The sequence below is a fragment of the Gorilla gorilla genome, chromosome 5 (assembly GCF_029281585.2).
Source record: "Gorilla gorilla gorilla isolate KB3781 chromosome 5, NHGRI_mGorGor1-v2.1_pri, whole genome shotgun sequence".
Taxonomy (NCBI): Eukaryota; Metazoa; Chordata; class Mammalia; order Primates; family Hominidae; genus Gorilla; species Gorilla gorilla.
Window position 1 is genome coordinate 17617439 of NC_073229.2, and position 71659 is coordinate 17689097.

Below are 71659 nucleotides of genomic sequence, written 5' to 3' on the forward strand. Positions count from 1 at the left end.
GATGGAGTCTCACTTTGTCGCCAGGCTGAAGTGCAGTGGCACGATCTCGGCTCACCGCAACCTCCAACTCCCTGGTTCAAGCTATTCTCCTGCCTCAGCCTCCCAAGTAGCTGGGATTACAGGCACGCACCACCACACCCAGCTAATTTGTGTATTTTTCGTAGAGACAGGATTTCACCATGTTGGCCAGGCTGGTCTTGATCTCGACTGTGTGATCCACCCGCCTTGGCCTGTCAAAGTGATGAGATTACAGGCGTGAGCCACTGCGCCCAGCCAGGGAAAATAAGTTTTCAATAGAGAATTTTCTATTAAGGAAGAGAGTGTTCTTTCAGCAAAGACAGGCTTTAGCCACACCTGTTTTTATAAGGATTTGAGGGGAGGGAAATATGCCAAGAGACAACTTCAGAAGTTTATAAAGACAAGAGCGACCTCTCCAAAACAGCTAGGAGAGTGGGTCTTTAGTGGTGAGGTCTTCATCTCTGTCTGATCTCTCTAGGCTGAAGGACAGATGTGAATTTGCTGTGAAGGGATATTCTTCTCAAGGACACTTACCGTCTGTTTCCTGGGGATAGGAAGGTAAGCCATCAGTGTCAAGAACCTTACTGGTAAAACAATGTATTCATTCGGATTTGTGCTCTTTAAGTGAGAGGGGTTCTAGAACAGCCTTTCTGTCTGGACCCCTCGATGGTAAACCATCCCGTGTGAGGTCTGCTCTTTACTGTGTGGACGAGGCCAGGGCTGTCATTTGACATCCGTGGCCACAGCCCGGAGTCGGCCAGCTCCGGTGCGATTGTACTTAGTACATCAGTAGTCACGAGAAAACTGGCTAAGAAAACACAGAGCTTCAACTGTAACAAAATGTTATACGTGCAACACCCATGACCGTGTGGCTATTTTATCCCCATTGCTCCTTTCTTTTCTGCAGAAGGTTCTTTTTAAATTTTAACGTATATTTGTCCAATTGTTTGGTAATGCATTTCCATGTTTTCAGAAATAGTGAATCAAATCTGGACTGGAACAACACTCCCTCACTTACCTCCTGCACCCGACGCCTGCCTCGCTGTGGGAATGCCCCATCCTTGGTGTCTTAAAATTTGCAGAGCGTCTTTACTTGTACATGAGACATGTGCATACACAAAGCAAAAATTCTACATGACCTCACTTACGTGTGGACTCTAAAAATGTCACACTCACAGAAGTGGAGAGTAGAATGATGGTTACCAGAGGCTGGAGGGAGGGGCGGGCAGGGAAAGGGGAGAGGTTGGTCAATGGGTACAAAGTTATCATCAGTTAGAAGGATTAAGTTCTGGTGCTCTATTGCACCGCGTGATGACTATAGTTAATACTAATGTATTGTGTATTTGAAAAGACCTGAAGGAGAGGATTTTCAATGTTCTCACCACAAAGAAAAGGTAACTATCGGAGGTGATGGATATGCTAATTAGCCTGGTTGTATCATTCCCCAGTGTATATGTGTATCAAAGCATCACACTGTATCCCATAAATACATGCAATTATTTTTTAATTAAATTTTTTTTAAAACTTAGGCCAGGCTTGGTGGCTCATGCCTGTAATCCCAGCACTTTGGGAGGCTGAGAAGGGGGGATCATTTGAGGTCAGGAGTTTGAAACCAGCCTGACCAACACAGGGAAACCCCCTCTGTACTAAAAATACAAAAATCAGCCAGGTGTGGTGGCATGTGCCTGTAATCCTAGCTACTCAGGAGGCTGAGGCAGGAGAATCACTTGAACCCAGGAGGCAGAGGTTTCAGTGAGCCGAGATCACACCACTGTACTCCAGCTTGAGTGACAGAGCGCAGGCTCTGTCTCAAAAAAAAAAAAAAACCCAAAAACTTCAAAAATAAATGTGTATCTTATTGTCCCAAATGTTTCACACACCAAAAAACCATTCTGTTCTAAACCTTGTTTTTCTTTTCATTGAACAATAATTTTTGGAGAGCTTTCCAAAGCAGCACATACAGAAATTCATTTTTTGTAGCCCTATAGTATTTTATCTTTGCACAATTTATTTCAAAGCCTCTATTGAGAGACACGTGGACTGTTTACAATGCTTTACTATTATTAAAAAAAAAAAGAATGCTGCAGTGAATTACCTTACACATATATCTTTTGCGTTGTATCTATGGAATAAATTCCTAGAAATAGAATTGGGAGAGATATACATTTGCAATAAATATCACCAGACTGTCCTTTGTAGGCTTTGGCTTATCACTTTATAACATAAAAATTTTTATAAGATATATCCTTACCTCATACAGTATAAAAATTAACTCAAAATGAAACAAAAGCCTACATGTAAGAGAATACACAGGGATAAATCCTGATGATCTCAGATTTGGCAATGGGTTCTTTGTTCTGAGAATCCTGACTCCCTCACAGTGTGTGTCAGAAGCTCAAGCAACAAGAGAAAAACATAGATGAAATGAATTTCAACAAAATTTTAAACTTTTGTGCATTGAAGAACTCTATCAAAAAAGTGAAATGACAACCCACAGAATGAGAGAATATGTTTGCCAACTGTATATATCTGTTCAGGGTCTGTCTAATATTGTCCTTTGATTTCCCAGATTTTTTTTTTTTGAGATGGAGTCTCGCTCTGTTGCCCAGGTGGGAGTGCAGTGGCACGATCTCAGCTCACTGAAACCTCCGCCTCCCATGTTCAAGCCATTCTCCCACCTCAGCCCCCCAATTAGCTGGGATTACAGGCACACGCCACCACACCTGGCTAATTTCTGTATGTTTAGTAGAGATGGGGTTTCACCATTTTGACCAGGCTGCTCTCAAACTCCTGACCTCAAGTGATTCGATCTCAAGTGATCTGCCCGCCTTGGCCTCCCAAAGTGCTGGGATTACAGGCGTGAGCCACTGCGCCTGGCCTTAAATTCTTTATGTCTATTTGGCATCTAGTAACTGCAAGGCCAGCAGACAAGTGTTTACCTCTCTCCTTCAAGAAGGGGCATTCCCCTCCAAGGATGGGGCATTCCCACACTGAGGCAAGGCTGGGTGCAGGAGGCAAGTGAGGGAGACTTGTTCCCGTCCACGTTTGATTCACTGTTTCCAAAAACATGGAAATGCATTATCAAACAATTGTACAAATATACGTCAAGTTGCCTGGAATTCTCCTTTCGTGTGCAGACAGGCTGATCCAAGTCTGTGCCTCCACCTACCTTCTATATAACTCTCACACACCAAACCAATACTTCCCTTATCCTAAATCATCCCAAGGCCAGGTTCCAGGCAACTAGAGACCACCCCCTATAGCCCATGTTATTCAAAGTAGCCAGGCCTAAACTGATGGCCCGGCCCTGCCTTGCCTTTCCTGCAGAAACTCCAGTAAGGGCTATGGCCCATGCCTTCTCACTCATCTTTTGCCTCTTGACCATCCTAACGCTTTCGCTGTGGCCCTGCGTGTTGTGGCATGTCCCCTCCTCTCAGGAACTGTAAGAAAACTCTTCTTTCAGTAACATTGGCCTCTCCACATCATCATTCAGTCACCTCCATAAACTAAAATCCTGCCGTTACAATTGAGACAAGTATCCATAATATATAAAGAATAGTCACAACTCAACAATAAAAACACAACCCAAATCAAACATGAGCAAAGATCTTGAACAGACGGTTCTCCAAGGAGGATATACAAATGGCCAGCAAGCCCAGGAAAAAGATGCCCAACACCATTAATCATCAGGGAAATGCAAACCAAAACCACCATGATGCGAACAATATGAATGTCATGAAGGCCGCTGAGCTGTACAATTAAAAATGCCTCAAATAGGCCAGGTGCAGTGGTTCACACCTGTAATCCCCGCTCTTTTGGAGGCCAAAGTGAAAGGATTCCTTGAGCCCAGGAGTTCAAGACCAGCCTGGGCAACATGGGGAGAACCTAGCTCTACAAAAAATAAAAAATTAGCTGGGTGTAGTGGTACATGCCAGTAGTCCCAGCTATTCGGAAGGCTGAGGTGGGAGGATCACTTGAGCCTGGGAGGTTGAGGCTGCAGTGAGCTGTGACTGCACCACTGCACTCCAGCCTGGGCAAGAGTGAGACTTTGTCTCACAACAACAACAACAGGCTAAAATTATAACTTTTATGTGCTGCATATTTTACCACAGTAAGAAAAAAATAATTAAAGCATTGTGTTAGTCAGGGTTCTCCAGAGAAATAGAACCAGTAGAATTTGTTTGCTTGTTTATAAGCTATTGATTGGCTCATCTAGAACCAGAAATACCATTTGACCCAGCAATCCCATTACTGGGTATATTATAAATCATTTTACTATAAAGACACATGCACATGTGTGTTTACTGCAGCCCTATTTACCATAGTAAAGACTCGGAACCAACCCAAATGCCCATCAATGACAGACTGGATAAAGAAAATGTGAGACATATATATCATGGAATACTATGCAGCCATGAAAAAGAATGAGTTCATGTCTTTGGAGGGTCATGGATAAAGCTGGAAACCATCATTCTCAGCAAACTAACATAGGAACAAAAAACTAACCACCACATGTCTCACTCATGAGTGGGAGTTGAACAATAAGAACACATGGACACAGGGAGGGGAACATCACACACCAGGGCCTATTGGGGGTGGGGGGAAAGGGGAGGGAGAGCATTAGGAGAAAAACCTAATGCATGTGGGGCTTAAAACCTAGATGACAGGTTGATAGGTGCAGCAAACCACCGTGGCACAAGTATACCTACGTAGCAAACCTGCATGTTCTATGCATATATCCCAGAATTTAAGTAAAATTAAATTAAATTAAATTAAAGAGATATTGATTGGATCACATCATTCTGGAGGCTAAGTCCCGCTGCGAACCACCTGTGAACTGGACCCCCAGGAAAGCCTGTGGTGTCCCAAAGTCCAAGAGGTGGAGAATCAATAGTGTAGATTCTAGTCCAGGTCTTAAGGCCTGAGAACCAGGAGTGGTGAGGGCTGGAGAAGATTGATGTCCCACCTCAGTAGTCAAGCAGAGTTAATTCAACCTTCCTCTGCCTTCTTGTTTTATTCAGGCCCTCGGTAGATTGATAATGCCCACCCATGTTGACCATCTTCTTTACTCAGTCCAACCATTCAAATGCTAATCTTTTCTGGGAACACCCTCACAAACACACCAGAAATAAGGTTTAACCAACCAGCTGGGTATCCCATCACCCAGTCAAGTTGACACATAAGAGTAACTATATCAAGCATAGACCATAAAAACGAAACCAAAACATCACAGTGATACACCACTTCGACTTACGAGTAAGGCTGTATGAAAACAAGAAAGCCCCTAAAAAACAGAGCATAACAAATGTTGTTGAGGATGTGGAGAAACTGAGACACTCATACATTGCTGGTGGAAAGGAAAAATGGTGCAGCCACTGTAGAACAGCTGGGCAGTTCCTCAAAACATTAAATACTGAGTTACCATTCGATCCAGCAATTCTACTCCCAGGTATATATCCAGGAGAAATAAAAACGTGTCCACACAAAAACTTGAACGCGAACATTCGCAGCAGCACTATTCATAATAGCCAAAAGGTGGAAACAACCCGCACACCCAACAACTAATGAATAGATCAACAAAATGTATTTTGTCCACACAATGGAGTATTATTTGGTCATAAAAATAGGCCAGGCGCGGTGGCTCATGCCTGTAATCCCAGCTCTTTGGGAGGCTGAGGCGGGTGGATCACTTGAGGTCAGCAGTTCAAGACCAGCCTGGCCAAATGGGGAAACCCCGTCTCTACTAAAAATACAAAAATTAGCTGGGCGTGGTGGCGCATGCCTGTAATCTCAGCTACTCAGGAGGCTGAGACAGAAGAATCGCTTGAACCTGGGAGGTGGAGGTTGCAGTGAGCCGAGATCAAGCCACTGCACTCCAGCCTGGGTGACAGAGCGAGACTCTATCTCAAAAACAAACAAACAAACAAAACCCGTAAGATTCCAACCTTTCGGGCTCAGCAATTACACTCCCAGAAGTCATGCCTCAAATGCACTTTTCTGTCTTCTAGGTCTTTTCTCCTCTCTGTCCTAATCTCCTCTCCATGCCTCAAGTGATGCCAATAAATGGGTAATAATTCCCTTAAACTCCGTGGAATTAATTTCTTTTTGACTACAGGAATTCACAGTTCAAAACAAAATAACCCCAGATTCCTTAATAAATAGAAACCTTAAAGTTCCTTCTAAAAAGATTCACAGCTATAAAAGTAATAAATGAATCGCCCAAAATACTGCACTGTGGGTCGGGTTAATAATCCTACTGGACAGGAGCTGGCATGACTCAGTTTGGGCGGCCGAGCCCAGACATCAGCATATGTGCTACTGTAGTGCCCTCTTCTGGCCGAATACAAAATCAAATTTATGTGGCCGCTTTTAGTCAAGTTTTCCATAGCTGCTTACAGGCACTGAGTTTCCTGCGACTTCCTGTTTATTGCCTCTGCTCTCCTCAAGTTCTCAGCTTTTTCTTGCATCAGCTAGGCTTGCCTCCTCCTCCTCAGGGAAGATCAAGATCCCCTGATATTCCTAATCTCAGCTCCCAAGATTTGCCCCTTCCACTACCCTGTTTCCTGGCTGTTTGCACCATAGCCTCCCACCTTGAGTAAGTCTAGTTCCATCTGTTCTCTCTTATCTATCTGCCTCCGTACTGGCCATTTACCATGTGCCAACATTGCATCTGGGCCTCTGCACTCATGACCTACCTGCCGTTCCCTCACTCACTGCCCCATCTCACCTACACTTGCCTGAGCACTCTCCGTTGATTCCTTGATCCGGGTTTTATAAAATGAGGTCTGTGGACAATCTACATTCTCTCCACCTGGCTGCTTGCTACCGGGCAGATTCCTGAGCTCCCTGAATCAGACCTTCTAGAATCCTGGAACCCGCATTTATAATAAATACCCTAAATTTTTATGTACATGCACATACATACACACAAAAACACACACAACATAAAAACCACCCTGGGCTGGGCACAGTGGCTCACGCCTGTAATCCCAGCACTTTGGGAGGCCGAGGCGGGTGGATCATGAGGTCAGGGGATCGAGAACATCCTGGCTAACACGGTGAAACCCCGTCTCTACTAAAATACAAAAAATTAGCCGGGCGTAGTGGCGGACACCTGTGGTCCCAGCTACTCGGGAGGCTGAGACAGGAGAATGGCGTGAACCCGGGAGGTGGAGCTTGAAGTGAGCCGAGATCGCGCCACTGCATTCCAGCCTGGGTGACAGAGCGAGACTCTGTGTCAAACAACAACAACAACAACAACAACAACAACAACAACAACAACAACAAACACCCTGATGTTTTTGTTTGTTTGTTTTACTAAGCCATATTATCTTGTCCAGAAACTTGCCATGGCTCCAAGCCATCTAAAGATTTAAATGCAAAAGACTCAGATTGGCTTTCAAGGCTTTTGGTAAATTGTTTTATATATTTTTTGTCCTTTCCTGTAAGAGGATTATATTTCCCCTTTCCCAGGGATGGCAGGCATGGCCAAGTGACTTGCTTGGCCAATGAAACGTGAACAGCTGTAACATATGCCACAGTCAAGCGGACACTACGAAAACCATTGAACAGTTCTCCCATATTTTCTTTCCCTTGGACAGAATTGATGATAACCCAGATCGAAGCTGCTTCTGCAGCCTGACCCCAGAACAAAGGAGCCATGGAGCAGAGCTACAGATACCCACAAGGGAAATGTAATGTAAGAGAGAAATAACCTTGTAGTATTGCTGTGATTTGGAGAGTCCTTTGTTACTGCAGTTTAACTGCCTAAGCCGACTGATACACAGTATTTCACAATTTGCTTTTCTAACTCTATTTCCCATTATTCCCTAACACTTATTCCAACTCCTGCCAGACTGAACTACTTGCTTTTCCCCAAAGACCAACAAATTTCTCCAACTCGATGCAGTTATTTGCTTCCTATCTCCTGCCTGCCAACAATACCTCTCAAAGTTTAATTTCAACCTTCAAGTTCATCTCAAGCGCTCCTTTCTCTGTGCAGGGGTGTCTGATCTTTTGGCTTTCTGGGCCACACATAAGATACACTAACACTAATGATGACTGGTGAGCTAAAAAAAAAAAAAAAAAAAAAAAAAAAAAAAAAAATCTCATAATGTCTAAAGAGAGTTTATGAATTTGTGTTGGCCCACATGCAGCCTGCGGTACACAAGCTAGACAAGCTTGGTAAAAAGCCCTTCCCCATTCCTTTGATGCCAACTACTGTAAACTATGTTTATTGTTTTTACATATTTTCTTATCACCTCCGCCAAGAAAAAAATCATAAACTCCTTGACATTAAAGACTATCTTATTGGCCAAGTGCAGTCTCTCACACCTGTAATCCCAGCACTTTGGGAGGCCGAGACAGGCGGGATCACTTGAACTCAGGAGTTCGAGACCAGCCTGGCCAACATGATGAAACTATGTCTACTAAAAATACAAAAATTAGCCAAGAATGGTAATGTGATTCTGTAATCTAAGCTACTTGGGAGGCTGAAGCAGGAGAATCACTTGAAACCCAGGAAGCGGAGGTTGCAGTGAGCCGAGATCACACCACTGCACTTCAGCCTGGGAGACAGAGCAAAAAAAAAAGACTATCTTACTCACCACTGTATTCCTTGAAGCTTTGCAAATAGTAGGTATCCACTCAAATATTTATCAAATTAGCACATTCAGTTAGAGAACTGCTGTTTAATATGTTTATGATTTTTTTACAGGAAGATTTTAAAGAACATTTAACATACTCATTGGGGAAGCAAAATTAACATGCAAGAAGAATTAAAAATCATAGCAAATAGCAAAGATTCCTACTGAGTAAAATATGGGCCAGGCACGGTGGCTCACATCTGTAATCCTAGCACTTTGGGAAGCCAAGGCAGGCAGATTGCTTGAGGCCAGGAGTTCGAGACCAGCCTAGGCAAAATAGCAAGACCTCATCGCTACTAAAAATCAAAAAACTTAGCCAGGCTTGTTGGTGTGCACCTGTAGTCCCAGCAACTTGATAGGCTGAGGTGGGAGAATCACTTGAGCCCTGGTAGTGGAGATTGCAATGAGCCAAGATCATGCCACTGTACTCCAGCCTGGGTGACAGAGCAAGACCCCATCTCAAAAAAATAAATAAATAAAAATAAAGTATAACTCAAAGTTTAATGAATCTCTTTCTCTCTCTCTCTGTAAAAATAAGCATGTCTTGACCTTCATCTCTCTCCCTGGATATACTCAACAGATCTTAAAGTAAAACTTCACCAAAGGAAAACAATGTGTCACACGACTCATGAGTTACGACCCCTATTGTTACAGTCCATATGCTAAAAGCAAGGATTTTTCTAATTATGGAACAAATTAGCTTACGTAAATTCTTAGGCATAGGAAAAATGTATTTCCCTGCTTTTGATTAAAAGCCAACAAAATATAATTCCAATTTTAAAACAAATCCCCTTACCAAACCCCAACAGCAAAGTGCTGCCCCTACAAACCTCACAGCAAATAGTCCTTATTCTCAGTGACTAGCAGCTGCCTCTTTTCTCACTCCTCTCCAGCTTCAATTAACTTAATGCCCTCTGAGACATTTTGGCAGTAATTGCAAAGCTTCTTCCGGTTTGGGAATCTAATTTAATTAGATTGGCAAGATTTGATTTTAGATGTTTCTCCTCAATACCAATTCAAAACTTAATACTTACTTTGCTTTTGTTTCCTGGTAATAACTGGTTTACGGCCCTGAGAAGAAAAATTGGGGCCAATAAAACAAGCTGGATTAGCCTGGTTCTTCACTGACTCCACAATCGGCCTACCATTTGTGCAAAGTCCACTCCAGGAGAAAAATCCTTTGAAGGTAGGACTCTAACATCCTAATGTGTCCGGAATCAGTGGGTTCTTGGTCTCACTGACTTCCAGAATGAAGCCGTGTCCCCTCGCGGTGAGTGTTACAGTTCTTAAAGGCGGCATGTCCGGAGTTTCTTCCTTCTGGTGGGGTTCGTGGTCTCGCCGGCTCAGGAGTGAAGCTGCGGACCTTCGCGGTGAGTGTTGCAGCTCTTAAGGCGGCGCGTCTGGAGTTGTTCATTCCTCCTGGTGGGTTCGTGCTCCCGCTGGCTTTAGGAGTGAAGCTACCGACCTTCACCGTGAGTGTTACAGCTCATATAGGCAGTGTGGACCCAAAGAGTGAGCAGCAGCAAGACTTATTGCAAAAAGCGAAAGAACAAAGCTTCCACAGCTTGGTAAGGGAACCCCGGCGGGTTGCCTCTGCTGGCTCCGGCAGCCTGCTTTTATTCTCTTATCTGGCCCCACCCACATCCTGCTGATTGGTCCATTTTACAGAAAGCCAGTGGTCTGTTTTGACAGGGCACTGATTGGTGCGTTTACAATCCCTGAGCTAGACACAAAGGTTCTCCATGTCCCCACTAGATTGGCCAGATACAGAGTGTGGATTGGTGCATTCACAAACCCTGAGCTAGACACAGGGTGCTGATTGGTGTGTTTACGAACCTTGAGCTAGATACAGAGTGCCGATTGCTGTATTTACAATCCTTTAGCTAGACATAAAAGCTCTCCAAGTCCCCACCAGAGTCAGGAGCCCAGCTGGCTTCACCCAGCGGATCCCGCACAGGGGCCACAGGTGGAGCTGCCCGCCAGTCCCGCGCCCTGCGCCCGCACTCCTCAGTCCTTGGGTAGTTGATGGGACTGGGCACCGTGGAGCAGGGGGCGCTCTGGCCACACAGGAGCCCACGGAGCTGGGAAGGCTCAGGCATGGCGGGCTGCAGGTTCCAAGCCCTGCCCCGCGGGGAGGCAGCTAAGGCCCGGCGAGAAATCTAGCACAGCGCCGGTGGGCCGGCACTGCTGGGGGACCCAGCACACCCTCCGCAGCCGCTGGCCCGGGTGCTAAGCCCCTCATTGCCCGGGGCTGGCAGGGCCCGCCGAGCCCACACCCACCCAGAACTCGCGCTGGCCCGCAAGCACCGTGCGCAGCGCCTGTTCCCACCCTCGCCTCTCCCTCCACACCTCCCCGCAAGCTGGGGGAGCCACCTCCGGCCTCGGCCAGCCCAGGAAGGGGCTCCCACAGTGCAGTGGCAGGCTGAAGGGCTCCTCAAGTGCAGTCAAACTGGGAACCCAGGCAGAGGAGGCGGGGAGAGTGAGCGAGGGCTGTGACGGCTGCCAGCACGTTGTCACCTCTCACTAATCCAAAGACTGAAGATTAATTGTTGGCCAATATTGCTTCCTTTGTGGATCCATATCAGTCTAGTATAGAGAACACTAGACTGACAGTCAGAAAATGTGAATTTTGTCAGCAGCCTAGATGTTAAGAAACGTGGGGCATATAAGGGTGGTCAGGTAATTTAATGTCTAAACTATGACACTTTTGAAACTGTAAGGGGCACTATTCATGATTGTCCTAGGACAGCAGGTAGAAACTAGGACTGTCCTTGGCAAACCCGCACACCTCGTCACCCTAGAGACCCTTGAAAAATGATGCTGTGGGCCGGGCGTGGTGGCTCACGCCTATAATCCCAGCACTTTGGGAAGCCAAGGAGGGCGGATCACGAGTTCAAGAGATCGAGACCATCCTGACCAACATGGTGAAACCCCGTCTCTACTAAAAATACAAAATTTAGCTGGGTGTGGTGGCGTGAGCCTGTAGTCCCAGCTACTCGGGAGGCTGAGGCAGGAGAATCGCTTGAGCCCAGGAGGTAGAGGTTGCAGTGAGCCGAGATCTCGCCACTGCACTCCAGCTTGGGCGACAGAGCAAGACTCCATCTAAAAAAAAAAATGCTGTGATTAGTGAACTGATTTTAAATGTTTATCTCTAAAGGTTAGGATTGACAAATGACTAAGTGACTTTTCAAAATAATTAGTAGATGAAGAAAGAAGTTATAAGTAGTCAAGTAGTCAGATCAAGGCTTTAAGAACACTATCTCCTTAAGATTGTATTTTCAGTCTTTCAAGAAAAAAATTTAAGAAATTATTTTTACTCTTTCCCAAAGCTTCTATGAATACACTATCCTGAATGCTTTCATTCTTATCTTTTGTCACTGAAAAATATTTTTCATATTTTATATATGTTTGGTTTTAAAGAGGCAATAATGTTCTTCACATTTCCCTTTAGCTCAGCTTGGGAGAAGAAAAAGGGAAAGGGGAGTAAGTAGAGGAGGGAAGGGATTCGAAATACTAGTCCAGGGCAGGTACTTTCCCCTAATTCCACTTTCTGGAGTGGACTTGACATGGATAAAGGTGATCTTGGTTCCAGAATATTTCTTGTACTGTGACATCTTCGCAGGCTGTGATTCTACTGTTGAAAGTAAGTGTTGTCCATACAATATGGTCCCCAGTGCAAATGTGCCAATTCTGAGCCTGCTTGACCTGAGGTCTGTGGCTGTGCTCTAAGTCAGGGGAGTCGACACCAGAGGGATACCACCAAGCTCCAAGCTCCTGTGCCAGCTGGCTTCCAGTCAGCTCCTGCCACTGGGAGTCAATGGCAAAAAGCAAAGCAAAGCGAGAGCATTTCTTTCCCTCCTTCTTTGCCTCCAGCTGCAGCACACTGAAGGCCCCTGTGCTCTGCTGCGGGGGTTGTGCTTCCTCTGGGTGACCCTGGCCTTGAGCTTTATGATGGCTTCCTCCCTCCACCCCACCATCCTAGGGATAGCATTGGCTTTCTGCTGTTGCTAATTTCTATTCAAATTTTGGAGGAAAAGTTCAATGGAAGGGACTTATCATGAGATGGAATGTAGATCTCTTATTCAGGGCCCTCCCAAGGGCAATTTGATTATTCAAAAATTTCACCTTTTGGCTTTAGACCTTAACATGCATAAGATGCAACTCAGTGTGTTTAATGTTTGGTCTCCAAAGCTGAGTGATGTGCTCCACAAGAAGACCTACTTTATCAAATACCCGAGACACATCTTAGAGACTAAGGTGTGAAAGAATGAATGAGTGAAAATGTTTTAATAAAAGGAAACTAGAAATCAAATATTTGTGTAAGGACAGATTTGAGGTTTTTCTGTACTTTTAATGAGCTAGAAAATGCATACTATAAATAGAATATACTAATGATTTTACACAAATGAAGCATTAAAAATCACAAATCTTATATTTGGTTATCCACAGTCTATAAAATAATGTTCCCAAATTATATACTTTAAAATACACAATGTTTCAAGTTGCAGACAAAACCAGGGTAGTTTTGGCCCTAAATCATAGCTAACATAAGTAGGAATTATAATTAATTTTATAATTGTGTTTAAATTGTAAATACTCTAGAATCTGAAAATATTAAATATTAAATAGATGGAGGGATCAAATTATCAAGTTTTTTAACAAAATTGAGGTAAAAATCTGCATTAAATTACACCAAGAAAAACATTTCTAAAACATTGTTTCCATAACTCATTATAAATATTTCATCTTCCGAAAGTACTCTTTGATTACCTCTGGACTTCTGGGTCTGGTAATTAAGATGACTTAATATTTGCACATAGCTACTGATTACTCAATACAGGCCTATCAGATAAAACTAAAATGCTGCAACTTAATCAGAATGATGCAATCTTGTCTTATATAAATATACAAATCACAGTATGCTGACACTAGATAACTTCAGCTTTATTTGCCAAAGGGGATTTAGAATATACTACAAAATTGTATATAAAATAACCCTTTATAAGGATTTACTAGGATGACTGCAAAGAAAGGCAAATTAAATATACCTGGTCCCATACAAGAATTGTTGCCTAACCTCATATACTAATTTGAATATGAAGACTCACTTTTTATTTCTTATTTTTTTGAAACAGGGTCTCGCTCTGTCACCCAGGCTGGAGTGCAGTGGTGTGATCTCAGCTCACTGCAACCTCTGCCTCTTGGGTTCAAGCGATTCTCCTACCTCAGCCTCACAAGTAGCTGGGACTACAGGCGTGCACCACCATGCCTGGCTAATTTTTTGTATTTTTAGTAGAGAAGGGGTTTCTCCATGTTGGTCACACTGGTTTTGAACTCCTAATCTCAGGTGATCCACACGCCTCGGACTCCCAAAGTGCTGGGATTACAGGTGTCAGCCACCGCACCTGGCCTGAATATAAAGACTCATTTTAAATTATACTAGTTGAACCTTTATACTACAATGTATCCTGACACTTATTTTTTTTAAACCATTATCAGATATTTCATGTTCTACTAGTAAAGGGAATTCGCATTTTCAATGTCCTGTCTGCATTCCTCCTAGCCTCTCTCTGCTCGGGTTTTGGAAAATAGATCTTTCAAATGCAATTGCAGTATCCAAGGAAATTCCTCCCACCCATGCCACCAGTGCTCATCCTGTGGGCACCCCACAGTCAGCAGTTTAAGACCATTCTGGATGAATGCAAATGCTTGATTCAATTTTTCCAAATCCCAATCAACTAGCTACAGTTTTTATTGTATGCAATCTTCCCAACATTGCAGTAAAGCAGTCTAGATGGCTGGGGAAAGGTAAAAGAACGCTGGTTGTGATTATTTTTTTCTAACAAAATGGAATTAAAAGATGAGAAAACCTCGTAGTATTTTAGTCTGGTACTTTTAGCATCCCCAACTTTTAAGATTATAAATTCACAATAGTGAACACCCTAGTGACAACTTTTAAATAAAATACTGGATAGCTGGGCGCAGTGGCTCACACCCGTAATCCCAGCACTTTGGGAGGCCGAGGCGTGTAGATCACTTGAGGTCAAGAGTTCAAGACCAACCTGGCCAACACGGTAAAACCTCATCTCTACTATAAATACAAAAAATTAGCTGGGAGTGGTGGTGCATGTCTGTAATCCCAGCTATTCGGGAGGCTGAGGCAGAAGAATCACTTGAACACAGGAGGCAGAGGTTAGAGTGAGCCGAGATCATGCCACTGCACTTCAGCCTGGGCAATGGAGCGAGACTCTGTCTCAAAAAAAATAAAAAATAAAAAATAAAATACTGCATAATTACATGCTATAGTAAATTAATCATACGCTCACAATTTTAGCTTGGATTTGTTTTGCAACTGATTTGATGCTGTCTGAAAATCAAGATCAAGCAAGTGATGAAAACTATACCTTTTGAACATGCATTAGGTAACCAGGGGGCAACATAGTAGGGACTAATAAGGCCAGCAACTCAGGAAAATTAGCCTATTCATCTGACATATTCGGCCTCCATAAAACTGCCATGGATTCCAACTGTACTCAAACATAATACAACTTCTTCAATGCTGCTTTATAAATCTGACTGAAAACTTTTAAGGAGTCAAGATGCTGAACACCCTAACAAAAGCAAAAACAAAATTACGGCCTATGTGGCGTCACTGTTATTACCACTCTTTACAAAGCACTAAGTACACACAGGTGTTTGGCATTGTCTCTGGAACTACAAAACTACGGCCTATGTGGCGTCGCTGTTATCACCACTCTTTACAAAGCACTAAGTACACACAGGTGTTTGGCATTGTCTCTGGAACTACAAAATTAAACTTTTAGAATCACAGCATTTTACACCTGAGAGGAATCTTAAAAGATACTGAATTTCGCTCCTCACTTTATAGCTGAGAAGAGTGAGGGAAGGACTGACCATGGGAGTCAGCATTTTTCAAGCATCCAGGCACGCTGGGCCTGGTATTTCAATTAGAGTTTCTCATTCTCACAGTCTCAGGCAGGTTGCATTAACCTCCACTTCACAGCTAAGTAAATGCGGATCTACCAGATTGAATAATCTCCCCCAAATAAACTCACTAATGAGGAACAGAAGGAATCCAACGTCAGAGTTAGTGCTCTTCTCAGAGTAATAATCTGCAAAGTGTGGTCCTGGGACCAGCAGCTGGGGCATTACCTGGACGCTTGTTAGAAAGGCAAATTACCAGGCCCACCATCCCCACCGCCAGACCTACTGAATCAGAAACTCTAGGGTGGCACCCAGCAATCAAGTTTTTGGTTTTTTTTTTTAATAGACAGGGTCTCACTTTGCTGCCCAGGCTGGACTGCAGTGGCCCAATAATAACTCACTGCAGCCTCGAACTCCTGGGTTCAAGTGATCCTCCTGCCTCAGACTCCCAAGCAGCTCAGACTACAGGTATGCACTACCATGCCTGTTTGTTTTTTGTTTTTGTTTTTGTAGAGACAGGGGTCTTGCTGTATTGCCCAGCCTGATCTTGAACTCCTGGGCTCACGTGATCCTCCTGCCTCAGCCTCCCAAAGCACTGGAATTACAGGCATGAGCCTGTGTTCTCCCCTCTCTTCCAATAATGTGTATTCAACAAGGCCTTCAGGTGATGCTGATGCTGTCTGAAAGCCACTGCTCTCCAGCATGTGGTCTCTGAAACTTTACTTAGGAGTATGCATATTAAAATATATATATAACTTAACACTATGCTACTACAAAGGGCAAAATAATTCACTTTATTGTACTTTATTTTAGAATAATTAAGACAAGGATAGGTTTCAATGAAATTTTGCTTTGATGTTACATGGTCTGACTGACACTGGATTTCTTCATAAGAAAAATAAATGTGAAAGCTATTCCAAGTAAGAAAATGGTGGCAAAAACAATCTAAAGAATTGGTTTTAGCCAGGCATGGTGGCTCATGCCTGTAATCCCAGCACTTTGGGAGGCCGGGGCAGGCAGATTACTTGAGCTCAGGAGTTCAAGAGCAGCCTGGCCAACATGGTGAAACCCCATCTCTACTAAAAACACAAAAATTAGGCAATATAGCAAGACCCCATCTCTACCAAAAATACAAAAAAACTAATCAGGAATGGGGGCACATGCCAGTAGTCCCAGCTACTCAGGAGACTGAGGTGGGAGGATGGCTTGAGCTTGGGAGGTTGCAGTGAGCCAAGATCCTGCCACTGCACTCCAGCCTGGGTGACACAGTGAGACCCCATCTCAAAAAAAAAAAGAATTTCATCTCATGTCAAAAATAAGACTCTTGGACAGAAATCTTCTGCCTGCCTTCCAAGGACCCACTGAAATTAATGGATACTCTCACATGACTGACTTTATTATTAAATGCTTGCTGTAATCACAACTAGGCATAGGAAAATCAAGTAGAGAAATACTGAATGCCTAGCATACAACGATCTAAGTGAAAGTTAATAAAAGTAGCTCTTCAGAAAGACATCTCATGTAAAATTAAATTTAAAACTAAAAATTTCATGAAGTGACCTGTTAAGAGTTTCAATTTAGAAGCTTTACTTTTCTAATTTTAAAATATCATGAATGAAATGGTGTCTTCATCTAGGTGCTTCTCCATCAAAATCCCTAGCTCAAAAATAAAAATCACGTTTGTGTCACCCCAGATTCAAAATGCGGTTATTGGAAATGTTACCATTTCACATGAACATTCCAGCAAATATGCATATAGAGGGTACTCATTACTTTTGGTTGGTAATTTTTCCTTAAATATATTTCAATGATTTTATTGTTTGACATTTTCATAGTTAACGTATACTGAATACAGAAAATTTTGTAGGAAAACACTATTTTTTAAATGTAGTAACACTAAAATATTAAAATATCTCGTTTATTAAAGGCTCTTAAGATTTAAAGAAAAATTTCCTGTGCACATACAATGTAGCTATGAAATACTGTATTATTAGTTATTCTACAGGCAAATGAGGCTGTTACTATAAAAAAAAATGTGGTGTCTAAAAATTGCAAGTCTATGTGAAAAATGAACCTCAATTTATCTAAATGGGATTTGGGGGACACGGCAGACTACTAAATTAGAACTCAAACTTCAAATTCTGTAAACCGAACATCTCATTAATGCCACTTCACCATTTAAAAAAGTCAGCACACAATGTTAGCTATGTAAGTTTATCTGCAGATGTTACAGGTAATTATTTCTGTTAACTCCTCCTAAAATATTACTTAGTAATAAAGAATATTTCAAAAGGAGAGTAGGTAGAAATGAAGCAAGATCATAACTATAATTACTTAATATGAAAGTGACATTTCATTTATTTGCTAATATGTGGAAAAAAACATTTTCTAATTAATTCCTCCTTTATCCTTCTTTAAAAACATTTTATTTCTTCAACCAGCACACTGAGGATTAGTGCTATGGGTATTACCACAGTGCCCTATGAAAAAACTTGGCTTCCAGAGGAGTCATACCTTGCATACCTTGGAGTCATACCCCAAATTGGCTCTGCATGATTGATTTTACAGTGGGCACTAAAATTCTTCTGAAACAAGGCTGTGTACCTTTGAGAACATTCACATTTAACCTTGTGAGCTCACTTCTACAAGAACAATGAACTTATTTGTCAGCTGCCGGGGGAAAATCAGCTTAATGTAAAGAATTAATTAAATCAGGTTGACAGAAGCCAATATCTCAATGTTTTTAAATTAAAATTTATTTAAAGGAATAAGTATGGGTGCATTACATAAACCTAATGGTTCTTCTAAGCTTCAAAAAGCACTCATTTCAAAAGTATTCACTTTTTTTTTTCTTGAGACGGAGTCTCGCTGTCGCCCAGGCTGGAGTGCGGTGGCCTGATCTCGGCTCACTGCCAGCTCCATCTCCTGGGTTCACGCCATTCTCTCGCCTCAGCCTCCCGAGCAGCTGGGACTACAGGCGCCCGCCACATCGCCCAGCTAATTCTTTGTATTTTTAGTAGAGACAGGGTTTCACTGTGTTAACCAGGATGGTCTCGATCTCCTGACCTCGTGATCCGCCCGCCTCGGCCTCCCAAAGTGCTGGGACTACAGGCGTGAGCCACCGCGCCCGGCCCAAAAGCATTTACTGTTAAGGCTGCCTCATTTTTCAGCTTTGTTGTAGTTGAGATTCTGATGTTCACCTAACAAAGTCCCTGACAAAACAGACTTCCTTCAATCCAGGTCATAATTTGAAACGTTATACAATAATGAGTTTTAAGTGATGAATGGAAAGAAAAGTAGGAGACTGAAAAGATATCAGAAATTTCTATTTGTTTTTAGATTCAGAAAAATATAATTACAGGCCAACATGGGTCTGACAGAGAGGAAGGACGTCAGCAGTTACTTGAATGTAACCCCTTCTCAGCATTTCCAAAGACCTGCAATGTGCTCATTGTGATCCAAGGGCCTTGTTACCCAGTTTCTAGGTGATCTACAGAATTGAAACAACCCAGCACAACTTTATTTCTTGAGAAGATGAACCCTTAACTATGAAGGTGCAGAAAGGAAGTCTTCAACTGCTCACTCACCATGGCTACAGTATTCAAATGCAACAATCATTCAGATAAATAAAACCTGTGAGAAAAAGCCAACAGGTGGGCAAGCAAAGCGGCAGTGATTCATACTTTCAGTTAACCAATTGAACAGTGGTGCTTCCTTCTAAAGAAGTTGTTCATTGATTTTTGTTTTTTAAGAAACAGAAAAGCAGCAGTATAATGAAAGAAGATTGGCTGAAGGTCTATGCAGCCTGTTAACTACGGCTTAGTACTTCCAGAATCCTGAGGAACAACACATGACCTGTGTGATGATAAGAGCACAGAACACATGAACAACCAAAAGATTCTAAGCTCAGCCTCTTTCCCTATAGTATTTACAGAATAATTTTAAATTTCAGTTTCACCTCCACTACTTCAACGATTTTACCCTGTAAATTGCTGAAGGTCTTTGTGAACTGTCGAACAGCAAAAACAAAAAGTAGAGGTATCTAGATTATAAACTTCAACCAAAAGTAGTCCTTGAGTAATTAAAATGTTACTTCATTATGTTCTTTTTAAAAGAAAATTCCTCAGAAGTCCACATTCTTTACATGCCTTCACCCTGTTGAGCTAAACAGGTCAAAAGTATAATAAACTCAACATTATTTTTAACTTGCATTATTGGTGGTGCCAAATGAGAAAAGAGCTGTTTTTGCCACTTTGGGCTGGATGATTAAAAAAAAAAAAAGAGCTGTTTGTATTTTAAATTTAATATCATAAACAATTTTTAAAGGTAATATAATATAGAAGTTCTCAGAATGAAACAAAAGGAAGGCTAAACTTCATTTGAGACTCATGGTAACACCAAAGCAATTTTAAGAATGTGAATAGGAAGCTAAACACTGCAAAGAGAATTCTTAAAAATCAGATTAGTTAAGAAATTTTGAAGAGAACTAAACTCTTCACACAGAAAACTTGAAAAGAATATTGATTAATCAAAAGCCTGTGAATCCTGGGACATATGTTTACTGATATCTATGGTTAATAGAGTCCAGGAGCAGTTGCATAATAAGTACATGTAAGGCCTAAGTTTAAGAATTGCAATTAGGAGTATTTTACATTTAATTTATAATCTTAGTAGAGGAAAAGTTCTGATGTGATTTTAAAAACAGAATCCCTTCTCGCCTTACTTACTTGGTACTTTAACCATTACAAATTTATTCAGGAAAACTAAAATTATTTAAAGAAGAGACATCTAGTTCTAGAGTAATCTGGCACATTCATATGTGAAAAAAATTAGAAATCACTTGATACATCTACAATACACAAATACACGTATAAACATTGTATTTTAATAATACTCTTTGTCACTTCAATTTAAATCATTCCATTATGAAAATTTCTTAATTGAAGGGAGACTATTTCTTCAAAACTCTAAATTAAACAGAGCTTTATCAATTAAGTTTACAGCAATATAGCCTTTAGAAATACATATTTCTTCATTTTATAATAATACTTCCCCTTTAAAAATTTGCCACGGTTTGTCACAGATTTAAAATACAAGGCACCTAATGCTATAAAAGAATAATACAGTAAATGTAGTGTAAGTGAACCAGATATTTTCTCAAATACTTATTCTTTTTAAAGTCCCATGAAATTTGCACAAACATGCTTGTTGCATAAATTAAACATTTTTTGTGTAGTTAATTTGCAATATTCTACAAAACCCAAAAATATAATCCACACTTATTACAGGTAGCTTATTTTAGCATTTTACCTGTCAGAAATACTGGTCTATGAACACTTAAGTGATGTCTTGAAAACATTTTCATAATATATTCCAGCATTTAACATGTGAAAATAAAGTCCCAGAACATTAGGATTTATTCCTTGATTAGTTCAAATGATTTCAACAGCTGAATTCCTTGAGATGTGTAAGGCAGGTTGGTCCTTTGGATGGACTGTAGACTTAAACTTCCTATAACTGTAGTGATATGTACACAGCTACATAGCAAAGTGCTTCATTATGAAAATGAAGAAAACAGGTATGAGAAAAATATATTTTAGAGTTTCAAAGAACTGAAACTGTTATTTTTCAGACTAGGCACTGAAACATTTTTTCTACAAAAACTTGCCAGAGATTGTCTCTTCGCTGTATAGTTCCATTATCAAGCTAAAAACAGAAACCACAGAAATGTGATTAGATTATAATTTCACAGTTTTAGTTTTCTATAGTTTACATTTTAAAAAGCAAATTATCTTAAAATTGAAATACCTATTTTCACTGTATACATACTTAATAACTGGATACTCAAATTTGGAGTACTAAGAACTTATGAATGTGACTTCTATAGCAATGTCAAAAGCTGACATCAACACTAAAGACTGTGTATTAGCAGTTAGTTGTACTCCTGGTATATTCCACCATTACTCCTGCAAAGACAAAGACACCTGCCCAGTCTATTCTACTCTATTGCAATACATCCTCTCTAGTCTTCACTCTCTTCTTTACACAGCTCTCACTTCTAAAAATACTGAAACCTTGCTGGATATGGGTAGGTTTAAGTGTGAGTATGAGAACAATGCACAGCATACCCAAGAAAAATAATGCATAAATTACAGCATTAAAAAGCTTTCAAGAATACAAAGTCCTCACTTAATGTCATAGGTTCTAGGAAACTGACTTTAGGTCCCCGAATAACATTTTTTCGTTCAGTGTTGTTATGTTATAATGTTGATGCAAAAAAAAAAGTTTTGCTGTAATTTTGCATAAAGTCACAGTTTATAAGAACCTACTGATGATGTTAAGTGAGGACTTACTGTAATTGTGTTTACGTTTTTTTAAATTTAAAGATGGCACATAAACATATATTTAGTTCCACTTGTTCTCCAAAACCTCACTAAAAAGGAAACAAAGGGTTAAAAATATATATTTTTTAACAGAAATAAGGTCTCACTATGTTGCCCAGGGTAGTCTCAAACTCCTGAGCTCAAGTGATCCTCCCTCCTTGGCCTCCCAAAATGCTAGGATTACAGGCATGAGTTACTATGCCCAGCCTGGAATTTTTTTCTTAAAAGGAATAAACCACATGGACAAAAAGAAAAGTAGAGAGATGAGAAAATAACAGCCAACTCTTGGTTAGCAATGGAAAAACAGGACCAGATATCTCTGTAAGGAGGGGTGAAGAAACAACTAAAAACAAGAAGACTGGTATAATGTCTACAGAAAAAGCAGACAGACACTCAGATGCCCTCTCTTACTTTTCACAGTTGGCCAAGTGCCTTTTCTCTATCCCAGGAGAAGACTTTAAGGTTTACTCTCCAAAAAGGGTAGTAACAGAGAATCTCTGGATAAGGGAAATACCAGGACGAATCCTACATAGCTCAGTTATAAGTAACAATTTTTTAGTGACAACAATATAAACACTGACTACAGATCTATCCAAAATTATGCAATAACTATACAGGGATGATGAGGAGGCCAAACTGATATGGAGACAGGAGGCATATGAGGTGGGAGCAGAGGAGGAGTAAACTTGAAAATAATCTGTCCTCATTGATCTTAGTGGGAAAGTCAGCTGAAGATGCCTAAAACCGAGAACTCATGAAACACAAGTCATAAGCGTGATACTTAGGGAGACAAGAAGGAAAATACCAAAACAATCAGCTAAGAGTTTAATTTCCTCAGAGTGGGAAGAAAATGAAAGCAGGATGAGCAGGGCAGGGAAGGGCAGGGGTAACTGCCTTGTACAAAAAGTCTTGGAGAACTAGAGCTCAAACCATGTGCAGGTATAAACTAGATTTAAAAACAGCACACTAAAGAAAAACAGAAAACCAGGACCATTAGCTATAGGTTAGAAGCAAGTTTACCATGAGGATAACGAAACTTAATCTTCAAGCCTAATATGTGTTAACAACTGACAGGAGTTGTACAATGTTCTAGATAGGGAGGGAAAACTCAGTAGCAATCAAGAAACATTTCAATATAAATTGCCTAAAGATGTCTTAGAAAAACTAGAAAAATTCTAGTAGTTTATTGTGATCTTTCATTCTAAATAATCACTTTTGTACCTGCAAAATCTGTATGTTACATTTAATTCAAGCTTTCATTCAGCAAAATATTAAATGTCATGTACTCTATCATCGAAGACATATAAAAGACACTATTTCTTAAAATGTAAAAAATGGAAAAATATTCCAGAAGCATTGTTAAATGACAAAGCAATGTCAGAGAATGAGGATAAACACTGTGCCAGTTATGTAAAACACACACATAAAGACTAGTATTTTCCAACCAGTATATTGTACCCCAGGATATTACATTTTTCTTTTATCATCAGAGAAAAAATATTTTTCTAAAGCATATTATTAAATAAAATGACCCTTAGCATGAATAAAAATGAGTTAAAACTTTCTGATCATTTGAGTCAGGCACTATTATACATACTTTATATTTACCAAGTATTTACTATTTTAACACCCTCATAAGGGAGGTTCTACTATAATCCCATTTCACAAATAAGAAAGCCGGGGCATCAAGAGATTAAGAACCTTGCATAGGGCCACACAGCTAGTATGTGGAGAAGACGGAACTGGAGTCCAGGCTTTAGCCCCTTTAGCCTCTAAGGCTGTATTGCCTCTCAAACAACTAATTATAGAAAATCAACCCTTTGAATATGACACAGATAAGAACCTTATTCAATACTAAACCCAGCTCACATACAAACCTGGGCTACAGACAACAAACAGCTAACAAGCTCCATCCTCCTGAGAAACACTGTGCATAGAGATGAGACTCTCACACTGTTCGCTGTCTTCTGGAACTCTTAAGAAAAAAAAAAAGCAATAATTAAGGAAAGCTTTAGAGCTGAAAAGGAACCTCAAACCTTATTTATTCCATTGGCTGAAGCTATGTGGACAGGATGCAAGTCAGTGGCAGAACCAACACTAGGATAAAATTTCCCAAGAACTTGTCCCAAGTTAGCGTTTTTTGTTTTTGTTTTTTAAATAAGAGATAGGGTCTCACTTTTTGTTTTTTAAATAAGAGACAGGGTATCACTTTGTCACCCAGGCTAAAGTGTAGTGGTGCTATTATAGTTCACTGCAGCTTTGAATTCCTGGGCTCAAGTGATCCTCCTACCTCAGCCTCCCAAGTAGCTTGGGACTACAGGTATATGCCATCGTGTCTGGGTATTTTTTTTTTTAATTTTCTTAGAGACAGGGTCTTGATATGTTGCCCAGGCTGGTCTTGAGCTCCAGAGTCACTGGAACCAAGTTCTTTTTATAGCAAAATGTAAAAAGCTTTCATTCTTAAAAAGAAAGAAATTGGAAAGAAAAACTGAGGCAATACTATTCTATCATGAATTATGTTCAAACCAATAAAAGTTTTCTATATTTAAGTTTGTTACAGCAAAACAGTAAACCTTTTGGTATTACCTGTGAATCATATTTTTTTTAAAAAAATGTAGTTACTAGGCAGGCAAATCACTTGTGGTCGGGAATTCAAGGCCAGCCTGGCCAACACGGTGAAACCTGCCTCTATTAAAAATACAAAAATTAGCTGTGCATGGTGGTGCACGCCTGTAATCCCAGCTACTCAGGAGGCTGAGGCAGGAGAATCACTTGAACCCAGGAGGCAGAGGTTGCAGTGAGCTGAGATCGTGCCATTGCACTCCAGGCTGGGCTACAGAGCAAGACTCTGTCAAGAAAGAGAAAAGAAGAAGAAAGAGAAGAAAGAGAAGAAAGAAAGAGGGAAAGAAAAGGAAAGAAAAAGAGAGAGAAAGAAAAAGAAAGAAAGAAAGAAAGAAAGAAAGAAGAAAGAAAAAGAATCTTATTACCCAAAAGATCTAAACAAATTATTTTCATCTGCTGTAACATATAAGTTGTCATCTTTCAATAATTCCTCACAAAATCTCTAAAAGCTAGGCCAGCATGATGCAATTCTCAGTTATCTAGCAAACACTATTTTTAAAAATGTGTATTGGGACTAAACGTACCTCTGAATTCGATGTTTTCTGCATATAAAAGCAAATATTCTTCTGATTCCCACCATCACAGGATCCCAACTATTATAATGGCATAGGAGAGTTACAATAAAAAATGAAAAAAATACAGGGATAGCTCCTGCAAAAAATAACCAAGAAAACTGCACCTAAAAATAAAAGATAGAGGAAAAAACACACCCACAATTATCATTAAGGCAATTTTCCCCTTCAGTGTAAGTTTTCTATTTGTGAAAACTAGCAGGAATAAGAACAATGGGAAGACAAAATTAAACACTGACAATGTATTAAGTGTATTATTATTAAATAAGAATTCAAGACTTCAACTAACTATTCCATGTACCTAAATTACCAACAACAATAGTTCTTGCTTGGAAAATAGGCTAAAGGAAAGCCAAGAAAGCATACTTTCCATTTATAGGCATTGTACACTTAGAGTAGAGATATACAGTATGAAACTTTGCTCCTGCACACCATGTCGCTCATTTCTTCTTCACTGTTTGCTGCCTAGTCTCAAGTGGGTCTCTCTCCCTCAGTTTCTGAAGTCATCTTCAAAAAATGTATATTTTCGTAAAAAGTTACAGTTGTAGTATGCTGTGTATGCTACAGTCCTTATGACAGTACCAAAAACAAATTAAGTGTAAATTTGACACTCAAAACTCGCTTATCTAGTAATAAATGAAAAAAGCTCAAAATGAAATAATGACCAAATAAAATAAAGAAAAAAAATAGAAATATTTTTACTAAGGAATGTTAGCCAGAGAAGACAAGCAACAAGACAAGCCTCATCAGTGATGTCAACAAGTCTGATCCTCCAATCCATCATTTATCAGGGTTGTCAAGAAAATAAAAAATATCTGTAAGTAGGGTGGAGGTATTAAAATCAAAAAGAAAAAAAATAAGAAAAACAAATATATAAATAAAAAGAAAATAAAAAATAATGAGATGCCATCCAAAACAAAACTCATTCTTCCCTTTCACTAGTTCACTTTTACCATCTAGACTCAGCTAAAGATCAGAAACGATTGTCAAAGAAGCCTACACTGATCAACCACTGAGACTTAAGTGTAACACACAGGAGGTTTGCTTTAAAAATAATGATGAAAATAGTAACTTCTATCTATAAAATAGGGAAGGAAAACTGTGTTTGCCCTCTTTGAGAATTAAAAAAAAAAAAAAAAAGGGCATGGAATCATAGGTAAGACTCCCTCTGGTGGAAAACATATACTATTCCATTTCATAGCACCATTAGTCAGAGTAAACGAGTTTTGTGAGCATAATGTCTTTTATGAGGGAACTCACAATGCATAACACAAGAATAATAACTGACAATTTTTAACATGCATGCCCTATTTCTATGGCATTCATATACAATGACTGAGTCAGCCTAAGAACACCCCGGAAAGAATAGTCATTAAACTGAAAAGCCTTCATTTAGTTATGAAATTACCAATATATTTTAACATATTCCTGGAATATTTGCCAGAATGACTAATAATCAGGAAAAACCATGCTGCATTTAAATTATCCAAGATCAGAAAAGGTATTAAGAAGTTATAAATAATGCGATTAAAAATGTAGATATAGTTGATAGAATTATTTCATGAATATTCAACTAAAAACCTTATTTCATAACTGAATCAAAGCAAACTTAATAAAGATAGATAAAGCCCTAGAAGACTTTAGAAGGCAAGTTCACTTTCCACAATGTAGCTGTTTATATGTTGTCTCATAATAAAAAACTTCTAATTTGATTTCCAACAAGCTAAGACAAAAGAAATGAAGCCATTTATTACAACAAAGAAAATTACCTATGTAAACAAAAATTTTTTTTCTAATTCCTAAATATATCTGAATATCAAATAGAATATGATCAAGGTTGCTTTCTATTATATAAGATGATTATAAATAGATTTAAATAACCAATTTGTTTCAAGCACAATGTTAATAAATGCTAACATTTCAGAAGCTATATATAAATACAGTTAGCTAATTAAACCTAAAAACCCTAGAAAAGTAGATTTCTCTTATCATGTTTGTGTTACAGTTCTGGACACACACTGCTGCTTTTTCCAGATGGAATCTCCCTAACCTCAATCCTGACACCAACACACAGCCTGCTCCTTTAACTGACTGCCCAGTTCTAGATATGAAGACAATCAAGAACACCAAATCTTTTCTTGATTGTCTTCATATCCAGAACTGGTCAATCAGTTAAAGTTTGGTTATGTTTTTATAATTAATTGCATGTGCATACATTTCCCCGTTTTGTCTTTACCCTAAAATACTTTATTAAACAAATTATAACCATTATTGTTTGTAATGATAATTATGAAATGACTAATCATTTAATACAATTAGGTCCCCTGTGACTATTTTCTTAAAAATTCCTGAACATTAAGCTGCAATTTTTTTCAATCTACGAAAGCTTTTGTTTTTAAAATATCAGTACAATAAAGATGATTTACACAGTAGTCTACCAAAATCCTCTAACAAGTAGCACCTTCCCAGTTTCACAACCAGTTTGGTTCATATTCAGGATTATGACCTGAAGATGAAGAAGGGCCTAGATATTACTTAAATCTATAAAAGAATGATGTGTAATAATGTGCAATGTTAGTGTTATATAGAATATCCACATTCTTTGAAAATGCAAGTTATGTAAGATAATTAATTCTCAATTAAGGAAAGAATCTCAGTTCTTTAACCATGACAAATAAGAATTTACTGACCATAAAACAAAGTTAAATATCAGTAAAGAACTATTTTATAAATAAAGAGGATATACAGCACTAAGCATATTTTGCTTTTATCTTTTTTTTTTTTTTTTTTTTTTTGAGATGGAGTCTTGTTCTGTTGCCCAGGCTGGAGCGCAGTGGCATGATCTTGGCTCACTGCAACCTCCGCCTCCTGGGTTCAAGTGATTCTCCTGCCTCAGCCTCCCAAGTAGCTGGGATTACAGGTGCCTGCCATCACACCCAGCTAATTTTTGTATTGTTAGTAGAGACGGGGTTTCACCATGCTGGCCAGGCTGGTCTCGAACTCCTAACCTCAAGTGATCTGCCTGCCTCGGCCTCCCAAGTGCTGGGATTACAGGCGTGAGCCACTGTGCCTGGCTTAAGACCTAGAGAAAAATAGGTTTAAAATTTTGATTATTGCTTGTACACATTATAAGCCTTTGGGCCTTGAAGTATTTCCCTCTTCAAATTATATTAGACTAAAACACACATACACACACACACACACACATACACTTCTGTGACTTAGTAGTTGCAGTTAAAAGTTAAATGCCTACATATACTGAACTGTGTGATAAATGGCTATGCTCCATCTTTCAGTGCTGGGCAACAGCATACCTCTGTTCTTCCTGCTACACTCAGGAGCACTGAATAAACTCTTCCCTTCTAGGCTGCTGGCAGTAACATCCCAGATTCTCTTTTCTGTGGTGTTAGCATTGCCAATATTTATCACGAGAATCCCCACATCCATACTAGGCCTTCAGAGAAAAGGGATGGGATACCCACTCTGCTGAGTCCAGAGAGAGATGGCTAACTTTTACTGCAAACAGCATGATTCCTGTGCTGCTCATTCAGCACAGTGTGAAGGAGCCTGTGACAGGGTTTATCGCAGAAACTAAAATGCTTGTATGATAAAATATGACTTACCAAAGAACATCTGGAACAGAATCAGCTCAAAAACTGGAGAACTACATATGAAGATGATGCCCTTAACTTAGAAATTTAGGGAAAAAATGGAAAAGCTAAAAATGGAAATTATCTATTTCTTTGGTACTTTCTATATTTCTATGTAGTAAAGCACCTTGGGAGAGAAAGCATCAAGTATTATTTATGTTTGTATCCTTATAATTTAATCACATCTCAACTTTCATTAGGTTTAATAACACACCTAAAATATCTATGAATAATAAATAGTTTCCTTACCTTTTGCATACACATGTCAGCTATTATGGACAGAGGTATTGTAAGGCTTAGTGCAAGTGTGCCTATCAATGATGAGGTAAGAAAGCGCCCCTAAAAAAAAGAAAATATACATTTCTATATTTAAAAAATTAAACAACCAAAGAAAAACACTGAACAAAGACTTTCTATCCTATAATATAGGCCTGTGAGATCAGGAGCAAAGATAAGAGGCTAGGATGGATTGAAACATAAAATATAATAAAGTTATTAAGATGATTCTCAAAGTTTTTCTTCAAATATTAAAAATACAAATATATAAGTATAAAAAGCTCAAAATATTTTATGCTATTTTCAAGATCTGTGTGCAGATATTATTCAACTTTGGGTGTATAGCTTATATTTCATTAATTTTTTTAAAAAACTGTTGAACAGTTATTACAGTTTTGTGATGATTTGTAGATAACAAAGAAAACAGCATTGTTAACATTGCAGGACAATACTTCACACATAGACTTTAAGGAAGTGATAAGCCAACATGTGATTCTGTCACCAAGCAAAAATATCTCACCTTCATGAACACTAAAATCATGTGTTACTCTTTTGATTTGGCTTGGCATAAAAAAAGAAAGACTTGAATATTCTTAAAAAATATTTTCTTGTTGTTTTCCATTTTTCTAACAATTGTCCTAACCAAAAGCTAAGTAAGCTCTTTATTTTCACCTTGAATTATCAATGTGGGTATGAAATTTTGAAATATCTATCTGCATACAATTTTGTTGAATTGAAAGAAAATATTACACCCAATGGAGACAGATGAGCCATTTATAAAGACTGATAATTTGGGCATATAAGGAGAAAATGAATTATAAGCCAAGATAAAACCATAATGTATATCGTTAGGACTACAGATCCATGGAAGTTATAGGCAAGTAAAATCTAGCTCAGTATATGTCAGAATTAATAATGCTGTCCTGCAATAAAAGGGGCTATCTCTCAATAAAGTGTCACTAGAAGTAATGAACAGAGGCTGAACAATGAGTCCTTATTGATGAGGTAAAGGAAACAAGTACTTGTGGTTCCCACTACTTAGCTGCTCTGTGAAAAGAGCATTCGGGGTCAAATACAGCATATGTTCTTGGATGTTTATCATGCAGAGTACTATAATTAAAAACCTGGGAAGTAGAATTATAAAGCCTGTTTGACTTAATCCAGCTGTTAAGGTGGATCCAATTTAGCTAAAGGCTAAAGCCTTTTGTCATCTGTTAATAGTTAAGGTTAAAAAAATCGAGTATCTAAAATGTACATAACTAAAGATGAAAAAATTAATGAGCAAATGGATTATGATTTTAAAGAATTTTAGATCAGCAAAGGAGTTTAGATAAGAACATAAATTACTACAATACAAAGTAAATCTTTAAGTATTACACAAAAGAGAGTGATATGGGGGATATCAAGAAAATAGGTATTTCTTAACTGGGCAGGGAGACACAGCACTATAGGCAGAGCATTAAGGAAGACTCCACAAAAAAGTCTATTTCTGTTGCAGTCTTTTGCAAGGGAAAACTAGTTAACAGTTTCAATGGGTATGTAATAAAATTCATTTTATTCACTTATGTTTTATTCATTCTATTCATTTCAAATTTCTATTAAATAAAAATAGGACTAAGTATAAAGCTCTGTTATTTGAAAGGTCTCTCAAACTCCATACATGATACTGTCTTCAAACTATTTTAAGTTTATTATCGCATATCAGTATATTGGATATACAGCATATCAAAGTATGTTAACATCTCAAATCAATCACAGTTTAAGGTTTACATATCTGGCTCACCCATATGAAAGGTCCTGAAAATAAATAAAACAAAAACACCTATGAACAAGCAAACAGATATTCCAAAGCCTCTTAAATAAGCACCATCTCCTGGATTCTCAACTAGAACTCATGCACTCATACTTGGCATACATACCTCATATGTTTGGATATCCATTAGATAATGACTACTTTCATTTGCATAATACTCCACTTTCTAAAACATTTTTACAGTTTTACACCATTCATATTCATTCTTTCATTCAACAAGTATTTATTGAGCTCCTTCTGTGGACAAGGTACTACTCCAGAATGGGCACACAGAAGTTAAAAAACAAAGTCCCTGCTCTAGTGGAGTTAAAGTATTCAGTTGTATGTGTGTTGCAGAATGGGGTGCACAGGAAGGGCCACCAGCAAACAGACAAATATAAACGCTTAAAATATCCAAAAATTAATCAACTGATAATAATTGGAGAATAAACAGTACATACCACAACCACAGGAACTCTGAGAGTACTGTTCCAATAAGGCCATTAATGATAATGCACATTAATACTACTTTATTGGGAAACTCGAAGTCCTCAAATCCAGTATAATGAAGTAAAAAGAAACCTGGCCATAAGAGCAGCAGATTAAACAAACCTACAAAACCTGAACATGTATAAAAGAGACAAGAGTTAAAATTGATTTATTTCTATTTTCCAAGCTTATTAACTCTAAAATCAAAATTAGATTTTGCGCAAAAGCACTCTGGGAGGTTTCCTTAGCTAAAACTTCTGTTGGTTTGTTTTTAAGTCAGTCCTGTGAATAGCTCAACACCATTAAAAAAAAAACTGTCTGAAGCAACTGGTGATCACTCAGTTCAACTATCCACATTGTATGGGAGCAACTACTATGGAATAAACCACTTTGGACAACTCAACAAGAAGGGTTGTTAACCTTAGCTACTGATAATATAGTGCCCTAGAACTTAAAAGAAATAACTGGTATGTATGTGTTTGTGTACTCAGCCTAAATTAATTTTGAGGAATTAGATGGTTTGATCTCTGATTCAATTATTTATGTCCAAAACACTTGTGCTTTGCGAGCAATAATGGAAGAAGGTTCCAAAGGAGATAAAACTCTTGGTTCCTGCATTCCCAGACCTCTAACTAGTTAGTGAGAAAGTATGTACACACAAAGAGATATTCAACGTATGAGCGAAGTACCACTGACTAGTTATTAAGGAAAGCCATCCCACATAGTGGTTAAGTGTGTGCTCGGCAGTCTGACTGCCTGGGTCCAATCCCAGCTCTATATATCACTCAATAGTAGTGCAAGCCTTATACCTCTTTAAGCCTCAGTTTTCCAATCTATAAGCATAAAATAACATTTAATAATATTTAATTAGGCTTCTGGGAAGATTAGACAAAACACATAAAATATAGCATAATATCTGGCACATGGTAAGCACTTAATAAAAGTTAGCTAATATTATTATAGAAATTAAGTTTATATATGACTATATACATGTAAAAGTAAAGAATATAAAGAAAAAGATTACAATTCTATAATAAATTTTGTTGTACTTCCTATACAGTTTATGTCACAAATTTGCTATATGATTTATGTAACTATACAGCTTTCTTAAAAGAAAATTAAATTACAGTAGATATATAATTGATACTTACTATGTCACCTAAATAATAAACCAGTCATTAGGATGCCTAGTTAAATCTTAACAGGGCAGGAGCACCCACTCTCTGTCTGATGCTAAAGACTCACAGCCACCCCACTTCTGTGAAGGGGGGCAAATAAGTCTGCCTTTCCCAGCAAGTTCCCACCCTCCACTCCACCCCATCTTCTGCAGCTCATGACTAACTGATGGAGGCTTTACGAGGCCAGCCATCACGACTCAAGGCCCAGACATATTAGCTGCTCTCCCTCTGCTCCCCGCCTCAGTACCTGCAATGAATTGGGCCAAACCTCAGTTATACTTGTGCGCCACACGGTTCTTTCCCCTTCTCTATCTTGCTTCCTTCGCTGCAAGTTTTTCCTTCAGTGAACTCCCCACAAAAAATCACCCACACAAATTCCCCATCTCATATCCTGTTTTAGGGAGCCCAACTATTATGGTTTGGCTCTGTGTCCCCACCCAAATCTCATCTTGACTTGTAATCCCCACGTGTCAGGGAGGGACCTGGTGGGAAGTGACTGGATCATGGGGGTGGTTTCCCCCATGCTGTTCCCATCATAGTGAGTTCTTACAAGATTTGATGGTTTTAAAGTGTTTGGCAGTTCCCCCTTCTCAAGTTCTCTCTCTCTTGCCAGTGTGTAAAACATGCCTTGCTTCCCCTTCACCTTACGTCATGATTGTAAGTTTCCTGAGGCCTCCCCAGCCATGCAGAACTGTGAGTCAATTAAACCTCTTTTGTTTATAAATTACCCAGTCTCAGGTAGTTCTTTATAGCAGTGTGAAAACAGACTAATACACCAACTTACATCTATTGATTAAAAAAACAACAACAAAAGAACACATATACAGCAAGGACACATGACCTAAAATGCTTAAATAACATTACAAAGTTGTTTTAATGAAACACCAAAATGTGGCATTACCAAGATCTAAATCTATTTTCTAGTCCCTGAAGTGCTGAGTCTATGAAATCCCACATAAATTAACATCCTTTGACCTAGAGACAAAAGTCCCAATGACCCCACCTATTCCCTCGACTGCCCAGAATCTGGCACCACATGCCTTTCTGTTCTTCTTCCACAAAGCGAAGTTCCAGCACAATCATTCAGATCTACTCACTGCTCCCTGTTAAGCCTCTGCTCACACTCCCTTGCCTGAAGAGCCCCCAACATCCCAATCCTAACTTCTCCAAATCCTGTCTATTCTAAAGCCCAGGGCAGATCAATATTGCTTTACATATCACATCACATATGAACAGGACCAACACAAGCCACATGTCTATATGCACTCTCCCTAATATGAGTAAATTAAGCAATTTTTCTTGCAAGTTGTCAATGTATAAATTTTTAAAAAGTACCACTGACCCAACCACCTACCTATAACACTAAAAAAAACTAGCATTTTATTGCATTCCAAATAAAATTTTCTATGACTCTCAAATAAAATATCATTAAAATTATCTTTTCTTTTTTAAGAGACAGCATCTTACTCTGTTACCCAGGCTAGAGTGCAGAGACACAATCATAGCTCACTGCAGACTTGACCTCCTGGACTCAAGTGATTCTCCTGCCTCAGCCTCTCATGCAGCTGGGATTACAAACACATGTAACCAAACCTGGCTATTATGCTATATTTCTTGAATTCTATATTTAAAAAGAATTTAAGAAATCATTCAGCCTCATGGCTTTTCAAACATTTTATTTTTGTTAGTCTTTAGGTACAAGTATTTAATCTATTTTTAGTTTTAAAATAGTTTTAAAATAGTCTTTTTTAAAAAAAATTAAATAGAAATGCAGTCTCCCTATGTTGCCCAGGCTGATCTTGAATCCCTGGCTTCAAGCAGTCCTCCTGCCTCAGCCTCTCAAAGTGCTGGGATCACAGGCGTGAGCCACAATGCCCAGCCATAAGAAAAATCTTTACTATAAATTAAATTCTAAAGCAAAATGCTCAACAAAGTAGAGCTGTTCCACAGGTGAAGCAGCAAAGGAGTCCAAGAACTAGACCCCTGCATGCAACTGTATTTCCTTCCAACCATCCCAGAAGCCTACCTATTCCCTAAATCACAGTTTAGAGGCCATTCATCTAGTCCAATTTCCTCATATTTCAGATGCCTATGAGATAAATAAAGTTACAACAGCTGGATTCCAGGTCTCCTGACTCCTTGTAAGCTGCACTTTGAACTCTTATCACGGAGCTTCTTTATCTATTTATATTCAGATATCTTTTGAAAGATTATCTTGTCAATGTGTTCTTCATCTGCAGTCCTACAGATATCGCAAGTTCTTTCCTGAACTGATGTCAGGCAAAGGAAAATTTATAAACCATATCCAGAAACTATAATTGGGTAATTTGAGAATGAATCTATGTTATAAAAGTGTCTGTGTCTTAAAGATAAAATGCAAATGAAAAGCATTTAAATGGCCCACAATTTTTAATGTACATAAGTACATAGACTGCGACAGCATTAAACATATAATTCGGGTGCAGTCTCCCCAGTCCTTTGCTAACTATTCAAAAATGGCAAAATGTAAAATACAGCAGGCAAACTCTCACATGCTTATAAGAGCATAAATCTGTCCTATCAGTGAGATAAATATCTGACTTGCAGTCTGAAGACATCAATTTGAAAAAAGTGTTAGGAGTTTCTTTCTGTCTCACACTGAGGAGATGGGCACTCCCTCATAGGTGCATAACTATGCAGGATAAAGTAAGGAAAACATTGGGACTGGCCTTCATAATCTTTAAATGGTTTTAAAGAATCATACGGAAGAAAAAAAAAGGCTTCCCTATTCCCTCCAAAAAACAAAAGCAAAACCGTGTGTTAATCATTTAGAGTAAATAGCCTCCCAAGTTACATATATTCTTACCAAAGAACATTGGAATATCCAACTTGTCTTCTCTATCTACTTTTCTCTTAATCATAACAATATAGACAGCATAGAGCATGGCTCCAGCAAGAGACCAAATGGAACCTGTAAAAATGGACGTGATTTAAAGCAATCACTCATTAGCTCATTCAATATACGCTTAAAATCCAATAATGTGTCAGATAATATTGCAAGAATATACAAAAGTGAAAAGATATATAATGATATAAATCACCTTTATATTGATATAAAGATATATAATGAAAAGGTATAGCCTACCCCATCCAAGTCTTCTAGGAGTACAGGGAGGAGTTTAATGTGTTAACAAATAAATGCAAAAGCATTCACCTCAATGATCCGACCAAAACCTATACATATTATAATAATACAACTCCAAAGTAACACTTTGTTTTTAATTTAGAAATGCATGTTTCTTATTTTACCCTACATAAACAATCTTGACACCTGGCATTTTCCAACTTAACAAATGTTTTTTTCCATCACTAAGCTGTTGCTTGTATTGTCTTCCTTACCCCCATATACCATTCTTAATATGTATTGCACTACCACTCCCATCTTAAAGGCTCTGTTAAAGTTCCATTTCTTCCACAAAGCATCCTCTTTCTAATCGGCTGTATTTCTGTCCTGTCTTCTGTTTTAGACAATACTTACTATTGTCAAGTATGGTATTAGTTTAATCCCTAGTAGCTTCATTTTATAAATCTCATATTGTTCCAAATCAAGAACTCCTTGAAAACTGCAAACACATAATTTATACTTTTTAGTGTTCCGAAATAGCTAACATAATACAGATCTCACAGTACATAAATAATAAATACTGATTCTCTTTATTAACTCTCAAAAACATTTAAACTTTTCCAAGCAGCTAAATAATGTTCTGCCAAGTGGTCATATTCAATACTTTAATCAATTATTCAAAAGATGAATGTTTTATTACATTTTTTTATTATTTTCAAACTTCTTTTAAAGCTAAGGAAAAGCCTGTCAACAAAATCTTGCATACACATGCACATACCAAATACATACATTGTTTTATATACACAAAGCTGCTCTGGGTGAGAAAGAGGTGAGGAGGTTCAAAGCACAGCTCACTGGGTAGTAGCTAGGAATAATTCAGAAAGCATTGTTCTATTCAATAAACCTCAAATATCTAAAGAAGTATTCAAAGAGAAATAATTAATCTAGGTTTATTTTTTATTATGAGGTCTCACTATGCTGCCCAGGCTGATATTGAACTCCTGGCCTCAAGCAATCCTCCCACCTTGGCCTCCCAAAGCACTGGGATAACAGGCATGAGTCACCATGCTCAGCCCAGCTAGGTTCTGATTACTTTTGTTTTTGTTAAGTCTAAGCAATGGATCAAAATCTAAGTGTTCACCATAGCAGTAACTATGAATCAAGAATCAAGAGTAAATGACAATATTCGTGGGTGAAGATATGACAGCAACAGGAAATTTGTATAGCCTCAAAGTATCCCCCACAAGATGCTTATTACTTACAGTGGGAAATATTAGTAACTTTACACTGGAGTAGGGTGGTTAATTTTAACCACCTTAAAATTAACATTACCAGCAACAGGACAAATCAATATCATGTGCCTTTTGGTAGAATGCACTGATCAGGAAACAATATCACTTCCATTATATTCTTACCAAAAATGCACAACCTCAATTTAACCAAAGAAAATGTCAGACAAATGCAAATTGAGGAACATTCTACAAACCAACTAGGTGGTACCCTACAAAAGTGTCAAGGTCATAAAAGACAAGAAGACTGAGGAACACTTCTGCATTTAAAGGAAACTAAGGAAACACGACAATTAAATGCAATAAATGATCCTGGATCAGAAAAAGAACATTAGTGGAAAAAATGGCAAAATTTGAAAAGGCTTTATAGATAACAGTATCATAATCAACGTTAATTTCTGATTTTTATAACTGTATAATATTTATGTAAGTTGTTAACATTTGAAAAAGCTGGGTGAAGGCTATGAGAATTCACTAAACTATTTATGCATTTTTTTATGTTATTTCCAAAGGAAAAGTTCAAAAAAAAAACACCCTGCTAGTGCCTACCCTTCGTACGTTCATCTGTGCACATGAGCACGCACATGTAACTTTCTTGTTTACTCTAACAGAGAGAATCCAGAGTCAAGTACTTACCTATTGTATATCTTCCAGCAGATTTTTCAGACCCTGACAGGTTTACCAGTACAACACCTCCAATGCTATGAGAATAACAGTCATTAATGATGAGCTAAAGAATTCTGAAAAGGCTAATCATAAAGATAAAAATTATTTATAAGTGATCAAGACTAATCTCAACTTTGGGTAAAACTATCAAATAATTTAGCAATTTCAATAATAATATCTAACAATATCAATATAATATAGTGTTATATTTGTATTAACTCATTTAATCCTCACAAAATGTACAATATTATACCTTATAAGGAAGTCTTATTACTGCCATTCCCATTTTACATGTGAAAGCTAATACCCAAAGAGGTAAGGTAACTTGACCAAGATCACATAGCCGAGACTGAAATACAGGCAGTTTTACTCCAGAATCCAGTGCTTTTATGTGCTATGCTATCCACTGTCTTTCAGTTAAGAATGAATTAACCAACTTGTCATCCCTTTCCAATCTTTCTTTTGGATTATACAAATATATCAAACCCATATAAATCCACCAATGGTACTACTCTTGCTTATTGGTAAAATCTAAATTAACAGTAAAACTATCCTTACGTGCTTAAACAATTTCACTAATCTCATGATTTTAGTGGATAAAAATAAGACTGAATTAAGGATGTAGAGATATCAGAGGTCATTCATAAACTCAATTGTTATTTTCTGGGCATCTAATATGGGCAAAGCACTGGGTTACAGAAGTGAACAATACAGATGTGGTTCCTGTCCTCAGGGAACTCTTTACATTGTCTATTTCTATGAATCTTATAAATTGTAACACGTTTTCAAGTAGATGAGATATTGCTAATTAAAAAAAAAATTAGCCTAATTCTCTCACCTTGATGAGAAAGACCAGTGTGGCAGTGGGAGAGGAAGATGAAAGAAAATATGTATTCCCTTACGGAAAGATGTCATCAGAACTCAAGTGTAGTCCTTACACTAAATATGCAAACCCTTCAATTAAATCATCACAATTTTCTGTAATAATCACTGTTCATATTCAGATTCAGCTATTATTTATTGAGTATCCACAATATATTAGAAACCAGGGATTTTGTTTCCATTTAAATGATGATGATTATGATAATGGCTAAATATAGCGAGCACCTCCTGTTGTGTATCAGACATTGTTCCAAGCACTTCAGAACTTCTACTCATTTAATCCTCATAATAATCCTATGAGAGAAATCCTATTATTATCCCCATTATACAGATGAGAAAATTGGCACAGAAATGTAAGGAACTTGTTCAAGATCTCAAAACTAGTAATGATGGAGATGGGATTGGGTTCCAAGTTGTTTGGCTTGAGGCCACATTCTTGTCTCTCAATTGATGAAATGAGATTTCTTTGCTTAGATTCCCTTCAAGATTGTTGCTATGTAAAATTCTTTTTATAGCCTCAGAAATTGAATCTCTTAGTAAAATGCCAATTCAAAACAAAATATTAAACAATGTTTAATACATAATTCTTAAGAACATATACTTACTCAAAAAATTTCTAAGTAACACTTTTTTTTAAAGGTACAGATAGTAAATATTTTAGGCTTCTGGGCCACATGGTATTGCAATTCAGCTCTGCCTCTGTAGTGCTAAAATGGCCATAGACAATTTGCAAATAGATGAGAGTGGCTGTGTTCTAATACAATCTGATTTACAAAACCAGCAGCTGACCCAACATAGTTTGCCAACCTCTGTTCGTCTACCTACTTTAATGAGAAGAAGTAATGTACTCTGTCAAAATACTTACAAGTTCAATATTTTATATCCATTTCCTTCTTTATCAAGTCTTTATTAAGATACCACAAAGAAGTTATAAATTAGCACATATTTTAAATAAAGTTAAATAAAACCTCATTTACTTCTCCAATACAAACATATTTCCCTAATGCAAAAATTTGCTCGGCTTAAAACATTAGTAAACCATGTAAAAGAATAAATCCCTAGTGGCCATAAAGTCTAAATGATAAATTAGTTGGATCAACCAGCTGCCCATTGGAGCAACCATGGTTAATTTACCCTTATAACTAAAAAAGAAAAACATTTAATATTAAGAGCTACCAGTCTTCTATGATTGCCCAATACCAGACACTTCATAGCTATTACCACTAAACTTTAAAACAAGGCTGCAAGGTAAAATAGATAATATCATTTTCTCAACTAGGAAACCCTTTCAGAGTTTAAGGAAACTGCCCCAGGGCAAACAGCAGAGCTCTTATTCAATCTCAGCTTTGATAACCAAGAAACACTACTCTCCATCAAATCATCCTGCTACCTTCTCTGATTTTGTTTCATAAAATAAGTTTTATTAAACCAACACATCTTTTTTCAATACTGTCTATGGGCAAAGCCCTATGCTAGGTCTTTGATGACACAAATATAAAACAAGGCTATGGCCTTCAAGGGTTTACAAACCAGTAGGGAAGACAAGACAAACATACACAAAGTTAAATTAAAATATTTAAGTATAGTTATCAGCAACACTCATATTATGCAGTAGTGCAAAACTGCCAAATGAATTATACAGAAAATAACTGAAACATCACCTGAGGCTTAGACAATTAGAGAAAACTGAATGTTAGCTTTCTAAGAGAAGTAGAAAAAGGAGAAATAAAAATCAAAACAAAGAGGGGAAATTGCCTTAAGAAAAAGAAATAGAAACTTGGGAGATTATGAGGATTAAGCTGCCACATTAAGTGTGAACGTCAGTCCAATACTTGATGAGTCTGCAGACACATGAATGGGAACCAAAGCAGCCTTGGGGTTTTCCCTCTGGTTACCCTACCCAGGAAGGTTTAGAAACCTAGTGCAGGATGTGACAGGGCTAAGTAGCATCATGTCCACTTAAAGCCTTCTTTTATCCACATCTTTCTTTGCTCTTACAATACAAACTACCCTGGTGCCACTATCAGAAATTGTAATATTGTATTTTTAAGCAGAGTAAACTAGCTATCACACTATATGCTTACCTTAAAATTACAGCTAATAGTTTAGAAAGGGTAACTCTATCTCCACTGTTACTTGGAAATACTGCAGCAAGGATTAAGGTAAAAAGTCCTATGAGGAGAAAAGAATTTAAAAATGGTACATGAGTTTAAATACTGTCAACATTTTTACTACCAACTTCATTGTTTAAATAAGCAAATTATATACCTACCTTTCAAATTATTTTTGTCACTCTTAACTAAGAAAATGACTGCAGTTAAGTAATGACTAGACTGAAATGTTTAAAGTTCATGCATAAAATAGCCTCCAAACTAAACCATGTTTATTTCAACAGTACAGATCAAGTACAGTCCTATTTATTTTAAACTAATAGGAAACTTAAATCTTATTCAGAGTAACATGCTGACTTCATCATAATCAAGCCTGTGTCCCTAAAGTTATTTTTATAGCTTTAAAAATACTTTTGTCTTCCAGATTTGAAAGGTGATTCAATCTTAAAACACCTATCATAGGGCAAGTTATAGTTCTGAAATAAGCAATTACATTTTAGCCAAAGGGTCTAGAAAAAGATCTCTGGAAAGGATGTGTGAAGGGAAAGGCAACTACAATACAAAAGGCCAGCCTATAAAACTGTAATATGTTGTTATATAAAAAAGATTGTAAAGTATTTGAAGGAACATAAATAGCACAGGCTAAGGCATGAAACTACAGTCATGCTTAACAACAGGGATAAATACAGAGAAAATGTGTGTCGTTAGGCAATGTCATCCTTGTGCCACCATCATAGAGCATACTCACACAAACCTAAATGGTATAGCCTACTACACAGCTAGGCTATATGCTATAAGCCTATTGCTTGTAGGCTACCAACTTGTATGGCATGCTACTGTATTGAATACTGTAGGCAACTGTAACACAATGGTAAATATTTGTGTATCCAAACATATTTAAACATAGAAAAGGTACAGTAAAAATACAGTATTATAATCTTATGGGACCACCATCGTATATGCAGTCTGTTGTAGACTGAAACATCATATGCAACACCTGACTGTATACAGATTAAAAGGCAGTTATAATAGACTAATGTATATTAGAACTAATGTAAGAAGCTATAACAAGATTAAAATGTTGCACATGTACACATATATATACCAGAAATACATACACTGATTTATAATGCAGATTTTTAAAGACAAATTTCTTACCAGAAGTTGAAGATAAAATATTAACTATAGCAACTTGTGTGTCTGAAAGTGCTTCTTGATATGACAAATTTGCCAAAAACCACTAAAGAAAAAGAAAACCAAAGTGAACCCTAATGAAAGACATGTTTACATCTGTCATTACAATTCAGAATTCCCTTTTTTGTTCTCCTCCTAAATACCTTTCTCACAAGATGTTTTAAAAGCTGCTTTGTATTGAAAAAATCACAGGCTCCCAAAAAAGACAAACATTTATAATCAGACCTAAGACCACGCTACCCAATTGCCCTTAAAATTTAACAATAGTTGGTTAACAATTAGCATTCAGGTTTTTTTTTTATGAGTAAAATCAAGTATCAAATCAATTTAAAAATTTGCTTTATCTAGGCTGCGTGTAGTGGCTCATGCCTGTAATCCCAGTACTTTGGGAGGCTGAGGTGGGTGGATTGCTTGAGCCCAGAAAGACCAGCCTGGGCAACACAGTGAAACCCCATTTCTACAAAAAAAAATACAAAAATTAGCCAGGCATGGTAGTGCACACCTGTAATCCCAGCTACTCAGGAGGCTGAGGTGGGAGGATTACTTGAGCCTGGGAGGTTGAGGCTGCAGTGAGGCATAACTGCCTCACTGCACTTCAGCCTAGGTGACAGAGAGACCATTTCTCAAAAAAAAAAAAATCGCTTTATCTAAGTACTGCTGACACTCTGTTAAGTTTATCTAAATCATATTTAAATTTGAGAAAATTCTCCAACATTAGAATATATACAGATGAATACAGCATAATGAGAAATCTATTAAACCAGATGATGTGCATGGACATGGATGGACCTAGCTAGCTAGCTGGATTGAAAAATAAAAGGCTATATTCACTTTGGAAATTTAGAAATGTCCTATGAAAATGATAATTTATTGATTAATTGTGATTGCTTTTCTGAATCTCAGTTTGGAGACACAACCCAAAGAGTTCTCATAACTTTGGATACAGTGAAGGAAGTTTTCCAGCTATCAGGACTTTTTTTAAAAAATTCTTTCTTCTCTTCCACTTATCTAGGTTAGGATGGAGAATAAGAAATAATACTTTTTTTGATGAAGGTTGGCAGGATGTGTGTGTGTCCAAAGTTCAGTAATTTTCACTGATAATTCATCCTTTTTTTGTGGATAACACTTTTTTACTATCTGAAACAATGCTACTATGAATATCTTAATTCTAGTACACACCTGCCACCTGGTGCATAAGTACATGAGTGTCACCAAAGCATATACTAAGAGGTAGATTGCTGGGTCAAGCAAACTAAACTAATGGCTGGTTTTTGGTGTCTCTCTTACACTGGTTGACTCGAAGAGTTATTCCACCAAATGACTTATCTCTATTAAGAGAAGGACATCTCTCGATCTCTCTCAGAGCTTGTGGCTGAGTAGTTTTACACTAGTATTTACATTGCAAAGAAGTAGTAGAGATACATGATTGTAGAGCACTACCAGAACGCAGCAGATGGCTGAGAGCCTAGTAGTCTCCATTCAGTCCATACTGTACTCAAGGCTGAAGCCAGAATGAAACTGTGGCAACGTGGTTCTGATTCCATCTGCAATCCTTTGATTTCCTAGATAATTTCACATGCCTATCTAGATAGGTCTCGAACTCCTGACCTCAGGTAGTCGACCCACCTCAGCCTCCCACAGTGCTGAGATTACAGGCATGAGCCACCACGACCTGCTAGGAGTTCACGCTTTAGTTGGGGAAAATATACAATAAGCAAGCCAATTTTTAAAAAGAGAACTGCCATTAGATTAAATGCTACAAAGACAATCTCACAGGAAGATGGGATGTAGAATGATAAGGCTCTCAGAATAGTAAGAGAAACTATTGCTTCTTACGATGTTTGTCTTTCTTTGTATCAGTGCTCAGCTGAGTCTGCAGTGCTTCAGAGGCAGCTTTCATTTTATAAAAATCTATGATTTCTCCTTCCAGTTGTTTTTCTCTTCCTCGAGCTTCCTTATCTCCTCCTGTTGAATCATTTTAAGATGCTCGAATTTGTCCTGCAGCTGTGAAACCAATGTGCAGTTGTGACACCAAAGCAGTGTGGCTGAACACCCAAAAGAATATGCTTTTTTCTGATTATCAAACAAACCCAAATCATCACAGTAGAGCACGATCTTAATAACAATCTCAAAAACTCAGGAGTAAACACTCAGATATGGAATTTTTCTTTTCTTCTTTTTTCCTTTTATAAGATGGAGTCTCACTCTGTTGCCCAGGCTGGAGTGCACTGGTGCGATCTCAGCTCACTGCAACCTCCATCTCCCAGTTCAAGTGATTCTCCTGCCTCAGCCTCTTCAATAGCTGGGACTACAGGCATGCACCACCACTACAGGCGTGTGCCACCACACCTGGCTAATTTTTGTATTTTTAGTAGAGATGGGGTTTTGCCATGTTGGCCAGGCTGGTCTCGAACTCCTGACCTCAGGTGATCCTCCCGCTTTGGCCTCCCAAAGACTTTTTTTTTTTTTAATATAGAGACAAGTTCTCAGTACGTTGCCCAGGCTGGTCTCAAACTCCTAAGCTCAAGTGATCCTCCCACCTCAGCTTTCCAAAGTGCTGGGACTGACTGGATGCAGTGGCTCATGCTTGTAAACTCAGCATTTTGGGAGGCCAAGGTGGGAGGATCTCTTGAGCCCAGGAGTTCAAGACCAGACTGGGTGATATAACACAATAGTAAACTTCAACAGGAGAGAGAATCTGTAAACTTGAATATAGATCTTCTGAAATTATCCAGTCAGAGGACAAAGAAAAAAAGAATAAAAAAGAGAAAAGAAGGCTGGGTGTGGTGGCTCAAGCCTGTAATCCCAACACTTTGGGAGGCCGAGGCAGGCAGATTAAGAGGTCAGGAGTTCAAGACCAGCCTGTCCAACATGACAAAGCCCCATCTCTACTAAAAATACAAAAATTAGCCGGGTGTGGTGGCACACACCTGTAGTCCCAGCTACTTGGGAGGCTGAGGCAGGAGAATCGCTTGAACCCAGGAGGCGGAGGTTGGAGTGCAATGTGAGCCGAGACCACACATTACACTCCAGCCTGGGTGACAGAGCATGACTCTGTCTCAAAAAAAAAAAAAGAAAGAAAAAAAAGAGACAGAGAAAAGAAAGCCAACAAGACACCATTAGGCAAACCATTGTCAGGTTATAGGAGTTTGAGAAGGAAAGTAGAGAAAGGAGAAGAAAGCTTATTTAAAGAATGGCTGAAAACTGCCTAAATCATGGGAAAGATTTACACATCTAAATCCATGAAGCTTAAAGATTCCTAAAGAGGTTCAAACCAAATAGATACTCACCAAGTCACAATATAATCAAATAGTCAAAAGTTAAAGAAACTTTGCAGGTCAGGACAGAATCGAATAATACATTCAAAGTGCTGAAAGAAAAAAACTGCCAGCAACTAATACTATGTCTGACAAAGCTGTCCTTCAGAAAGAAAAAAGAAATAATGTGTTTCCTCGACAAACAAAGCTGAGGGCATTCAGGACCACTAGGTCTACCTTAAAAAAATGCTTAATGGAGTTTTTCAAGTAAAAATGAATGAAGTTGGGAGCGGTGGCTCATGCCTGTAATCCCATTTTGGGAGGCTGAGGTGGGTGGATCACCTGAGGTCGGGAGGTCAAGACCAGCCTGGCCAACATGGCAAAACCCCACCTCCAGTAAAAATACAAAAAATTAGCCAGGTATGAAGGCCACTGAGATCGTGCCACTGCACTCCAGCCTGGGTGACAAGAGTCAAACTACATTTCAAAAACAAAAAACAAAACAAACAAAAAAAACAAAACTTGAGGCCTGGCCTTCTGCTCCTCTCCAACCTCCCCTTCTCTGGGCCCAAGCCACCTTGGCTGAGGAGGGGGCGAGGAGGTGTGAGCCCCTGCCAGGAACCCCCTGCCCGGACCAAGTACTCGGCCCCCAGGCCTGCGTTCAGTGAGGCCTCCCGTGGCGTCAGCATGTTCGTCTGGAGGAATGTGGAAGGTCACTCTGCGGCCGTGTTCCTCTGGTACTCCATCCCCTTCCTCACCCCTCCCTGCAGCCACACGAGGCCCAGCAACCTGCCAGTCACTCAGTGGCCTCCAACCAGAGAAAACAACCTGCCAAGTTGGCAGCTGTTGCTCATGAGCGTCCACCAGGTGGGACAGGGAGTGTTGACCCTGGGCGGCCCCCTGGAGCCACCTGCCCTGAAAGCCCAGGGCCTGCAACCCCACACACTTTGGGGGTGGTGGAACCTGCTAAAAGCTCACCTCCCACCATGGAGGAGGAGCCCTGGGCCCCTCAGGGGAGTCCCTGCTGAACAGTGAGACAGAGAATGATCATGATGATGCTTTCCTGTCCATCATGTCTCCTGACACCCAGTTGCCTCTACCACTCAGATGATGTCAGGCCCAGTCCCTCAGTGCCCTGCGCAAGGAACAGGACTCATCTTCTGAGAAGGATGGACGCAGCCCCAACAAATGGGACAAGGACCACATCGGTGGCCCATGAGTGGCGGTCATGATCTTCAGCAAGCGGCACCAGGCCCTGGCAGGGAGCACCAGGGTCACTCCAACCAGGATATCCGGACCATCAGCCAGATGCTGAGTCTGGCCCAAAGACTTCTACTCAGTATGGAGCTCCAGGCCACATTGCAGCCCCTGGTGAGGGAGGTGTACATACCATGAATTGTGGGACCTTCAGAGATTTTCACTTTTCGGAAAATAGCTCCTGTTGGGGCTACAAGATGGAGTGTGAAGAGGGCCTTGGGCCACAGGGAGGTGCCTGTGGACTAGGGGGAGTTCATGCACCCCTTCTTTCCCCAGAGGGGCTGGACTCAGGTGAGTATGGGGGTGGGGGCTCCTGCACTTCGACACAGGCAGCGGGAGGGTTTTCTCCCCATTCCCTCTGCACTCCCAACTTGAGCTATACTTTTTAAGAAAGTGATTCACCCTGCCTTTGCCCCCTTCCCCAGAACAGAACACGTTGATCATGGGCGATATTTTTCATTGTGCCAAAAAGTTGCCATGACCGTCATTAAACCTGTTTAACACCAAATAATAAGGAAAATAAAATAAAAAATTCGGGCTTGGTGCAGAAACTCACCCCAAATAAATCACCTACCAAAATATTTACATAATGGTGGAAATATTCTAAAATTCAATATTTTGGGATTTATACACAAAAGATAAACAAATTAGAGGCCAAGAGGCTGCCAGAAGGGAAAAACGGGGCCTGGGAAGGCCGTTGTGAGGAATGAGCTGGGCCTAAAGAGGCCACTGGCAGGCAGGAGCTGGGCCTGCCAAAGCAGCCGAGAGGCAGGAGCTTTGGACTCGGGAGGCCGCTATGAGGCGAGAGCTAGCTGGGCATGGAGAGTCCGCTGTGAGTCCGCTGTGAGTCCGGGCCCGTGCAGGCCTTCGAGAGGCAGGAGGCCGGGCCTGCAAAGGCCCACTGGAGGTCAAGTTCTGGGCCTGAAGAGGCCACCAAAAGTCAAAAGCGGGGCCTGGGAAGGCCGCCAAGAGCGATGAGCTGGTCTGGGCTGAAAGAGGCCACTGGGAGGCAGGAGGAGCTGGGCCTGGAGAGGCTGACTCGAGGAAGTTTTGCACCTGGAGAGGCCGTCGAGAGGACGGAGCTGGGCCCAGGGAGGCCGACTTGCTGCTCTTCCAGGCCCAATTCCAGGCTGACTTGACGAGACTTGGGCCTGCTGGGAGCTGGGCAGGAGCTGAGTCCAAAGACGTTGTTGGGAGGCCAGAGTCAGGCCTGGAGACGCAGCCGGGAGGAAGAGCTGGGCCCGGAGAGGATGCCGGGAGGCTGCAAGTGGGTCTGGAGAGGCCGATTTGAGGAGGCCCGGCCTCCACCTCCCGCATGGCGGCCTCTGCAGGCACAGCTGTTTCTCCTGGCTGCATCTCCCGCCTCCCAGCAAACAAGCTTTTTTGGCTCAGCTCCCGCCTGCGTTTGTAGACCCCGAAGTTTCTGCAACCAAGCTCTTCAGACCCACATCCCACCTCCCAGTACCTGAACAGTCCCAGCTCCGGCTGGAGAACAGTCTGTAGGCCCCGCTGTTGCCTCCCAGGGGTGTCTCCAGGCCCAGCTCTCGCCCCACCACGACCTCCCAGGCCCAAGTCGCTGCCTGCCTCCCAGCAGCCCGCGTGCGACCCTGCTCCTCCCTCACGGTGGCCTGTTGAGGCAGGGGCTCACGCTGACCTCTCTCAGCTTGGGAGGGGCCGGTGTGGGGCAAGGGGCTCACGCTGACCTCTGTCAGCGTGGGAGGGGCCGGTGTGAGGCAAGGGGCTCAGGCTGACCTCTGTCAGCCTGGGAGGGGCCAGTGTGAGGCTAGGGGCTCCCGCGGACCTCTGTCAGCGTGAGAGGGGCCGGTGTGAGGCTAGGGGCTCCCGCGGACCTCTGTCAGCCTGGGAGGGGCCGGTGTGAGGCTAGGGGCTCCCGCGGACCTCTGTCAGCGAGTGAGGGGCCGGTGTGAGGCAAGGGGCTCAGGCTGACCTCTGTCAGCGTGGGAGGGGCCGGTGTGAGGCAAGGGCTCACGCCGACCTCTCTCAGCGTGGGAGGGGCCGGTGTGTGGCAGGGGCTCATGCCTCTGGGCAGGGTACCAGAGGCATGGGCATCAACAGGCCACCGTGAGGGAGGAGCTGGGCCGCACGCGGGCTGCTGGGAGGCAGGCAGGGACTTGGCCCCGGGAGGCCGCCGTGGGGGCAAGAGCTGGGCCTGGAGAGGCTCCTGGGAGGCAAGAGCGGGACCTGCAGAGGCCGTTCTCCAACCATTGCTGGGCCCGTACAGGCCACCGGGCGGCAGGAATTGGGCCCGAAGTACTTGGCTGGAGAAAGTTCGGGACCTACAAAGGCGGTTGGGAGCTGGGCAGGAGTTGAGCCAAAAGAGCTTGCTTACTTGCTGGGAGGCACGGCCGGGAGATGCCGACTTCAGGACAACTTGGGCCTGCAGAGGTCGCCGGGAGGCCCAAGCTTGGCGTGAAGAAGCCCACCGACCTGAGACCATTTGGGGCCTGCAGATGCCATCGGAGTGCAGGAGCTCATCCTGGAGAGGCCACCGTGAGGCCTGACCTGGGCCTGGGGAGCTTCGCTTGAGGAAGCTGTGGGCCGACCAAGGACGCCAGGAGATGGGTAGGCACTGAGTCCAAAGAGGTTGTTGAGAGGCAGGAGTCGGGCTTGGAGACACAGCCAGGAAGAGGAGCTTGGCCCGGAGAGGACGCCCGGAGGGTGCAAGTGGTCTGGAGAGGCCGACTTGAGGAGGTTCTCAGCCCAGAGAGGCTGCCAGAAGGGAAAAACTGGGCCTGGAAAGGCTGTTGTGAGGAATGAGCCCCATGGGCCTGAAGAGGCCACTGGCAGGCGGGAGCTGGGTGTGTAGAAGCTGCTGAAAGGTTGGGAGCTTGGCTTGGGGGGTCCACAGTGAGGCAGATGCTGGGCCTGAAGAATCTACTGTGAGGTAGATGTTGGGACTGTAGAGGCCGACGGGAGGCAGAGGCTGGGCCTGGAGGGGCCAAGATGCAGGAGCTGGGCCTGGAGAGGCTGCAAAGAAGCATGAGCTGGGCCTGGTGAGGTCGACTTGAGAAAGCTCAGGGCCTGGAGAGAAGGCTGGGAGGCAGGAGCTGGGTCTAAAGAGGCCATTGTAACGATGGAGCTGTGCCTGTGGAGGCTGTTGTGAGGCAGTAGGCTCATCTGCGGAGACTGCCGTGAGGTAGGGTATGGGCCTAAATAGGCCATTGTGAGTCATGAGCTTGGTCTGTAGAGGCTGACTGGAGAGAGTTCTGGGCCTGGCGAGGTTGCCGGGAGGTAGGAGCTGGGCCAAAAGATTTAAGCACATTTACATTTATTAGGCACTTCATTTCCATTATTACACTGTAATATATAATAAAATAATTATAGAACTCACCATAATGTAGAATCAGTGGGCGTGTTAAGCTCGTTTTCCTGAAACTGGATGGTCCCACCTGAGCGTGATGGGAGAAAGTGACAGATCAATAGGTATTAGATTCTCATAGGGACAGTGCAACCTAGATCCCTCACATGCACGATTCACAACAGGGAGCGTTCTCCTATGAGAATCTAATGCTGCCGCTCATCTGAGAAGGTGGAGCTCAGGCGGGAATGTGAGCAAAGGGGAGTGGCTGTAAATACAGACGAAGCTTCCCTCACTCCCTCACTCGACACCACTCACCTCCTGCTGTGTGGCTCCTTACGGCTCCATGGCTCAGGGGTTGGGGACCCCTGCTCAAGTGCATCCAAAGCGACCCTTCCCACACCAGTCTTCATAGTGGTCAAGGGCAGCAACCACTTAGCTCCCAAGGCATGTGCCTCAGCTGGCATTTCATCACAATCAACAGTAAGTGGTAGCTTGAGTCACTGTGAGGTCACTTCCTGGAAATCACCAGCATCCCATTTCCCACTGGCAAAGAGCTCAGCACTGCCCCCTGGGAAACCAAACCTATGCCCAAATCCCATCTGTGTGGGTTTACCTCCTGGGACCCTTCCTAACATATTAGTCAGAGTCCAATCAGGAAGCATAAACCACTCAAAAGTTTAAAGTGGTAAAATTTAATATGGAGAATTATTCATTATAACAGGTGAACAGCATAATGAGAGACTGGCTAGCACAAAGTAAACAGAACGCTAGAGAATATAGGACTAGCCCAGGCCAGGCATGGTGGCTCATGCCTGAAATTCCAGCAATTTGAGAAGCTAATGCAGGAGGATTGCTTAAGGCCAGGAGCTAGAGACCGGTCTGGACAACACAGTGAGACCCTGTCTCTATCCAAAAGAAGAAAAAAGTTAGTTGGGAATGGTGGTGCACACTTGTAGTCCCAGCTACTCGGAATGCTGAAGTTTGAGCCTGGGAGGTCAAGGCTGCAGTGAGGCATGATTATGCCACTACAGTCCAGCCTGGTGACAGAGCAAGACCCTGTCTCAAAGACCAAAACAGCAACAACCATTTACAGACACAAAAGAAATAGAGCCAATAAGCTGAGGAAAGATGTTGAAATGTGACAAGTAAAGTAACATGAGGTCTTTTGTCTATTTAAAATAATCAAACAAAAAATGACTTACTAAATTATAATACCCTGTGCTGGCAAAGGAGCAGTGAAATGGGCACTTTCTTATACTATGAGGGGTGTTTAAATTGTGTATAAGCCTTCCCAGGTAAAGCCTGTCAATTTTTTAAAATAATGGAGACAGGGTCTCACCATACTGCCATACTGCCTCCTCCAACTCTTGGCCTCAAGCAATCCTCCTCTCTTAGCCTCCCAAAGTGCTAAGATTATAGCTGGGAGGCACCCAAAACCCTGTCAATTTACATCAAGGGTAATGAGAATGTCCATTCACCATGACTCACAGTAATCTTACTTCTGGGGAGACAATTCAATCTAAACGAAAGGTCATCTGCACACAGACAGTAAAAATCTGGGAGTAACTGAAGACAGAGTTGGTAAGTGAAATAAGAAACAGTTCTAAGAAATTAAACCATGGTATCAATAGGCACCTGGTATAAAATGTCAGTTGATGTTAGCTGCTACTTTTTTGTTGTTTTGAGACAGGGTCTCACTCTGTCACCCAGGCTGGAGTGCAGAGGCCTGATCATGACTCACTGCAGTCTCAGCCTCCCTGGGCTCAAGTGATCTTCCCACCTCAGCCTCCCAAGCAGCTGGGACTACAGGAACATGCCACCACACTAGGCTAATTCATGTTTTTTTCGGTAGGGATGGTGATTCCCCCTTTGTTTCCAAGGCCTATCGCAAACTCTTGGCCTCAAGCCATCCTCATGCCTCAGCCTCCCAAAGTGTTGCGATTACCAGTGTGAGCCACCACACCTGACCAGCTGCTACTTTTAGCAATATTATTATTATTATTCCACTCAATTAAAAATTATTATTTTCAAGGCTATGCAACAGTATGTATCCTACAGCGTAATTGTAAAAACATATACAGTCGCCGTCCCTCAGTATACAGAATTAGTTCCAGCCCCCCATCTCTGCATATACCAAAATCCATGCTTACTCACGTTTCGCTGTCACCCCTCTGGAATCCACGTATACGAAAATTCCAAATATTAGTTGGGCATAGTGGCAAGCACCTGTAGTCTCAGCCACGTGGGAGGTTGAGATGGGAGGATCGCTTCAGCCTGGAAGGTTGAGGCTGCAGTCAGCTGCGATAGCACTACTACCCTCCAGCCTTGGACAACAGAGGGAGACCCTGTCTCAGAAAAAAAAACAAAATAAAACAGGTTAGAAATTGTAATGAGGTCTGTTGGGCAAAATTCCATATAAGCAAAGTATAAATTAATAAAGCAAATCGTGATAAATTAGTACGACTGACTTTCTGGAGTTTCTGACAATAAAAGTAAGGAAAATGCAAAACACAAAGACAGACAGTAAAAAGAGAAATTAGGAAAGCATTCTACATGTTTAATAGGAAGACACTGGCCATGTTCATGCAGCGGCACTATGTCGTGACATGACATACCTTGGAGAGAAGTTAACAGATGAGGAAGTTGATAAAAATCATCAGAGAAGCAAAATACTGGTAGCGACACTCAAGTAAACCACGAAATTTCCATAACTTATGTCAGCAAAGTGGGAATATTGTACAGTGTGTGCTGAAGTTCCTATACAACATTGTTTATCTGCCGTTTGTTTGTTTGTAAGGAATGTATATACTAAAAGTTCTTCTTGCTGTCAAAAGAATATGTGTGAATAAGTCATTTTAACTTATTCTTCTGTTTTTCTTTTATCTTCCTGCCATCATCCCACAGCCTTACTTTAGAAATTTTTTCTTTAGAAAATTGAACAAGTGCTCCTTGTGGTGGCACATACCTCTAGGATGGGAGGCAGGGGTGGAAGGGTCACTTGAGGCCATTAGTTTGACACCAGCCTGGCCAACAAAGTGAGACCCCATGTCTACAAAACAATTTAAAAATTAGCCAAGTATCGTCATGTATACCTACAGTCCTAGCTACTCAGGAGGCTCAGGTAGGAGTACCCTTAGCCCAGGAGTTCAAGGCTGCAGTGAGCTGTGATAGCACTACTGTACTCAAGCCTGGGTGACAGGGTGAGACCCCATCTCCTACAATAAAAAACAAAGAAAAAAAAAAGTTCAAGTAGCAAGTTGTATGTGGCTTAGTCTGAATATTTGTAAACTAGAAATTCTCAATCTTTTGGGGTCTAACATCCCTTTATCTTTTTTAACTTTATTGAAGATCTCTAAGACTATTTCTTTCTGTAGATAATTATATGAAAACTAGAAAATAAGAACCAAATTTTTAAATATTATTCATCACATATTAAAGCCATTACATGTTGATATAAGATTTTAAGAATATTTAATATTCATTACATATTAATAATAAAACCATTACATGTTGATATAATACTTTTTTTTCTTTGAGACAAAGTCTTGTTCTCTTGCCCAGGCTGGAGTGAAGTGGCTCAATCTCAGCTCATTGCAACCTCCGCCCCACAGGTTCAAGTGATTCTCCTACCTCAGCCTCCCATGTGGCTGGGATTACAGGCGTCCACTACCATGTCCAGCTAATTATTGTATTTTCTTAGTAGAGAAGGAGTTTCACCATGTTGGCAAGGCTGGTCTTGAACTCTTGACCTCAGGTGATCCACCCGCCTGGGTCTCCCTAAGTGCTGGGATTACAGGTGTGAGCCACCGCGCCCACCCCGATTAATGTATGTTTTAAAACACTGATTAGTCAGGCAACAACACCGGGCAGGGGTCTCCTCATTCCCAGCGACGCAAACCCCACTGCACGGCTGAGGGGTTGCAAGGGCTGCAGAGCCAAAAGGCTCTGACTTGAGATATTATTTTACTTGTATTTTTATTTGTATTGTGAGACAGGTACTGCTCTGTCACCCAGACTGGAGTGCAGCTGTGCATTTACAGCTCGCTGCAGCCTCGACCTCCTGGGCTCAAGCCATCTTCCTGCCTCAGCTCCCCAGTAGCTGGTAGTACAGTTGAGTGTCACCATGCCTGGTTATTTTTTTAATTTTTTTGTAGAGTGAGGGTTCTTGCTATGTTGCCCAAGCTGGCCTCAAACTCCTGACCTCAAGAGATCTGCCCACTTCAGCCTCCTGAGTAGCTGAAACTACAAGTACACATCACCATGCCTAGCTACATTTATTTAATTTTGAAAAATATTTTTGTAAAGAGCAGATCTTGCTGTGTTGTCCAGGCTGGTCTTGAACACCTGCCCTTAAAAGATACTCGCACCTCTGCTTACCAAACAGCTGGGACTACAGGCATGAGCCATTGCAATGAGCCTGAAGAGATTTCTTTAATCTAGCATCCCATACTTGGTAGGATTGGGAAAGGCAGTAGTGTTTTTTAAAATTACTTAATAATTTCAGTAACAATCAAACTCAACCTTGATCCCTGCCTTCTCTCACACCCAATATCCAGTCTGTCAGGAAATCCTGTTGATTGTCTTCGACATCTACTAAAGATCCCCACCCAGCAACTCCCTGGCCTCCTCCCCTACTTCTCCCCTCTGACCATCTCTCAACACCACCACGACCTTGGTCAGGACCACCATCATGTCCTGCCTGGATGTTGCCAAAGCTTGGCCCCCATGCTTCTATCACATCTTCCCACAGTCTTTCTCAACTCAGCAGCCAGAGAATGCTTTTAAATCGGGAGACAGATCATGTCGCCTCTCTGCTCAGAACCCTCCCGCAGTTCCCATCTGAGTCAGAGTAAAAGCCAAAGCCCCACCAATAACCTCCCAGGGCTTATGTGATCTGTACTGATCCCCACCCAGCAACTCCCTGGCTCCCTCCCCTAATTCTCTTCCTCTCTCCATCTGCTCCATGGGCCTCCTTCCAGAGCCAGAGACACACCTCAGACAGTTTATTCTATTGTTTCTGCCTACAATCCTCTTCCCTCAGCACCTTGGCCACCTCCTTCCCTTCCTTCAAATCTTTACTCAATTTTCACTTAGGAGGCCACCCCTGACCATTCTATTTAACATTGCCATCTGTCCCCAAGCCCACCATGCTCATTTCTTCTTTCTTTACTTTCTTCTTTCTTTACTTTCTTCTTTCTTTTTTTCAAGATCTCACTGTCACCAAGGCTGGAGTGCGTGGCGAAATCACAGCTCACTGCAGCCTTGACCACCTGGGCTCAAGTAATCTCACTTAATTTTTATTTGGTTTAAGAAAGTCTTGGTTGAGGGTGGTGGCTTATGCCTGTAATCTCAGCACTTTGGGAGGCTGAGAGAGGTATATTACTTGAGGCCAGGAGTTTGAGATCAGCCTGGGCAATATATTAAGACCCTGCCTCTACCAAAAAACAGAGTGAATGTGTGGAAGACAATTTTTCCACAGACTGGGAGTGAGGGAATAATTTCAGGATGATTCAAGTGCATTACATATATTGTGCACTTTATTTCTATTATTACTACATAGTAATATATAATGAAATGATTCTACAACTCACTATAACGTAGACTCAGTGAGATCTCTGAGCTTGTTTTCCTGCAACTAGACTGTCCATCTGGGGTGATGGGAGACAGTAACAGAATATCAGGCATTAGATTCTCATAAGGAGTACACAACCTAGATCCCTCACATGCACACTTCACAACAGAGTTTGTGCTCCTATGAGAATCTAATGCTGCTGCTGATCTGACAGGACATGGAGCTCAGGTGGTCATGCAAGCGATGGGAGGGGCTAGAAATACAGATGAAGTTTCCCTTCACTCGCCTGCTGCTCACCTCCAGCTCTGTGGCCCTGTGGTTGGAGACTGCTGCTCAAGTCTGCAGCGGTCTGCAGCTGCATTTGAAAGGATCCATCCCACGCCATTCTTCAGAGTCATCTTTACTGCTGCAGTGGTCAACTTGTAGCACCCCTAAGCTCGCAGGACATATGCTTCAACTGGCATTTCACAATCAACAGTATGTGGCAGCTTGAGTCATTGTGAGCTCACTTCCTGGAAATCACCAGCATCCCATATCCCATTAGCAAGGAGCTCAGCACTGCTCCTTGGATAACCAAACCTATTCCCAAATCCCATCTGTGTGCGTCCATCTCCTGGTACCCTTCCTAGCATCAATTCTGTATTTGTAGGAGTCCAATCAGGAGACACAAACCACTCAAAAGTTTAAACTAGAATGAGCAAGATGGCTCACACCTGTAATCCCAGCACTCTGGGATGCCAGGGTGGGTGGACTGCTTTGAGCTCAGGAGTTTGAGAACAGTCTGGGAAACACGGCGAAACCTCGTCTCTACAAAAAATACAAACATCAGCTGGGTGTGGTGGCACTTACCTGTAATCCCAGCTACTCGGGAGGCTGAGGCAGGAGAATTGCTTGAGCCTGGCAGGTGGAGGCTGCAGTGAGCAGAGGTTGTGCCACTGTACTCCAGCCTGGGTGACAGTGTGAGACCTGGTATCAAAAAGAAAAAACGTATATATATATATATATATATATATATATATATATATGTAAATTTAATATAAAAAGTATTAATTTTGGCCAGGCAAAATGGCTCATGCCTGTAATCCCAGCACTTTGGGAGGCCAAGGCAGACAGATCACCTGAGGTCAGGAGTTCGAGACCAGCCTGACCAGCATAGAGAAACCCCATCTCTACTAAAAATACAAAATTAGCTGGGCATGGTGGCACATGCCTGCAATCCCAACTACTCGGGAGGCTGAGGCAGGAGAATCGCTTGAACCCGGCAGGTGGAGGTTGCGCTGAGCCGAGATAGCGCCATTGCACTCCAGCCTGGGCAACAAGAGTGAAACTCCATCTCAAAAAAAAAAAAAGGTATTAATTTTTACAGAGGATCAGCACAATGAGGGACACACTAGCACAAAGTAAAGACAACTCTAGAGAATACGGAACTAGCAGAGGCCAGGCATTGTGGCTCATGCCTGTAATCCCAGCAATTTGGGAAGCCTAGGCAGGAGGATCGCTTGAGGCCAGGAGTTGGAGACAAATCAGTGCTAAATAGTGAGACTCTGTGTCTACCAAAAAAAAGAGACATTAGCCAGGTGTGGTGGTGGTGCACACCCGTAGTTCCAGCTACTTGGGAGTCTGGGGTGGGAGAAATCCCTTGAGCCTGGGAAGTCTACACTACAGTGAGCCAAGATTGTGCCACTGCACTCCAGCCTGGGCGACAGAGTGAGACCCTGTCTTAGAAAGAAAAAAGAAAAGAAAGTGTTAATCCCCCTGTGGGAATCTCCTCTTCTCCTGCCCTCTCTGGAACCTCACTTGTCGGTTCTTCCTCCCACTTTCCTGTATCTTTAACCTATCCCCCACTTTTAGCTCCTTCCCATCATCATTTAAATTACTCAAACTTCTTCTGTTTTAAAAACCTCTCCCTAAACTCAGGGAGAGGTCTCCTGCACACCCATTGAGCCATCTGCTCTCCCTGGTGCCTTCTCCATAGCAGCCTGAGCCATGTCTCTAATCCATGAACCTCATCATGTTACTCCCCCATTTACATCACTTCTCCTTGCCTCAGGGATTAAGTCCAAACTCCTTAACAGCCTCTGCTCTGCCCTGCCTTGCAAGGCAGCCTCACTGCTTGCCCCTCTCCATTTCATCTGCTATGGAGTCCAACTGAGCCTCATCTGCCCCTTGAACACACACTCTTTCTCCTCTGGGACTCTCTGAAGTGGGTAATATCCTCTGCTTATAATATGCTTCCCCTTAAACCTCTACTCTCTTCCTAGCTAGCTTCGACTCCTCTGTCACTTGTCCGCTTTGGCATCACCTCCTCATAGAGGACTTCTTTGGCTCCCGAGATTCTCAGGAGCATGGCAGGTGAAGTGCTCCTCCCATGAATGGATGGAGATTAGGGAGTGTGTGTTATTCATGCTTAATTCACCAGTGCTTAGCTGAGTACCTGGCATAAAACAGTTACTGTGGTGGCCAAAGTAATAACCCCCACCACCACCAATTGCTCATGTCCTATGTTACACAGCACAATTACATAGGAAGGGGGAATTAAGAGTGCAGATAAAATTAATGTTGCTCATCAGCTGACCTTAAAACAAGATTATCCTGGAGTATCTAGGAGAGCCCATGTAATTACAAGCATTCTTTAAAACTGGAAGAGGGAGGCAGAAGGTTAAGAACCAGAGACGGTGGGCACAATGGCTCATGCCTGTAATACCAATACTTTGGGAGGCCAGGGCAGGAAAATCCCTTGAGTGCAGGAGTTCAAGGTCAGCCGTGGCAACATACTGAGGTCCCATCTCTACAACAAAATAAAAACAAAATTCACTGAGTGTCACGATGCTTACCTGTAGTCCCAGCTACGGGAAGGCTGACATGGTAGGATTGCTTGAGCCTGGGAGTTTGAGGCTATAATGAGCCATGATAGGAGCACTGAACTCCATCCTGAGTGACAGGGCAAGGTCCTGTTTCTGAAGAAAAAAAGGACATTGGAATCAGGGTCCTCTCCATCCTGAGGTGCCTACAAGGCATCTCTCTCTGCAAATGAGTAAACATCACCCTCCAACTCCTTACAGAGTGGAGCAACAGGAAAACTCCTTCACCTCATTTCTGTGCTGCTTGGGAGGCCTGGACAGCCCAATAACCAGCTCCTTGCTGATGAAGCAATCAGGAAATGGCTCGAGTTGAGCTAAGGAGAATTTGGGTCCTTCTTTTGTTTCTCAGTAGGCAGGGTAGGGGCCAGGCATGGTGGCTCATACCTGTAATTCTTGCACTGTGGGGGGCCAAGGTGAGAGGATTGCTTGAGGCCAGGAGCTCAAGACCAGCCTGGACAACATAGCAAGACCTGGGTGGCATACACCTGTGGTCCCTACTACTTGGTAGGATGAGGTGGGAGGATTGATCACTTGATCCCAGGAGTTTCAGGCTGCAGTGAGCCATGATCACACCACTGCACTTCAGCCTGGGTGACAGAGCCAGACCATGTCACAAAAAGTTAGAAAGAAAAAAAAAAGAGAGAGAGGGAGAGAGACTATACACAGGCACCACCACATTTGGCTAATTTTTAAATATTCTGTAGAGACAAGGTCTTGCTATGTTGCCCAGGCTAGTCTAAGACTCCTGGCATCAGGCTGGGCATGGTGGCTCATGCTTGTAATCCCAGCACTTTGGGAAGCTAAGGCAGGCAAATCACCTGAAGTCTGGAGTTCGAGACCAGCCTGGCCAACATGGTGAAACTCTGACTCTATCAAAAATACAAAAATTAGCTGGGCAGTAGTGGCGTGTACCTGTAGTCTCACCTACTAGGGAGGCTGAGGCAGGAGAATCACTTGAACCTGGGAGGTGGAGGTTGCAGTGGACCCCATCACTGCACTCCACCCTGGGTAACAGAGCAAGACTCTGTCAAAAACAACAACAACAATAACAAAAACAAAACAACAACAACAAAAAAAAAAAAACTCCTGGCATCTAGACATCTTCCTGTCTTAGCCTCCCAATGCCCTGGGATTATACTGTTTCCTATAATTGAAGACACTTGTTCTTATACTGCTTTAAGGTATAAAGGAAGAAAAAAAAACAGACAATAGCAAATGTTGGTGAAGGCCGGGCATGGTGGCAGCCTGTAATTCCAGAACTTAGGGAGGCTGATGAACTTAGGTAGAACCTTGTTTACTAGAGTATTAGGCATGGGTTTGGGCAACTATTCTAACCAGAGAAACTGGCTTCAGTGAGAGCAAGTTGGCAATCCAAGGTATAGCATGCATAGGGCTGGCAAAATTCAGGGTGACTGAAGCAAAAGCTTCAGAACCAGAAAGACCACATCTGGGGGTAGAGCACAAAACTCTCCAGAGAAGAATCTTTGTAAGAGTGAGGCAGAACTATATAGCAGTTTTAGGAGATCTGTTGGTGCCCAGCAAGAGCTCCAAATGGGCTATATGCAGGGATGCAGGCTGTAGTCTCAGGAGAGGAGGTTCACAAAAGTCATTCAGTCCAAGACCTCAAACTGTGTTCTCTACTAAAAGGAATCAAGGTTCCCTAGAGAAATGGCTGACTCCATGTATGGTGCAGTATATTGATCCTGGAACATCTTTTTTGCCAGAAAGCAAGGAAGCCATCAAAGTCCAACAGGATCACGTCAAAAAGACATGAAAGTCAACATGAAGAGATAATTATTAACCTAGATGAGACAATGTAAGCATCCAAAACAATAAAGACTGCAATGGCCTGAAATACATAAAATGCAAACAATAATCTATGAGTTCATAATGGTATTCAGAAAAAAAAACTACTGGTCACTAGAGGGAAGGTTACTAGGTCACTAACTTACTACTCTGAAAAGTGACTTAAGATGAGAGGTAGGGTGGAGAATTAGCTATTTATTCAGTCTTTCCTGTACAAACATAAATTTTTAGGGAGATTGAAGCAGACAAAACAAATCTGGAAAAATGGAGGTAACTGCTTAATCTGTGGGTTGGGTGCATGGAGGTTCAACATATTTCTTTTGTGTATATTTGAACCCCCTACAAAAAAACCACAAGACAGAATGTGAGCCAAGCAGCTTAGGGTTTAGGCAAGGCTTCTGCCTACAAGAGACACCAGGATATGAGGGGTAGTTTTAGCCCTAATGGGCTAAGCCAACTGGAGGTATATAGGGAAGTGCTAAATTGCAGAGGTATCATGTTGCCCAGCACTTGATCAAATCCTAGATCCTAGGTCTGCTTGGTAGCATGCTTCCTAGGTAGTGGATCTGAGGCTACCTATAGAACTTCCTTTGCAGTCATAATTCGCTCAGAAACTACAAAAGTGCTTGCTCTTGAAAATGGAGTCTTTGTCCATTTCATGCTTCTATAAAAGAATACCACAGACTGCATAATTTATGAAAAGGAAAAAAGGAAGGAAGGAGGGAAGGAGGGAAAAAGGGAAGGAGGGAAGGAAAGGAAGGAAGGGAAAGAAGGAAAGGAAGGAAGGGAAAGAGAGAAAGAGGGAAGGAGGAAGGGAGGGAAGGAGGGAGGGAGGGAGAGAGAGACGGAGGGAGGGGAACGGAAGAAAAGGGAGGAGAAGGGAAAGGAGGAAGAAAAGGAAAGGAAAGGAATAAATTTTATTTCTTAACAGTTCTGGATGTTAGGAAGTCCAAGGTTGAGGGGCCTGCATCTGGTAAGGGTCTTCTTGCTGCATCATCCCACTACAGAAGACAGAAGGCAGAAGGAAAAGAGAGTGCAAGAAAGCAAGAGGGCAAAAGGGGCTGAACTCTGTTTTATAATAAGCCCACTCTGTGATTACTAATCTATTACCACAATAACATTAACTCATTCATGAAGGCTATTTTATTAGGCCCCACATCCCAACTGTTGCATTGAGGATTGAGTTTCCAGCACATAAACTTTGGGGGACACATTTAAACCATAGCAGAGCACTTAGGTTAATTCAACTAAGAGGAGCTGGGAAAATCAAAGGCATGAGAAAGACAGCAAAAGCTAGCAGAGAGAAATGCATAGGTTAAGGAAAAAAGTCACAGTGAATCCTGTAGTGCAGGCTACTTTATCAAAAGCACCTAAAAAAGATCTCATTAACTCCCCCAGCTCACCTCCACCCACATCTAAAGAGCCACACACAGCACCACCAAAGGCAGCACAATGAGAATAGCATTCTCCTCAACAGACAAGCTGGGAGTATCTAGACACCTGACCTCAATAGCTCCAGAACAGTCCTAAAACATTTCCTCCCTAACCACCACTCAAATCACCAGCTTGGAAAGTATTAAGAAAACCCAAATCCTGACACACCACTATGAAACAACTTAAAACAGCAAAGAACAACCCATTTAAACAGCAATGCCAGCTGTTGGGAAAAAAAGGAACAATGAGTAGAGGAGAAACAGACCTCTCGGGGTCCACCAAGACCCAGTCTCTCAGCTTCAGCACTTTTAAATGCAGAATCCACACCCCTCTGGGGCCTGTGGAGCTCCACAAGGCATGTCTTCCTCAAAGATAAATGAGCAGGCAAGCTGGCTAGAAAACCACTAAGGGTATTATTCTTTAAAGAATCTTTATAGGGTCAAAGAGGAATGGGTCTTAACTGGCTATGTGAACTCCCCACAGATTCTGAGGATGATGTCAGTATCCCTTTCCAGATGTGTTTAACACTTTGCAGTCACTTGTATTCCTGCCACTGAGTGCCAGTGCTTTGCTAATTTGAACTGATTCCAGCTCACGCTGACCCCAGCTCCCTGGATGTTACCATTAGCCAAGACTGTCACCCATACTGTACCCTTTCAAAGAGTCCTAAAAACAGCTCTTCACCTACTCTTCCAAGACAAGTAAAAATGTCTGCCAAAGAAACGGGGAAAATAGATTCAGAGAGTGAAAACAATTAATATACTAATAAGAGAGCAAAAAGCAAAGGGGGAGGAGAAACTAGGAAAATCATAGATGGGCTCTCACCTATTTCCAAAGCTGGGCTAATGTCCTTTTGCTTGTGTCTGAATAAGGCACCAATTTTAAGCCGCTAATGAAAAAAAAAGAAAAAGAGAAAGAAGCAGGCCCAGGCTGGGCGCAGTGGCTCATGCCTGTAATCCCAGAACTTTGGGAGGCCGAGGCTGGTGGATCACCCAAGGTCAGGAGTTCTAGACCAGCCTGGTCAACATGGTGAAACACCATCTCTATTAAAAATACAAAAAATTAGCCAGGCATGGTGGCGCATGCCTGTAAATACAGCTACTAAGGAGGCTGAGGCAGGAGAATTGCTTGAACCTGGAAGGCAGAGAATGTGGTGACCTGAGATCACATCATTGCCCTCAAGCACGGCAATGAGAACAAAATTCGGTAAAAACAAAACAAAACAAAACCAAACCACCATAAAATAACTCAGACTTAATTAAATACAACTCTAGTGGTGAATGACTAAAGATGGATTACTCATAACAGTCCAATAAGAATCCAGGAATCTTACCTTTTTTTTTTTATTATTTTTTATTGATCATTCTTGGGTGTTTCTCGCAGAGGGGGATTTGGCAGGGTTACAGGACAATAGTGGAGGGAAGGTCAGCAGATAAACAAGTGAACAAAGTTCTCTGGTTTTCCTAGGCAGAGGACCCTGTGGCCTTCTGCAGTGTTTGTGTCCCTGGGTACTTGAGATTAGGGAGTGGTGATGGCTCTTAACGAGCATGCTGCCTTCAAGCATCTGTTTAACAAAGCACATCTTGCACCGCCCTTAATCCATTCAACCCTGAGTGGATACAGCACATGTTTCAGAGAGCACAGGGTTGGGGGTAGGGTCACAGATTAACAGGATCCCAAGGCAGAAGAATTTTTTCTTAGTACAGAACAAAATGAAAAGTCTCCCATGTCTACCTCTTTCTACACACACACGGCAACCATCCGATTTCTCAGTCTTTTCCCCACCTTTCCCCCCTTTCCATTCCACAAAACCGCCATTGTCATCATGGCCCGTTCTCAATGAGCTGTTGGGTACACCTCCAAGACGGGGTGGTGGCCGGGCAGAGGAGCTCCTCACTTCCCAGTAGGGGCGGCCGGGCAGAGGTGCCCCTCACCTCCCGGACGGGGCGGCTGGCCGGGCAGTGGGCTGACCCCCCCCACCTCCCTCCTGGACGGGGCGGCTGGCCGGGCAGAGGGGCTCCTCACTTCCCAGTAGGGGCGGCCGGGCAGAGGCGCCCCTCACCTCCCGGATGGGGCAGCTGGCCAGGCGGGGGGCCGAACCCCCACCTCCCTCCCGGACAGGGCGGCAGGCTGGGCGGTGGGCTGACCCCCCCACCTCCCACCCGGACGGGGCAGCTGGCCAGGCGGGGGGCTGACCCCCCACCTCCCTCCCGGACAGGGCGGCAGGCTGGGCGGTGGGCTGACCCCCCCACCTCCCTCCCGGACGGGGCGGCTAGCCGGGCTGAGGGGCTCCTCACTTCCCAGTAGGGGCGGCTGGGCAGAGGCTCCCCTCACCTCCCGGACGGGGCGGCTGGCCGGGCGGGGGGCTGACCCCCCAACCTCCCTCCCGGACGGGGCGGCTGGCCGGGCGGGGGGCTGACCCCCCCACCTCCCTCCCGGACGGAGCGGCTGGCCGGGCAGAGGGGCTCCTCACTTCCCAGTAGGGGCGGCCGGGCAGAGGCGCCCCTCACCTCCTGGACGGGGCGGCTGGCCAGGCAGGGGGCTAACCCCCCCACCTCCCTCCTGGACGGGGCGGCTGGCCGGGCGGGGGGCTGACCCCCCCCCACCTCCCTCCCGGACGGGGCGGCTGGCCGGGCGGGGGGGCTCCTCACTTCCCAGTAGGGGCGGCCGGGCAGAGGTGCCCCTCACCTCCCGGAAGGGGCGGCTGGCCAGGCAGGGGGCTAACCCCCCCACCTCCCTCCTGGACGGGGCGGCTGGCCAGGTGGGGGGTTGACCCCCCCACCACCCTTCCGGACGGGGCGGCTGGCCGGGCGGGGGGCTGATCCCCCCACCTCCCTCCCGGACGAAGCGGCTGGCCGGGCAGAGGGGCTCCTCACTTCCCAGTAGGGGCGGCCGGGCAGAGGCGCCCCTCAGCTCTCGGACCGGGTGGCCGGCCAGGCGGGGGGCCGAACCCCCACCTCCCTCCCGGACAGGGCGGCAGGCTGGGCGGTGGGCTAACCCCCCCACCTCCCTCCCGGATGGGGCGGCTGGCCTGGCGGGGCTGACCCCCCCACCTCCCTCCCGGACGAGGTGGCTGCCGGGCGGAGATGCTCCTCACTTCCCAGACGGGGTGGCTGCTGGGCAGAGGGGCTCCTCACTTCTCGGGCGGGGCGGCTGCCGGGCGGAGGGGCTCCTCACTTCTCAGACGGGGCGGTTGCCAGGCAGAGGGTCTCCTCACTTCTCAGACGGGGCGGCCGGGCAGAGACGCTCCTCACATCCCAGACGGGGCGGCAGGGCAGAGGTGCTCCCCACATCTCAGACGATGGGCGGCCGGGCAGAGACGCTCCTCACTTCCCAGATGTGATGGCGGCCGGGAAGAGGCGCTCCTTGTTTCCTAGATGGGATGGCGGCCGGGCAGAGACGCTCCTCATTTTCCAGACTGGGCAGCCAGGCAGAGGGGCTCCTCACATCCCGGACGATGGGCGGCCAGGCGGAGACGCTCCTCACTTCCCAGACGGGGCGGCAGCCGGGCAGAGGCTGCAATCTCGGCACTTTGGGAGGCCAAGGCAGGCAGCTGGGAGGTGGTTGTAGCGGGCCGAGATCACGCCACTGCACTCCAGCCTGGGCACCATTGAGCACCGAGTGAACGAGACTCCGTCTGCAATCCCGGCACCTCGGGAGGCCGAGGTTGGCCGATCACTCGCGGTTAGGAGCTGGGGACCAGCCCGGCCAACACAGCGAAACCCCGTCTCCACCAAAAAAATACGAAAACCAGTCAGGCGGGGCGGCGCGTGCCTGCAATCGCAGGCACTCGGCAGGCTGAGGCAGGAGAATCAGGCAGGGAGGTTGCAGTGAGCTGAGATGGCAGCAGTACTGTCCAGCTTCGGCTCAGCATCAGAGGGAGACCGTGGAAAGAGGGAGAGGGAGAGGGAGAGGGAGAGGGAGAGGGAGAGGGAGAGGGAGAGGGAGAGGGAGAGGGAGAGGGAGAGCAAATCTTACCTTTTAATAACAAAAAAATCCTTTTCTTCGAAAGTAACATCCTCTCAAGGCCAGGAATTCCATTAGTATAAAGCCTTCCTAAAAAACAAAATTCCTGGCCAGACATGGGTTCACGTCTGTAATCTCAGCACTCTGGGAGGCCGAGGCGGGAAGATCACTTGATGTCAGGAGTCGAGGCGGGAAGATCACTTGATGTCAGGAGTTCGAGACTGGCCCCACCAACATGGTGAAACCCCATCTCCACTAAAAATACAAAAATTAGCCTGGTGTGGTGGTGGGCACCTGTAATCCCAGCAACTTGGGAGGCTAAGGCAGGAGAATTTCTTGAACCCAGGAGGCAGAGGTTGCAGTGACCAGCAAGGTTGCGCCATTGCACCCCAGCCTGGGCGATAAGAGTGAAAACTCCATCTCAAAAGAAAAAAAAAATTCCTTTGGGAAGGCCTTCTACATAAAAATCTTCAACATGAGACTGGAAGAAAGGGTATGGGATCTTCTCCGGACCTTTGGCTTTTACAGCTCGAGCTATAAGAACAAAAAGAAAAAGGGATATCATTAAAACACAGTATGTAGAAAAGAATAATTATTGAATCTGTACTGGTCTTTAACTTTTACACTTTGATCTTTAATTCTGTTATTGTGATTGAGTCCAAAGAAAAATAGTATGAGTAAAATAAAAAGAACACCAAAAATGCTAATATTCTGTTTACCAAAGTCTGTAGTGAAATATCCCATTAAATCCAAGTGCAGTGACACACCCATAATCCCAAGCACTTTGGGAGGCTGAGGCGGGTGAATCTCCTGAAGTCAGGAGTTCAAGGCCAGCCTGGCCAACATGGTGAAACCCCAACTCCACTACAAATACAAAAATTAGGCAGGCGTGGTGGCAGAGGCCTGTAATCCCAGCTACTTAGGAGGCTGAGGCAGGAAGAATTGCTTGAACCCAGGAGGTGAGCTTGCCATGAGCTGAGATCATACCACTGCACTCCAGCGTGGGCGACAGAACAAAACTTCAACCTCCAAAAAAAAAAAAAAAACAGCTAGCAGGTGACATTTGCTATGGGGAGACTAGGGATATGATCTTGCTGCAATCCTTCCATTTTAGTAAATCTAAACAGTGTGAATCCATTCTGTTTCGTCCCCACTCCACTCCAGAGCCAAAACAAGAAAATCAATTATATTTCTAGTTCTTTAAAAACATATCTAACTAAATCATCTAATTAAAAGATAATATGCATGGTTCCATACTCTAAAAGAAAACTTATGTCCTGCATATCATGGACATTTGATGAATGCTTATTCAGTTGACTGGTGTAGACTTCAATAATAACCTGTTCAATGCATTATGCCAGATGAATCTTGCATCTCAAAAGTAGAACAAATATTGTTCGTTCAGTTTTGTCTACCCATAAATGCAATATTTACTAATAAAAAGAAAATGAGTTTATTGTTCTAGAGAGTATGAGAATTTTGACAACATGAATTCTCCTGTCCTAGGACATAATTAATACTTAGAGGCATACTATTTCATGTGGAAGCTACCATTAAATCAATGTTAAGTGTTAATTACCTCACATAATCTTCTAATCTGACGTAAGACTGAAGACGTACCTCACAAAGCTGATTTATCAAGTTGTAAATCTTCACCTGTTGAATTCATAAGTTCATGTCTGAAAGGTGAGAATAAATACTTAATATTCACTAGGCAATATTCAGCAAAGTAATATCCACTAGTACATATTTAATATTTCATCATGAACTGCAGGTGTGAAGAGAAAAGACAGGCTGGGCACAGTGGCTCACACCTGTAATCCCAGCAGTTTGGGAGGCCGAGGCAGGCAGATCATGAGGTCAGGAGTTCGAGACCAGCCTGGCCAACATGGTAAAACCACGTCTGTACTAAAAGTACAATAATTAGCTGGGCATGGTGGCAGGCACCTGTAATCCCAGCTACTCGGGAGGCTGAGGCAGGAGAATTGCCTGAACCCAGGAGGTGGAGGTTGCAGAAACCATTATCACGCCACTGCACTCCAGCCTGGGCAAGAGAGCAAGATTCTGTCTCAATCAATCAATCAATAAAAATATAAGGAGGAAGCATTTACTGTGTATTTATATGTCTGGTATTATGTGAAGCACTTCACTATCTTATCAAATCTTCGGAACAGATCTTCAGTTCTCATGACCACAAAAGAGGATACTAAAGCTCAGACAGGAGAAGAGACGTGGCCAGCCTGTGTCCCCAGGGCCTATGGTCTTACCACTAGGTTACAGTGTTTCCAGATATCACATGTTGTGAGATTTTTACTTTAAAATGAACCAAAAAAAAACCAAAGGTGAAAAAGGCATAAGCTATTAAAAAGTGGGAGAAACACTAAGAGAACCTTAAGCATGTAACTAAAAATATTATGGAAATGTTATTGAATTCATTAGCAAACTTAGTGCTAGGTTTTCATTGAGGAGTAGGTCATATTACTCATAATGAAGAAAAATGTTCATTTTAAGTACATTAACATAAATACCATCAATATTGTTTATCATGTTTAAATGTTCACTTAAAGCAATTCAGTTAAAATTCTGCATATCATACAATTTTATAGTTTGCTAGTAGGTTACAAGTAAATAGTTACCCAAATAAAAACATCATGTTTTCCACTGGTTGTTGCTCTTGTTAGGTGAGCATTTGATGTATACCAACAGAGAGAGGATAATAACAAATCGCCAATTTCTTTCATCACTATATAAAGGTGGCTTCAGGATAGAATACTATCAGGGCAATGATGAATTTGAAATCTAACATCAATTCAGTGATGCATCAAAGTAAAAGTAGAGACAATAGGGGCACCTTGGTGAGTACTGAACATTTTATTTATTTATTTATTTTGAGATGGAGTTTTGCTCTTTTTGCCCAGGCTAGAGTGCAATGGTGCAACCTCGGCTCACCGCAACCTCTGCCTCCTGGGTTCAAGCGATTCTCCTGCCTTGGCCTCCCGAATAGCTGGGATTACAGACATGCACCACTACACCCATCTAATTTTGTATTTTTAGTAGAGACGGGGTTTCTCCATGTTGGTCAGGCTGGTCTCGAACTCCCGACCTAGATATCTGCCTGCCTTGGCCTCCCAAAGTGCTGGGATTACAGGTGTGAGCCACCGCGCCCAGATGAATTCCAAATTTAACAAAGCAGACTAAGAGAAACAATTCATTTAAAAAAATAATATTTGGCCAGGCATGGCGGTTCACACCTGTAATCCCAGCACTTTGGGAGGCTGAGGTGAGTGGATCAGGACGTCAGCAGTTCAAGACCAGCCTAGCCAAGATCATGAAACCCCGTCTCTACTAAAAATACAAAAATCAGCCAGGCGTGGTGGCTGGTGCCTGTAATCCTAGCTGCTCGGGAGGCTGAGGCAGAGAACTGCTTGAACCCGGGAGGTGGAGGTTGCAGTGAGCCGAGATCGTGCCACTGCACTCCAGCCTGGGCGACAGAGTGAGGCTCTGTCTCAAAACAAATAAATAAATAATTCAATGAAATCCCTAAAATCCAGGGCTTTGCAATAAATATGTAAATAAATTTCCAATCTCCATACTGAAAGTTTCAAAGAAATGCTAACTAATAACTAAAGAAATACAACTTTTCCTCAGCTTTGCAGCAATCTAGAAACAAAGTGTGTAGACACTACAAAGCACCTTACAAGGAGAAACGTGTAAGGATGGCATGACTCGCCGGCAGCCCTGGGCTTGTCCACGGTACCCCCATGATGAACAGTAACTCCACTGTGTAAACGCCCATGAACATAAGATTACAGGACTTTTCCAGTTTAGACATACCATATTTTCTTTCAGACAATTCTTCAATTTGTTTACGTAGATCAGCGATACGATGATTCCATTTCTCTGAAAATCAAGCAAAAGTTGCTTCTCAATAATACTTCCCTATGTCAGAGCAGCACGAACGTATAATGACTGATTTCATATATTTTACATTCTAACAGTCCATATCATTTTATTGTTTTCAAGAAAAAATTTCCCCTTTTTGGTGGTTCTTAGAATTGGTTTAATGGGAGACTATTAGAGAAGCTGAAAAGCAGGAGGGCAGAAAAGTTCAATCAAACTAAACACGATAACAGGCAGGTCACAATGAGGCGGTCTCCAGGGGTCTTTTAGCAAACTTCCTAAAACATGTCTCAGCTGTGTGAAATAAGACTTTACAGCAGCCAGGTGCAGTGGTGCAGGCCTGTAATCCCAGCACTTTGGCAGCAGAGGCAGGCAGATCGCTTTGAGCTCAGGGCAACATAGCCAAAACCCCCCTCCCTAGCCCCACCCCCACCCCGTCCCTACCAAAAATACAAAACAGCAGGGCATGGTGGCGGGCGCCTGTAGTCCCAGCTACTCAGGAGGCTGAGGCAGGAGAATCACCTGAACCCAGGAGGCAGACATTGCAGTGAGCCAAGATCATGCCACTGCTAGCCTGGATGACAGAGCAAGACTCCACCTCAAAAAAACAAAAACAAAAACACAAGATTAAGAGGGACCCCCGACCTTACAGATACAAGTTTAAGAGGGACCCCTAAGCAAAAAATGCCAACCCTTTTTCTCCCAATCATTGAAACACCAGGAGGGTGTAACAGTTTTGCAGCCTAGCTGTAGCAGGCTGATGCCCCCAAGATGCCCATATCCTAATCCCGGGAACTGGTGAACATGACCTTATATGGCAAAAGGGGCTTTGCAGATATAATGAAGTTAAGGGTCTTTGGCTTTTGGGGTTAATGTACTCACTCGGATCCTTGCAAGAGCAGAGCAGGTGATGGAGAGGGTGGGAGGTGTAGTGACAGAAGCAGGAAACTCCAGTCATTCGAGACGGGCAGCACAAGCTGAGGAGTGCAGGCCACCTCTACGGCCAGGAAACGGATTCTCCCGCAGAGCCTCGGAAGCCACCGACCCTGCTCCCACCTTGACTCAGTAGGACTTACTGTAGAATTCTGGCCTTCAGACCTGTAAGGGAATACATTTTGGTTGTTTTAAGTCACTAAGTGTGTGGCAATTTGTTGCAGCAGCCACAGGAAACTAGTATAGTAGTGAAGCCTCAAAACCCCCCTGAAGGGGCTGGGCTCAGTGGCTCATGCCTGTAATCCCAGCACTTTGGGAGGCCGAGGTGGGTGGATCACTTGAGGTCAGGAGTTCGAGACCAGCCCAGCCAACATGGTGAAATGCCATCTATACAAAAAATACAAAAACTAGCCGGGCATGGTGGCACATGCCTGTAATCTCAGCTACTCAGGAGGCTGAGACAGGAGAATTGTTTGAACCCAGGGGGCGGAGGTTGCAGTGAACTGAGATTCCACCACTGCACTCCAGCCTGGGTGACAGAGCGACGCTCCATCTCGAAAACAAAACAAAACAAAAAAACCCCACCTGAAGGTTTCCAGTTCTGCCAGCAGTCTCCCACCCAAACCCCAGAAGCAGACATTCCATTGCTGTGGGCCATGGACAGGCAGAAGGAAGCACCTTCTCATGGCAGAGGCCTACCCAGGAGAAACCCAAGGGAAGGCACTGCTGGGCTGGCCCCTCTCTGCCAAGGCCATATTCTTTTTTGTTTGAGGCCAGTTTCACTCTGTCTCCCAGACTGGAGTGCAGGGGCACAATCTCGGCTCACTTCGACCTCTGCCTCCCCAGTTCAAGTGATTCTCCTGCCTCAGTCTCCTGAGTAGCTGGGATTACAGGAGTGTAGCATGCCTAGCTAATTTTTGTATTTCTAGTAGAGATGCGGTTTTGCCATGTTGCCCAGGCTGGACTCGAACTCCTTGCCTCAAGTAGTCCACCTGTCTCAGCCCCGCAAAATGCTGGTATTACAGGAGAGACCACTGCACGCAGCATTTGCCAAGACCTTTGATGGCAGGCTTTTTCCAGGTGATCAGTCCTTGTCTGGTCTGGCTCTGCCCCACTCTCCTTCTCACCTAGTTGGAATCCCTAGCTACTTTTCAGTAGAGCAGAGTGTGTACCCCAATCCCAGCTTGGTTCAGATCTGCATTTAGCTCATGGAACCTGGCTGCTCCCCAGGTCCTGAGGAAAAAAACGGTCTCTCTGTGGGTATGATAAAGGATGGGCCTGTCCCCAGGACCCTGTGAGAGGGAAGCCCAATGTCCCACCAGGTTGGCAGGGCTGGGGAAGGGAAGTGTTATGGCAGCCCCAAGAAAAAAAAGAGGCAGCAGAGGGAGCAGGACAGCGCTCACATGGAACTCATGCCACTGCCTGAGGGGAGGGAGGAGTGCACGCCAATGATGTCAGGGGGCAGAGAGGCACAGTTCCAGGGCGGCTTTCCCCCTCACTTCCTGCCATGTTACTCTGATCGCCTCCAGGTGAGCC

General features: G+C 42.5%; 2 protein-coding genes and 1 long non-coding RNA gene across 7 annotated transcripts; all 3 read right to left on the bottom strand.

Annotated features, from left to right (window-relative positions):
- Positions 1-29084: 29084 nt before the first annotated feature.
- LOC129534569 (solute carrier family 35 member F5-like) lies at positions 29085-35703 on the bottom strand. 2 transcript variants are annotated; one of them, XM_055392098.2, is made up of 3 exons: positions 35416-35702; positions 31365-31524; positions 29085-29174 (listed from the first exon to the last, which is right to left on the bottom strand). In XM_055392098.2, the coding sequence occupies exons 1-3, from the start codon at positions 35492-35494 to the stop codon at positions 29150-29152; spliced, it is 264 nt and encodes an 87-aa protein (XP_055248073.1). In that variant the 5' UTR covers positions 35495-35702; the 3' UTR covers positions 29085-29149. The 2 variants fall into 2 exon arrangements, with proteins under 2 accessions (XP_055248073.1, XP_055248072.1); XM_055392097.2 differs by lacking the exon at positions 29085-29174 and adding an exon at positions 30521-30908 and having other exon boundaries at positions 35416-35703.
- Positions 35704-37465: 1762 nt separating this feature from the next.
- LOC129534570 (solute carrier family 35 member F5-like) lies at positions 37466-46124 on the bottom strand. Of its 3 annotated transcripts, XR_010134140.1 has the most exons (5): positions 46051-46124; positions 43652-43819; positions 41780-41861; positions 40595-40682; positions 37468-37663 (listed from the first exon to the last, which is right to left on the bottom strand). XR_010134140.1 is itself a non-coding variant. In XM_055392099.2 (3 exons), the coding sequence occupies exons 1-3, from the start codon at positions 43713-43715 to the stop codon at positions 37567-37569; spliced, it is 249 nt and encodes an 82-aa protein (XP_055248074.1). In that variant the 5' UTR covers positions 43716-44129; the 3' UTR covers positions 37466-37566. The 3 variants fall into 3 exon arrangements, 1 of the variants encoding a protein (XP_055248074.1); XR_008681210.2 differs by lacking the exon at positions 46051-46124 and having other exon boundaries at positions 37466-37663; positions 43652-44127; XM_055392099.2 differs by lacking the exons at positions 41780-41861; positions 46051-46124 and having other exon boundaries at positions 37466-37663; positions 43652-44129.
- Positions 46125-48598: 2474 nt separating this feature from the next.
- LOC129534572 (uncharacterized) lies at positions 48599-52126 on the bottom strand. Of its 2 annotated transcripts, none has more exons than XR_008681213.2 (3): positions 51806-52126; positions 49682-49739; positions 48599-49588 (listed from the first exon to the last, which is right to left on the bottom strand). It is a non-coding gene; the product is annotated as an uncharacterized lncRNA (long non-coding RNA). The 2 variants fall into 2 exon arrangements; XR_010134141.1 differs by having other exon boundaries at positions 51802-52126.
- Between the last annotated feature and the right edge of the window lie 19533 nt (positions 52127-71659).

Excerpts from the sequence above, each read along its gene's own strand:
- LOC129534569 (XM_055392097.2), bottom strand. The coding sequence starts at position 35,494 with ATGCTCTATGCTGTCTATATTGTTATGATTAAGAGAAAAGTAGATAGA. Across the intron at positions 31,525-35,415 it reads GGATATTCCAATGTTCTTTG|GTTTTGTAGGTTTGTTTAAT; the intron begins GTAAGAATATAT and ends ATACATGTTCAG. Across the intron at positions 30,909-31,364 it reads TCAGAGTTCCTGTGGTTGTG|GACCTTTCATATGGGTGAGC; the intron begins GTATGTACTGTT and ends ATTTATTTTCAG.
- LOC129534570 (XM_055392099.2), bottom strand. The coding sequence starts at position 43,715 with ATGAAAGCTGCCTCTGAAGCACTGCAGACTCAGCTGAGCACTGATACA. Across the intron at positions 40,683-43,651 it reads TACAAAGAAAGACAAACATC|GACTTTTTACCTTAATCCTT; the intron begins GTAAGAAGCAAT and ends TTCTCCTCATAG. Across the intron at positions 37,664-40,594 it reads CTATTAGCTGTAATTTTAAG|CATTGGAGGTGTTGTACTGG; the intron begins GTAAGCATATAG and ends TTATTCTCATAG.